The sequence below is a fragment of the Bufo gargarizans genome, chromosome 7 (genome assembly GCF_014858855.1).
Source record: "Bufo gargarizans isolate SCDJY-AF-19 chromosome 7, ASM1485885v1, whole genome shotgun sequence".
Lineage (NCBI taxonomy): Eukaryota > Metazoa > Chordata > Amphibia > Anura > Bufonidae > Bufo > Bufo gargarizans.
In genome coordinates this window covers 161875814-161936016 of record NC_058086.1, presented here as the reverse complement: position 1 = coordinate 161936016, position 60203 = coordinate 161875814, and the positions used below count along the sequence as shown (strand labels likewise).

Here is a 60203-nt window from a genome sequence, read left to right as displayed (position 1 = left end):
CCATATGCCTCCTATTAGCCCCATATGCCTCCTATTAGCCCCATATGCCTCCTATTAGTCCCAAATATGCCTCCAATTAGCCCCAAATATGCCTCCAATTAGCCCCAAATATGCCTCCAATTAGCCCCAAATATGCCTCCAATTAGCCCCAAATATGCCTCCAATTAGCCCCAAATATGCCTCCAATTAGCCCCCATATATGCCTCCAATTAGCCCCCAAATAGCCCCCATATGCCTCCTATTAGCCCCCAAATATGCCTCCAAATGCCCCATATGGCTCCAATTAGCCCTTATATGCCTCCTATTAGCCCCCATAATGCCCCCAGCAGCCACATTTTTTATAAATAAAAAATAAAAACACTTACCTCTCCTGCTCCTGGACGGACGCCGCCTGCCATTTTCTCCTCAGTCGACTGTGCTCTAAACTGGCGCGCACAGCGTGAGTTCACAGAGCGCCCTCACGCTGTGCGCAGCCCTGCACAGCCGACAGCCGAGGACCAGGAAGTGGTGAGTACAGAGCGTTCACCACTTCCTGGTCCTTCGGTACTAATGGAAGCGCTCATTAGTATTCACTCTGGGGAATCAGCGGGGGGGGGGGCAAGGGACAACATAGGGGGGGCAATTGCCCCCCCTCACCCCCCTCTAGCGACGCCACTACTCAATAGTGGAAAAAAAAAAAAACGCTTCAGTTTTATCTCCATTCATTGTCAATGGGGACAATACTGAACAGAATGCTCCAAAATGCGTTCCGTTTAGTTTTGTTCCCAGACCAGAGAGCAAACCGCAACATGTATTTTGCTTTCCGTCCTGGGAAACTGATCAAGACAGATCCATCATGACCCCCAATGCAAGTCAATGGGGACGGCTCAACAATAGAAAACTGATCCGTCCCCCATTGACTTTCAATGGCGTTAATGACTGATCCGTCTTGGGTATATAAGAGATAATACAACCGGATCTGTTCATAATGGATTCAGACGGTTGAACTATCAGTAACGGAAGCGTTTTTGCTGGACCCTGCCAGATCCAGTAAAAACGCTAGTGTGAAAGTAGCCTTCGACCTACCTCTGCGACCCACTCAATCACATGGAGGCTGTCTTGTTTCAGAGTGCTCTGGTAATCAATGTAATAACTTACCTATCATCTAATTCTCTATGTTGGGATTACTACAGAACATGGTCTACATGATGCCATCTAGTGGTGACACTTGTAAGTACATGTAGATGTCCTGTATGATTGCAATTTTATTACACTGAATAGTCTTAACAAAATATAGGATAAAGCAGGGGTGGACTGGGAACCTAAAGTGGCCCTGAAAAACAAAACTAAGGCTAGGGCTATACGGCAATGTGTTGTACGTTGCAACATTTCTTTTTTTTTTTTTACTGATAGGCAATGGTGTTGCACTGCGATTTGCTGTGACTGCGACACAACAAACACAAAAATCCAACTTGGATGGATTTTTTGCAACTGCAGTGTCGCAGTCGCAAAATGTCACAGTGCAACACCATTGCCTATCATCATAAAAAAAAAAATGTCGCCGTGTAGCCCTAGCCTAAAAAGTGGCCCCAAGTTGTAAGCGGACCCAAATAGTTAAGCTAATTTTGCATCCATTTTAGCAATTTCCATCTGAGATCTGTTATTTTAGATGGAAAAAAATGACTTTTTTTCCCCCCCATTTAAAATAATGGATCCCAAATGCAAATGGCTAAAACGGATACAAAATTAACATAACTGATGCTAAAGTATCAGTTTTTTTTTCCGTTCTTCTGACTGATCATAAGAACGGAAAACGAAATGATGTGAACCTACCTTTAATTGCCTATAGCAACTAATCAGATTCCACCTTTCATTTTCCAAAAGGATCTCTGAAAAATTAAAGTGGAATCTGTCAGGTTGCGGTGGGTAACTAAGGCTGGTATCACACCTCTGGTGTGAAACCCTGGCATAGCTGTTCCAGCAGACTAGCGCTGAATCAGGCGCAGCATGCAGCGCTTTGTGTCTGCATATAGATCTTTGCCGGACCCCATTATACTTAATGGTGCCGGCAGATATTTCCGTCTGCATCCGGCAGGCTGTTTTCTGCCGGAATTCACAGCGGAGGTGTCAAAGTAGCCTAACCCAGTTTTCCTATTCACCAGGTTTGATAAATGTCCCCCATTATGTTTTATGCTCCAGAATACACCGTTTTCTGTGGTTCATACACACTGAAGCACTGTGCCTACGTCATGTACGTGCTGCTGTCTGCCACAATGATAGACATTGATGCCCTGCTCAGGATTTAAAAAATTGGCACAGGAGTTGAGGCAGCATGGGACTCGCCTGTTCTTGGTGGAAACTACAGTAGTAAGAGGGGAAAAAAAAAAAAAGTGAACCCTTTGGCGCATTAGGCGTTTTGGCTTTCCGTTTGTGAGATCCGTTCAGGGCTCTCACAGGCGGCGGTCCACAACGGATCAGTTTTGCCCTAATGCATTCTGAATGTAAAAGGATCCGCTCAGAATGCATCAGTTTGCCTCCGTTCAGTCACCATCCTGCTCTGGAGGCAGACACCAAAACGTTGCCTGCAGCGTTTTGGTGTCTATCTGACAAAACTGAGCCAAACGGATCCGTCCTGGCACACAATGTAAGTCAATGGGGACGGATCCATTTTCACTGACACAATCTAGCACAATAGAAAACGGATCCGTCCTCCATTGACTTTCAATGGTGTTCAAGACTAATCCATCTTGGCTATGTTAAAGATAATACAAACGGATCCATTCTGAACGGATGCAGACGGTTGTATTATCTGAACGGATCCGTCCATGACGGATCCGCACCAAACACGTGTGAAAGTAGCCTTACCTGGATTCCTGCATTGATTACTAACAAAATGTAGTCTGGTTGTTACGAAGTCACAATTATAGACAAACACAATGTAACTAAAACACAAATGGCTGTACCGTTCTCGGTCATGTCAGAAATGTGCTGCTGTACTATAGCTGCGGACTGCACAGGATCACTCCATTACTGTCTATAGATGATAATGATGCGATATGCAGTTCTGGCTGAGCAGCCTGATGGGAGAGCTCACCAATGAGGAGTATATGCAGAGCACAGTAGTGAGACCCCCATCCATCTCACAGGGCAGTGTCCAAATGGAGGCAAGACCTCCTAATCACATTCTAGGATGGGTTACTTGTGGCCCTCTTAAATCATTCGTAGATTGTAAGCTCTTGTGAGCAGGGCCCACACTCCTCTTGTTTTAATTGTTGACTTGTCTGCTGCTATGTTATTTATCACTCTGTAAATGAACCACCTGATTGTAAAGCGCTGCGGAATATGTTGGTGCTATATAAATAAAGATTATTCCCAGAGAACCCTATTAGGGCTTGTGTCGCACACAGATTATTAAGGGTTTTCTTACCCTCCCCCTCAGAAAGCATCAATTTGGCTGCGTTTGGTCTCTATTGCGCCCTTATTCCGCTTTTGAGGCGGACACTAAAATGCAGCTTGCAGTGTTTTGGTGTCCGCCTGACGATGCGGAGATAAACGGATCTGTCCTGAGTTACAATGTAAGTCAATTGGGACAGATCCGTTTTTCACTGACACAATATGATGCAATTTAAAAGGGATTCATCCCTTATTGACTTTCAATGTAAGTCAAGACTGATCTGTTTTGACTTAGACTTTTTTTTTATTTTTTTTTATGAATAATACAAACGATCCATTATGAACAGATACAAGCGTTTGCATTATCGGTGCGGATCCATCTGTGCAAATACAAGACCCAATGCATTCCCATCACCGCACCGAACGCAGTTGTGAAAGTAGCCTTATCTGGTTTGCACCACAATCCTGTGCTATACATTGGGCACGTGATCCTTGCCTCGGGTTACAACCTGCAGCGCATGGGCAAGTCAGAATCTCTCACCACAGTGCTAGCGAGAGACTGATGCATGCATTGCAGGTTCTAGGATCATGTGCCCAACGTACGGCATGTGCATCCCGGAAGTGGCTGCCGCACAAGATTGCGGCACAACTCAGACAACCCCTTTAAGTAATCCTATCTATCATATAAACAGTGGCTGCTGAGGGGGAAGTGTTATTTTATTTACACACATACAGTATATAGCACTGACATATTCCGTAGCGCTTTACAGACATCGTCACTTACTGTCCCTAATGGGGCTTATAATCTAAGTTGCCTATCAGTATGTCTTTGGAGTGTGGGAGGAAACCGACGCAAACACTGGGAGAACATACAAACTCCGTGCAGATGTTGTCCGTGGTCAGATTCGAACCTAGGACCCCAGCACCGTTATTTACATTCTTACAGGGACAGCGATATGAATAACCTTTGTAATGTACTTATAACAAATAGTTGTGTACTTTTCTTCAAAAACAGCCTCTAAAAGGGTCACCTTAGCATCTCTGTAACCATCATCTGCATCCACTGGAAGCTGAATACTGCTAATTAAGATGCGGAGGCAGGCTTCTCAGACTGCCTCTTCTCCTCCTGCATCCATACATGTATATCATTGTTTTTTTAACAAAGAAAATAAAACAAACAATTAGTTTTACAAGTGTCTCTGCCCATCTGACTTGTTGCCAGCCCTGCTTCCCTCTACCTTCTATGCCAGAAAGAAAGAGGAGAGCTTCCAGGGAGTCTAATAGGCAGGGACAATTGTAAAAGCAATAGTTTCTTGGTATTAAACCAGACTTCTGGAGGCAGTGTTTGGGGCATGGAAAGCCTAGGTATATAAGAATGTGTGATCAGCATATTTTAATGGAAGTGTCCCCTTTAAGTGCCAATTAATATTATGTTTTAGAAAAGGCAGCAAACAGATAATTTTCTGTATATATCAATTTTTATTAACACTAGTATTACAAGACAAATAGGTGGCGAGCTTCAGAGTTTGGGTTCAGATGGAATAAATTCCCATCCGTCTCTTTTTGAGCTCTTGGCTAGAGCAGCCAAGACGCCGAGTGCCACACATGCCGAGGTCCCAGTCGCGTAACTGTGAGCTGTGAATAGTAGATCAGGGTTAGTGATGTTCCTTATTCATGCTGTATACATTTTAGAATTACTAATTTATGGTCCAGACATACAACACAGCACACTATTTATTTAAACCCCTTAAAGGGGTTGGCCACTTATTTATTATTATTTTTTGGGGGGCAAATCCAGCTCCTAGGCAGACCTGCAAAGGGAATCATACTTCGCTGCAAAAGGAATCATACTGCGCTGCTCCCCGAGGCTGGGTCCTGACTCTTTCGATCCTCAGCTGCCTCGCTTGGGTCCCCCTGCTGTCAACATGCACTTTGAAACCACTGTAGCCAATCGCTGGCTGCAGTGGTGACCTGCTATCCTTACATCATGTGACCAATTCACATGGTTATAAGGGAAAATAGCATTCTTAATACAGAATGCTTAGTAAAATAGGGCTGGATGGCACCATTACTGGGGATCTGTGGATGGCACATGCCCCCCCCCCCACCACTCCTAATATTACCGTACATCCTAACAGCTTCTGTAGAATGCAGGCAGGCAGGGCGGGCGGCAGCGTAACTCCCTGATGTCACGTGCCTGCGCCGCCTACTTTATGAATGAAGCAGGCGGCACAGGCAAGTGACGTCAATGAGTGACGTGTCGGCTGCCCGGCCTGCCTGCATTGTACAGAAGCTGTTAGGATGTACGGTAATATTAGGAGTGAGGGGGCATCTGCCATCCACAGATCCCCAGTAATAGTGTCATCCACAGACCACCCTTAGTTCCAAACCCACCAAAAGAACACCTTTTGGTTAAAAATATTTTTTTTCTTATTTTCCTCCCCAAAAACCTAGGTGCGTCTTATAGGGCAAAAAATACGGTATGTTATAAGGGAAAATAATAAAATATACACAACACCTAACCCAAACCCGAACTTCTGTGAAGAAGTCCGTGTTTGAGTCTGGGTACCAAACATGCCGATTTTTTTCACTCGCGTGCAAAACGCATTACAATGTTTTGCACCCGCGCGGAAAAAACGCAAACATGGAACGCAATCGCTGTGAAAATTGACTTGTTTTAGTGTAAAAAATAAATAAATATCGCACCATTTTCCCTGAACGCATCCGGACCCAATCTGCAACGCCCGTGTGAAAGAGGCCTTAGAGAACTCTGTTTGGCAATGCTACAATCATTTCTTGTATCCCCCTTTTGGTCAGAAACCTTTAAATTGAGTTAGGTGCTGTGGAAAGGGCTTGGACCCCACATTTTATTTTTTATATATAAAACTGCAGCTCAAAAGGCCAATATTGTAAAAGCAAACTTACTCCTTATTCCAAGAAAGGCACCGGAGACACAACCCCCTACAAAGTAATTGGCCAGGTCATCTGGTTTCTCCCGAATCTGAGCTGTGATACAGGTAGTGATCCCAAAGATTGCTCCAAGTGAAGCTAAAAGACAAAACAAGAAAAAAATAAAAAAATATTAAAATGGACACCAGGTTCATCAAAGCAAGAGATGGTCTGTTTTCATGACACTGCCTTTAAGCCAATTTGATAATGTCACTTGTTTTCCAAGAGTTAAATCTGCTCAGGATAGCACCAGTCATCAATATCTGGCTGGTGAGGCTCCGACTCCCTGCACCCCTCTCCATCAGCTGTTGGAAGGGGATGCGTTGCTCCGGCCTCTTCATCAGCCAGTGATGTCACATCCTCACATACCCAGTCACATAGTCGTTCTGCAGCATAGCCCCATTCAAGTTAACGGGACTGAGCTGCAATACCAAGCACAGCCACTATGCAATGTACGGCGCTGCGATTGGTGTATGTAGAGGCCTCTGTGAGGATCCTAGGAGCTGGGGCCCTGTCAATCAGATATTTAACTTCCAGAAAAGCCCTTTAAAGCTTCTCACATTTCCATTTTATGCTATTAATGTGTGATTAGTGGGTGGCTGACCACTAACACACTGGTTTACCCCTGGGAGATATGGTTTAAACATGTATGCTTCCCCGATTTGAACACCCAAGTTTACAGGTGAGTGTGGAGTGGCAGGTAAGTATTGTATTTTATATGTATTGCTAGCATTAGCAACAGGTGAGACAAAGGCATATGAACTCCGAGAACAACGATACCGCTTACCGCAGGTCGGGTAGACCAGGCAATACCAGTATGACGCGCCAGAACAAGGAGAAAGAGAAGGAGATAGGGCCGGTAGTGCGTGCGAGACAAGATGGTGTGGGAGTGAGAGCAGCGGCGCGACTGGAGCAATTCGCCAGAGTGAATCCCTCAGAGGCCCCAAAAGGCACCTGATGACATACAGAGGGGAGACACCAGACAGGGGGTCTATTCCCCCCCCCCCTTAAAACATGTGCAAACAGCACAGAGAATGTAGAGAGCCTGGGGGCTGATAGTGAAGCCACAACAAGCATGGCGGCTGCTAGTGGAGAAAGTAATACTGAACCTGTACAGGAGATAAGCGAGCCTACCATTATGGAAGTCTTTAAAGCTGTCATCGATTGCAGTAAATCGCTTGTTTCCCTCAATACTCAAATGGGGAGCCTACAAGAAAATATGTCCTTCATCAGGCCTGATTTAAGGAAGGTCTCTGAGAGAATTACAGAAGTAGAAGATCGGGTCAGCTGCTTGGAAGATAAAGTATTTCCTATCAGAAAATATCTAGGAAAAGTTGCCCATGATGTTTCCCATCTGCTCAGCAAGGCGGATGATGTAGAAAACCGGCTTCGCAGAAAATACCTGCGCCTTGTGGGAATACCAGAGAAAACAGAAGGAAATAACGCCACAGTCTTTTTTGAGCAGTGGTTGACCGCGAAATTTGTCCAACGTGTTCGCCATTGAAAGAGCTCATAGAGTGCCCTTTCGATCACCACCACCAGGGACCCCTCCGAGACCGGTCCTGGTTAAGGTTCTGCATTTTAAAGATAGTGACACCATACTGCGTAAAGCAAGGAACCACGAGGATCTAGTAATAGATGGCAGAAAAGTACAAAAGAAAAGAGCAAAGTATATGGAAGTAAAACGGCGCCCAAGGGAACGTCAGCTGCCACATTCAATGTTGTACCCGTCTAAACTGAAAGTCGTGGCAGAAGGAAAGATTCATATCTTTGACACGGCTAACGCTGTGGCGGATTGGCTGGAGTCTACGGATCCATCAGAGGATCCTGAGTCTTCGTCTGGGTGAACCCCTGGCACAGAGAAGCTAAACAGGACTAACTCCAATGTTGGGGGGTGAAGATACTTTGGTCGATAAGTATATTATCGGGACTCTGATGTTAGGGTGCGAATATTAAAAGTTTCTCTAAGGAGGCAGATGCAGGGAAAATGCACTATGTTATGTCCTATAGTAATGCAGTACACTATGCAGAATAGGATGCATATACACTCTCCAAGTAAGAAAAGTCCGGGAGGAGAGTGAAATGAAAGTGGTAAGCCGGAAGTTTATTTTTGTATCCTAGATATAACGTTGCTCACAGTTGCTGGGTATCTTATAGTTTTACAGCCCTAATGCCAGTGTTAAAAAGGGGAATGTGTTTATGTAGGTGGATTTTTGTATGTTCTGGGGAACCGCACCATGACCGTAATACTGTGACATCCGTCAGAAGGGAGTCAAAGCTGGGAAAAGAGATGTGGATTGGGAGGCACGCTCAGAGGATGTTATTAGGATTGGATGATGGGGGTTAACATAATAGCCTGGAATGTGAGGGGCCTCGGGGACACATCCAAGAGATACGCTGTGTTTAACCCCTTAAAGCAGGGTTTCTCAACTCCGGTCCTCGGGACCCACCTACCGGTCAGGATTTGAGAATATCCCACAGAATGAATACCTGTGGTCAGTCCTGATGCATGGACACTAATTATATCACCTGCTCAATACTGAGGAAATCCTGAAAACATGACTGGTAGGTGGGTCCCGAGGGCCGGAGTTGAGAAACCCTGCCTTAAAGGGACACTGACAGGCCCTATAAACATATTTAGATATTCCTATGCAGTCATAGGTCTTTTAAAGTGTATTCCAATGATTTAAGAGTACCCCCTGTCCGCATTTCAAACTATGTAAAATCAACTTTATATTCATATGTCAATCACCTTCCTTTGTGCCCAAGGGGCGGTTTTTCTCCTACCTTTGTGCCCAGCCGCGCCCCAACTGTCGTTTCCTAGCGCCGCCCAGCTCATTATTATTCACTGTGCTGGGCAAATTTTACAGTCCCCGATCCTGCAGAGCCGGCGCATGCCCAATAGAAAAGTATGGGCATCGGCCTCACTTGTACCTTCTGCGCATGTGCGGATAACTTATTCAATGCGGCGGCATCAGCGTCTCCTGCTCCGTCTCGGAAGGATCGGGGACTGTAAACGCAGCTCAGCGCAGTGAATAATAATGAGCTGGGCGGCGCTAGGAAACGACAGTTGGGGCGCAGCTGGGGACAGAGGTAGGAGAAAAACCGCCCCTCGGGCACAAAGGAAGGTGATTGACATATGAATATAAAGTTGATTTTACATGGTTTGAAATGCGGACGGGGGTACTCTTAAATCATTGGAATACACTTTAAAAGACCTATGACTGCATAGGAATATCTAAATATGTTTATAGGGCCTGTCAGTGTCCCTTTAAGGCAATTCCAGCCATTATATGTTCATCTGAGACACATTTGCATTTGACGTTCGTGGCTGCGTCTATGGAATTATAGTTGGAGATTTTAATATGGTGCTTGACCATAATATGGATAGGCACTCATGACGGAATTCATGACTTTTAACATTGGAACGACATCTATGTCAGTTTGGGATGCCTTTCAGAGCCTTAGTCAGGTGGCTATTTATTAAACGTATTCAAGGGCACAAGTCCAAAAGTAGGGAACTGGTACAAGACTTACAGTCTAGAGTCACTAACACTGAATGTAAACCCCACAGAAGTGAATAGGTCCAATTGGATTGAGGCGCAGAAGATCTATAAGGATCATCAGTTTGGAGATAGCGGACCATAAAAGGCTTTTCTGGAAACTGAAACATTTTGAGGAGGGAGAAAGTGCAGGACACATGTTGGCCACCATCATTAAGGCTCAGCAGGGCTCTTCCTACACACACACACACACACACACACACACACAACACACTATATTCCACTAGGCTACAGGGTAAGGAAAGTGAGATTCAAAACTACCTTGCCTCAACTCAACTGTCAAGGCTGACGGAGGAACAGAAGAAGTCTTGAAGAAACTATAAGTTTGGAGGAACTTGAGGAAGTGGTGAAGGGACTACCTAATGAGAAGGCACCTGGGTCAGATGGAATACCAGGGGAATTCTTAAAAAATATAAGGACTTCTTGCTACCACAGCTATTAGCAGACTATACCTTATCCTACAGATGTCTGAAAAAAAAAAGGGGTGGGCGGTCGTGCTATCCTTTCAACATTAGAAGACTATACCTTAACCTACAGATGTCTGAAAAAAAAAAGGGGTGGGCGGTCGTGCTATCCTTTCAATTGACGCTGTGAAAGCTTTCGACAGCATTGAGTGCAAGTTTCTGTGGGAGGTGATGGCAGCCATGGGCTTCGGCCCAAGATTCATGTCCTGGGTGAAATTGCTATATGGTCGACCGAGGGCTCGTTTACGCATAAGTGGAATGATGTCTGGTACGTTTGTCTTAGGCCCCATGCACACGGCCGTTGTTCACAGCCGTGTGCGGGCCGTGGAACCGCGGCCTGGATCCCTCCTGAGAGCAGGAGTGCACGGCGTCACTGGTTGCTATGACGCCGTGCGCTCCCTGCTGCCGCACAGTACAGTAATACACTGGTATAGATCATACCAGTGTATTACTGTACTGTGCCGGCAGCAAGGGAGCGCACGGCGTCATAGCAACCAGTGACGCCGTGCGCTCCTGCTCTCAGGAGGGAATCCAGGCCGCGGTTTCACGGCCCGCACACGGCTGTGAACAACGGCCGTGTGCATGGGGCCTTAGGGAGAGGCACACATCAGGGTTGCCCCATGTCACCAATGCTCTTGACATTGGCTATAGAACCCCTGGCCCAGATGATACGTAATGATCCTAGAGCGACAGGTCTAAAATACGGAAGCATAGAGGAGACTATTGCACTCTATGCTGAGGACATGCTGTTATTTCTGAACACAGTGGAACACTCTCTGCCTCATGTAATGAAGGTAATTGAAGATTTTGGTTCTACTCGGGTTTAACTATAAACTGGGACAAATCAGTAATGCTTCCTCTGGACCCTGTGACAGTGTCATTTCAGGACAAAATAGCCCCTTTACAAATAGCTACCACTTTAATTACCATATTTAGGGGTACAGGTGTCATCCAAACCACAAGAGTACGTCAAGCCGAACTTTACCCCTCTACTTGATAGGAGTACTAAAAAGGCGACTAGTTGGTGTAAGTTACCACCATCAATTATAGGGAGAGCCAACTTTGTTAAAATGGTACTGATGCCACAATTTCTCTACGTCTTGCATAATAGTCCGGTGTGGATACCAATGTGTCATTTCTACAAAATTCAGGCACTCTTTAGGTCCCCGATATGGAATAAAAAATCCCCAAGAATCCTTTTAGAAACCCTACAAAGAGATAAGGACAATGGGGGGTTGGCGATCCCTAACCCATGGCTATACTTCTTAGCTGCACAAGCTCAACAATGCAAAATATGGGGTACGGTAGGCATTGCGTGGCTTTGGTACATGGGAGGGTAGGGGAATTTATTGGATATCACAACTATATGCAAACGGGACACTTAAAAGTTTTGAGAAATTGAAGGTGGCGTTTAATCTGACACCAATATATACTTTTACCAGTACCTTTTACTACGACATGCCTTAGCATCGCAGGGGGAAGATGTCTGACCTCACCATACATTTGTCCATGATGGCGGAGCAGATTAGGAAGGGGAGAGACTAGGGGGGTGATCTCCACCTTTTATAAGTTGTTGCTGTCATTCTATCAGGAGCGCTTCCCACTAACAGTCAAGGAGAGGTGGTCCCGGGATCACAATGGTCAGAGGTGCCATCCATGGATCCCTTGCTATCTTTATGCGAGACACAAAGACTGTCACAATTATATTTGGTACATAAGGTATATAGGACACCCACATTTCTATACAGATTGGGCTCTTTTTGGCTTGCAGTAATGGATATTATTATTGAGGTATATAAAAGCAGACTTCCTGCTGAACCGTTGACATGTATACTGTGCCTACTACAGGACAATTCCACAGAAGGACTATTATATCAAGCTAGGAAACTAATCGCCAAATATTGGATTAGTACCAATGTGCCAACCAAAGAGGAATGCATTGTGGGTATGAGGATAATAGGGCTAGAGAGGAGTGTATTATAAAAGAGGAACTATTAAAAAAAATACTGGTTTAGTTTACCGGTAAATCCTTTTCCAGGAGTCCGACATGACAGCACCCATGGAGGTTGTCCTATTGGTCTCTGTAGGGACAGGAAGCGAGAGAGATTAAAAGGCCCCCACCCCTCCCACTCTCCAGTGTTTTACCAAATTACTACACCGGATAGGATCCAACACCTTTATTAATACAATGTTATATTCACACTGCTTACAAGGCTGGAACCAGCATAACGGGGAGGGTAGTACAGGGTGCTGTCATGTCGGACTCCTGGAAAAGGATTTACCGGTAAACTAAACCAGTATTTCCAGGACGTCCCTCCATGACAGCACCCATGGAGAACTAACAACTGAATCTCCTAGGGGGGGACTACTGCCTGAAGGACTTTCCGCCCAAAGGCCAAGTCCTGTCCGGCCAAAACGTCTAGCCTGTAATGTTTGGCAAAAGTCAGGAAGCTAGACCAGGTTGCCGCTTTGCAAATCTGGTCAATTGTAGCGTCGGCCCTTTCGGCCCAGGAAGTTGCCATTGCTCTCGTGGAATGTGCCTTCAGATTTAAGGGGCAGGCTATTTCTTGCAGCCTGTATGTTTCTCTGATGGTGTCCTTAATCCACCGAGCCAGCGTCTGTTTTGAGGCCTTCAAGCCTCTATTCTTCCCACCGAACTGGATGAACAGATTACTTGATCTCCTCCAGGAACTGGTTCTGTCCAGATAGGCCAGGATTGCTCTTCTAACGTCCAGCCTCTGGAATCTTTCCTCCTGTATATTTTTGGGGAGGGAACAAAATGAAGGGAGTGTTAGCTCTTGTTCTCTATGGAAAGCAGAGACCACCTTAGGTAGAAAGGCTGGGTCTGGCTTCAAGATTATGCGGTCATCCAAAATCCTTAAGTAAGGTTGTTTAATTGACAAGGCTTGGATTTCCCCTATCCTGCGGGCTGTGGTTATAGCCAGAAGAAACACTGCTTTGAGAGACAGAAATTTTTCGGATATCTGCCCAATCGGCTCAAACGGAGGATCGCATAATCCTTCTAGAACTACGTTCAGACTCCAGGGGGGAACCGACTGTCTCAAAGTGGGCCTCAATCTGGAAGCTGCTTTTAGAAAGCTTCTAATCCACCTATGATCTGCAAGGGGAGTATCGAGACAACAGCTGAGTGCCGAGACCTGTACTTTGAGTGTGCTGGGTTTCAGACCTGCATCAAACCCCTCCTGAAGGAACTCTAAAATACAACCCACCGTGGGGGATCTGGCATCTGCCTGGTTCTGTGACAACCAGGATGAGAACTTTTTCCAAATCTTGTTGTATATTGCTCTTGTAATAGGTTTGCGGCAGCTCTGTAAAGTTGAAATTACCTTGTCCGAGAGTCCCTTGTTCCTTAAGGTTTGCCTCTCAGGATCCACGCTGTAAGGTTCAGTTTGTCCAGGTTGGGGTGAAACAGAGGACCTTGTGATAGTAGGTCTTGTCTTCTTGGAAGGGTTATTGGTTCCCTGATGGACATGGTCTTTAGAACCGAAAACCAGGCTCTCTTGGGCCAAGCTGGAGCTACCAAGATCAGCGTGGATGAGCACCCTCTCAATTTCTTCAGGATTAGCGGTATGAGGAGAAGTGGGGGAAAAGCGTAGGCTAGGCTCATATCCCAAGGTTGGGAAAGAGCATCCACCGCCAGTGGTCCTCCTCTTGGGTCTAGCGAGAAGAAATAGTCCAGCTGAGTATTTCTGCTGGACGCAAATAAATCCACTTGAGGTCTCCCCCACTGTTGGCAAATCATTTGGAATACCTCCTGGTTCAACTTCCATTCCCCTGGCCTGACTAATTGTCGGCTGAGAAAGTCCGCTGTGTAATTGAGAGATCCCTTCAGGTGTGTGGCTGAAATGGACAAGATCTTCTCCTCTGACCAGCTGAAGATGAGATTCGCTAGGTCCTGGAGATGAGGATTCTTCGTCCCTCCTTGTCTTTTTATGTAGCAAACTGTTGTTATGTTGTCCGATAGCACTCGGACATGATGACCTATGAGGAGATGTTCTGCCGCTCTTAGGGACTCCCAGACCGCTTTCAATTCCCTGTAGTTTGAGGATCTTAGGGCGTCTGCGTCGGACCAACTGCCCTGAAAGAACTGGTCCCCTAGGTGGGCTCCCCAACCATGGCTGCTTGCGTCCGTGGTTAATGTTTTGAGCGGTATCGTGTTCCAGGCAACTCCTCGGGACAGGTTTTCTGTTACCAACCACCAGGAGAGGGAGTTTACCGCCCCGTCTGAAAGAGATACCTTGGTGTTTAGTGATCTGTGGTCCTTGTCCCAAGAAGCGAGGACCTCCGCCTGGAGGGTTCTTGTATGGAACTGGGCCCAAGGAACAGTTGTGATGCATGAGGTCATCAGTCCTAGGACCTGCATGGCTTCCCGCAGAGTCCGTTTTTTCTTTAGTTTGAAGGCTCTTATTCTTTCCCTTATGCTGACCTGCTTGTCTTGGGGAAGAAGAGAGTATTGGGTCACGGAATTTAGGAGGGTTCCTAGGAACTTCTTTTGCGTTGCTGGTTGTAGGTCCGATTTCTCCAGGTTTATTTTCCATCCTAGACGAGTGAGTAAAGATAGAGTCCTTCCTTTGTGAAGCTCTAACTCCTCCTCTGAGTCTGCCACAAGCAGAAAGTCGTCTAGGTAGGGGACTATAGTTACCTGTCTCTGTCTTAGATAGGCAACTATCTCCGCCACTACCTTTGTGAAGATGCGTGGGGCTGATGAAATTCCAAACGGGAGACATTGGAACTGGAAATGCATAATCCTTCCGTCCTTCTTGATTGCGAACCTCAAATATTGCTGACAATGAGGGTGAATGGGGACGTGATAATATGCGTCCTTTAGATCCAGGGTGCATAGGAACGCCCCTGGGCTTATCAACGGAATTGAAGATTTTATTGATTCCATCTTGAAATGATGATGTGTTATCCATTTGTTCAGAAATTTCAGATTGATGATGGTTCTCTTGGAGCCATCTGGTTTTGTGATGAGGAAGAGTTTTGAGTAGTGACCTTTGAACTCCTCTGAAGGAGGGACTTGTACAATTGCGCCTAAAGTCAGAAGTTTTTGGATGTCCGTCAGGAGCTGGTCCTGCAGAGAGGTCGATTGAAAGACTGTGGTCTGGAATAGATGAGGAGGAGGAAGGCGAAACTCTATCTTGAACCCCGTTCGGATGGATTCCAGGATGTATTGGTTTTTGGTTATCCTGGTCCATTCTTCCCAAAAGAACTGGAGTCTGCCCCCTACTGGCCTGGCGTCATTGTTTCTCAGGCTTGGAATTGGGGTTAAAAAGGAAACCTCGACCTTTTCCCCCTTTGGGGTAGCTCCACCTTCCAGTCTTCCCTTTACCTCTGGGAGTGCCCTGGAAGCTGCTGGTTGTCTTACGAAAGGGCAAAGGTTTCTTTCCTTTTTCCTCCGGAAACCCCTTCTTTCTGTCCGCTGTCTTCTCCAGGATCTCATCCAGTACCGGACCAAAGAGGTGAGAACCTTTAAGGGGTAAGGCGCATAGTTTATTCTTGGAGGCTATATCCCCCGACCAGGGTTTTAGCCACAGGGCTCTCCTTGCCGTATTGGTTAGGGAGTCTGTTTTTGCTGCAAATCTTATGGACTCCGCTGAGGCGTCTGCTACAAAGGATGCAGCCATCTTAAATAGGGGTAATGACGCCAGGATCTCTTCCTTAGGGGTGTCTTGCCTAAGATGTTCTTCCAGCTGGTTCACCCAAAGACACAGAGATCTGGCCACGGACGTAGCAGCAATATTGGTGTTAATGCTATTGGCCGAAACTTCCCATGCTCTTTTGAGCAAACCGTCGATCTTCCGATCCATTGGCTCCTTTAACTGGGCTGAGTCCTCAAAGGGGAGGGTGGTTCTTTTTACCACCTTCGCCACCTGGATATCGACTTTAGGGACTACATCCCACAGTTTTGTGTCCTCCGGGTTGAACAAAAGCCTGTTCTTAAATTCCCGCGGTATATACAATCTCTTATCGGCGTCAGCCCATTCGTCTATGACTAGGTCCTTCAAATTCTCGTTCACCGGGAACAATTTTTTCTTCCTAGCTTTTAAGCCGCCGAACATCTCGTCCTGTATCGAGCGAGTCTGTTCCTCTTCCTCTATATCCATAGTCTGTCTTACAGCCGACAGGAGGGGATCTAGATCTTCTTGTGAGAAGAAATATCTTCTCTGATCATCGGCCATATGGGAAGAACCCTGATCGTCGTCCCCCTTTAAGGTTTCCCCTTCTGAAAGGTATAAGCCTTCTTCTTCAGAATCCGACTCCCTGAGCACACGGGGTCTTTTGGGGGGAGGGGAGACGGCACAGGGTTTCTGCGCTACACTAGAGCTGGCCGCCTGGATCTCCTCTTTCACAATCACTCTCAGGTCTGCCAGAAGGGAGGATTGTTCCTCTCTGAGGATTTTTGCTAGGCAGTCACTACACAGGGCTTTTATATATGCCTCCCCCAGTCTCTTTGAGCATAGCGCACATCTTCTGGGTTTCTTTTTAGGCTCTCCCAGCGACTTAACCGTGGTGTCTTTCTCCCCCTGGTAGGAAGAGAGAGAGACCATTAGCCCAGCGTAAGGAATAAAGGAGAGGGACCTGGATACATCTCACTTTACTTACATGACTCGGGGTAGGGATGTCTGCGCTAGTGTCCTGCATAGCTGACATCTGGACCTCCATACCACACCTGGACAGCAAACTGACATTCAATTTAAGTCCTACCTGGTCCACCCGTTGCCGCGCGGCTCCGCCTCCTTATTTCCAGGTGGGGGGGGGGACTCAATGCCATGCAGAGTCGACCCCCCCTGCGTGCATTCCGCCGGGCTCGGCGTTCCCTGGGCGCCGCCATCTTTCTTTCGCCCATGTGACCCGCACTTCCGGTCACATGGGCTGCACGCCGAACGGGAGGAGCGCCGAGCGCAGGAGCCGCAGCCGATCCCAGAGCTCCCGAACCCGGAAGAAGCGGCCTCGGCTCCCTGATACCGCGGCCACCACACAGCGCTCCCGACCGCTCTCAGCTCCTCGCCGATGCGGCCAGAAAAGAAGGTATCTGGGGAAGCCAGGGGACCTCTACCCAGAGAGGTGCTAGCTTTTAGGGCCCCCGGAGCCTGAAGAGGAGAGGGAGACCCCCCCGACCAGGCTCGGCCCCATATAGATTCCCAGGGCAGGGAAAAGATTCTCTCGGCTCCCATCCCTGTAGGGACAGGAAGAACACTGGAGAGTGGGAGGGGTGGGGGCCTTTTAATCTCTCTCGCTTCCTGTCCCTACAGAGACCAATAGGACAACCTCCATGGGTGCTGTCATGGAGGGACGTCCTGGAAAGTTTGATTCTATATGGGGACCATGGTTGTCCAGACGTAGTCGTTCCATTCAGTTGGGGAGAGACAATACAAGATGATGATAAAGTAGAGGTAATTGAGGGTGATCAACTAGTAAAATATACAACACAAAAAATTGGGAAAGGAGAGGGAAATAGTGCGGTTCTGGGGGACATGCAAATGTATATATGTTTAGTCTTTGATTACTGTTCACCCATATATATATATATATATATATATATTTATTCACATGTATGAATATGTACTATTTTTGTTCATGTACAAAAATTTGAAAAGAAAAATTGATAAAAAAATAAAATGGAAACCCTGATTTCATAAAACACTTTATGGAATTTGAGAAAAAAATGTAACTTTGAACACAATTATGGTTTATTTACATTATATATGTTTTAAAAGGGGTATTCCCATCTTTTAAGCTGATGGCACATTGCTAGGATATGCCTTCACTTCAGGATCCTGAGAGTGAAGGGGCTGCAGAACTGGTTAAACACTGCGTCCTCGTCACTGTGCAGGGACCCGCGGCACGGCTCCATTCAAGTGGAGGTGACCGAGCTGCAGTTCTCCGCATAGGGAGTGCTAATAGGCAGGGAACCATGTACAGGGAGCGCTAATAGGCAGGGAATGGGTAGGCAGTGGTAAACCTTCACTAAAGCCCCTTCTTTCTTAGAAACTGTGGAGGTCCCAGAGGTGGAATGTTCTAAAGCCGGCAAGCTCAACCCTCCAGCTGTTGCAAAACTACAACTCCCATCATTCCCAGACAGCCTACAGCTACCAGCCTCCAGAAGGGCATGGTGGGAGTTGTAGTTTTACACCAGCTGGAAGGCCGCAGGTTGAGCATCCCTGTTCTAAAGCAATGGTATAACCTTGGCCATAAGGTTAAGCTATACGTCTACTGCAGATCCACAAAAGGACACCTGTATTTTAAAAAAAAAAAATCTCCGATTTCCTGATGTAGATGACCCATCCTCAGGATAAGTCATCAATAATAATAATCTTTATATAGCACCAACATATTCTGCAGTGCTTTACAATCACATATAAAACCGCTAAGGGTCCGACTCCTGGCACCTCCGATCAGCTGTGTGACCTGGCACTCATGCGAGCGCTGCAACCTCTTCAATCTTCACCTGCATGCCGTCTAGACTGTAGTGGCGATGCAGTGCAATTATAGCGGTTATACAAGTGAATGGGAGAGGAAGCTGACACGGCGGCAGCGTGCAGGTAAACATGAAGAGGATGCAGTCCTCACATGAATGCCACGGCCCCTTCACACAGCTGATCATTGGGGATGTTGGGAGTCAATATCATGAAACCGGAGAACCCCTTCAACCCATTTTTCTCCACTAGGGCATTTAAAAACCAGACACCTTTAACCCCTTCAGTATCGAGCCACTTTTTACCTTAAAGGGAACCTGTCCCCAGGATTTTGTGCATAGAGCTGAGGACATGGGCTGCTAGATGGCCGCTAGCACATCTGCAATACCCAGTCCCCATAGCTCTGTGTGCTTTTATTGTGTTAAAAAACAGTTTTGATTGATATGCAAATGACCTGATACGAGTCCTGTATCCGGAGATGAGTCAAGCGGAAAGGAGCCCAGCACCGCCCCGCGTCCTCCGAATCTCCTTCTCGCTGGCTGACGTCACAAAGCTGAAGCGCCGAAATCTCGCGATGCGCGAGCTAGCGCATGCAGTGTCAGCATCGTGTTCATTCCCTGTACTGGGAACGAACTACGCATGCGCTAGCTCGCAAATCGCGATATTTCGGCACTCCAGCTCTGTGACGTTGTTGAAAATTTGAAAATAATTTTTTTAAGCACACAATAATTAAAAGGAAAATGGAGGTAAAATTTCACTTTTTGGTAGATTTTTTATGTTAATCAATTTTTTCTTGCAACACCGCAAGGGTTAACAGCAAAACAAACCTCAATATACATTACTCTGACTGTGCCAGTTTACAGAAATAACCCATATGTGGCGGTAAACTGCTCTCTGGGCACGTGGCAGTGGTCAGAAGGAAAGGAACGCCATATGGATTTTGGAGGCAGATTATGCTAGAATGGTTTTTAGGAGCCATTTTGTATTTGAAGAGACTCTGACGTACCCCTAAAGTGAAAACCCTCAAAAAGTGACCCCATTTTGGAAACTACACCCCCCTTAAAGAATATATTAAAGGGGGGTGCTGAGCACTTTGACGCCCTAAGCGTTTTGAGGAATTTGGAAACACTTGGCTGTGAAAATGAAAAGTTTAATTTCTTCCGGAAGGAGCGCCATATGGCTTTTGCAGCACAGATTTTGATGGATTGGTTTACGGGTGCCATTGGTTTTTATTTTTTAAGTGATTGTCCTTAGTGGGGGCTCATTGTTTGCGGGATGGTGACTTTTATTACTGGTACCATTTTGGGGTAAATAAGACTTTTTGATCGCTTGGTTTTTCTCTTTTTGTGAGGCAAGGTGAAAGAAAAATGGCTGTTTTGGCATAATTTTTATTTATTTTTTACAGCATTCACCTGAGCGGGCATATAAATGTGATATTTTTATAGAGCAGGTTGTTACGGACGCGGCGATACCCAATATGTCTATCATTTTTATTTTTAAGTTTTACACAGTGAAAGCCTTTTTGAACAGAATACAATCTTGTTTTTGTGTTGCCATTTTCTGAGAGCCATATCTTTTTTTTTTTTTTTTGGGGCGATTGTCTTTGGTAGGATCTCATTTTTTGTGGGATGAGATGTCAGTTTGATTGGTACGATTTTGGACCTAATTATGCCTTTTTGATCGCTTGGTGTTACACTTTTTGTGAGGCAAGGTGACAAAAAAATTGCTCTTTTGGCACAGTTTTTATTTTATTCTTTTTTACGGCGTTGACCTGGTGGGGTGGATCATGTGATATTTTTATAGAGCTGGTAGATACGGACGCGGCGATACCAAATATGTCTACTTTTCTCTTTTTCTCTATTTTTTTAAACTTTTTTTTATTTTTTTTTACCTAATTTTCTCACCCTGGGACTTCAACTTTTGGGGGTCTGATCCCCTTTACAATGCATTACAATACTTCTGGCTCACAGGGATGGCAGCCACGATGCCTAAGGAAGGCATCGGGCTGCCGTCCCAGCCATCGGGTCCCCGTCACAGCAGCATGGGGACCCGATGGACACGCCAGGATACCGCATGCACTGACTGCGGCAGTGCAAGGGTTAATGCACCGGCATCTGTGTTTTCACTGATGCCGGCGCATACAGCAGAGGTCCGGCTATCAGTGACTGCCGGACCCCTGCCACTGACTGTACGGCGCTGGTATCCTATGGGTTAAATGTACTATAGCCAGAATTGTTTTTAATCAGATCTGTTTTGTTTCAATTCCTCAATGCCATGTATTAAGTCTATGTATGCCGAGTGGACAGGCTCTTCTACAGATATTTGCCCTTCCTTCAGGTGCTGCTCACATACCATAGTGCAGAACAGCTGAAGATGTATCCCCAGATACATTGTAGATACATTTTTTCTATTGCTGGAAGCCGCTCATTTTCCTCTAATAAAAAAAAAAATGCTAACTCTGACGCCTTTGGAAAGCAAAGCGTGGCCCAGTCTGCTAGCATGACCGCAATCCAGCAGTGGTGGTCGTGCTTGCACACTACAGGAAAATGCACGGGCCCATTCGCGATCCCAGCCACCAGAGAGGCCGAACATAACCCCTGGATACAAGCAATGTATAATGTGATGGAAAAATGAATCCAGCCAGCAAAGGAGGCAATATGGACAATCACAATACATTAGCAAGTGCCTTGTATTCACTTTCTCTGCCTTTTGAGACAACCCCTTTAATAAACATATCAAAAAAGTCACATTACCCATGGTCAATGTTGCACTTCCCGCTCGCTGAACGCCCTCCAGCACAGTCTTAGGTTGAAATGCGACTATGTGATAAGCAGAGCCGACTAAGCCTAATTCAGAGAAAAGAAAAACAGAAACAAGGTAAAAAACTAAGTTAATAGTGGAGGACATTACGTCAGATTACACACTGATCCTGTTAACACATATATTAACCGATATATCATGATCCTTCTTTGCTTGACCCACCAGTGAGGACGGTTCCATCTCCCAGACTTTAAGGCTTAACTTGTGTCACTCTAATGTCCTTCTGTATAGGATATACCCGGCCAGCAGACATGGGGCGCACACTGTTCTATATCCCATACACCTCATTCAGAGGTCATAAAGCAGCCACACTTAACTCCATGTTCCGGCCACAAAGCGCGTTTTCACAGAAAGGCAAAGGTTTAGAGGGGCTGTCCGAACCTTAGTGATCCCCATCACTTCCAGGGTCTCCTGCTGATCTCAGTCTCTCTAGAGTCAGGAAACACGACCGCTCAGCCAATCGCGGTTATATTTCAGAGTTAATGGGGCGTTATACCCTTCTCCGTTAATATACAGCACAGTGGAGAGGGCACTAACACAAGGCCAGTTCACAGGGTTTTGGAGCGTTTCCGACTAAAAAAACACATCAAAACAGCCTCCCATAAATTTTAATGGAAAGTAGCACTTGCACCTTTTTTTTTTTTTTTTTACAGGTGTAAAAAAGAAGCGTGGCAAAAAGAAGCACCATAATCTCCCATTGAAATGAATAGGAAGCATTAAAAAACAGCTGCAGGTATATAATGCAGGGAGTGACTCTGCCCCAGCCCCCATTATAGTCATTAGGGACGGAGAGGCAGTCCGGGGTCACACGTTCACTAGCGGCAGGACGGATCCAGCAGGCTGTTCACCCGACGGAACAGTCTGCCGGAGGTCCGTGCCGCTAGTGTGAAAGTAGCCCAAAGTCAATGCGTTTTTTTTCAACCCATTAAAAAAAAACAAAGGCGTCAAAATAAGTGTGTAAAAAACAGTATGGAAAAACTTGGATTTTGCGCTGACTTTTTAAGTATGTGGACTGGCCCTAAATGGTGGCTGCACACAGTGCAGAAAATCGGCATTAAACCTGCACTAAAACTGCACATAAGGCATATAAATACGCACTATTTATCTTGTTTTTATGCGGTTTTTGATGCAGATTTTCCTGCAGATGTCACTCTTGTGTTGAAAAGGCTGAAATCCGCACAAGAAAAATGCAACAACTGACACGCTGCAGATTTCAAAATCCACACCGCAGGTCAATTTCTGCACCTAGGAAAAAAACAAAGTGCACCTGAGGTTTGTCTAATCTCATACACTTTGCTGGTATTTTACTACGCCACATTTTTTACTAACTGATTTACATACCCACGCCTGCACAGCCAAATGCAGCGGGTGCCAGCCGCAACGTGCAGCTGACACTTTGCTGTAACAGCAGGAATTAAAGATGAGAAAAGCAACCGCATCATCTAAGTGGTTGTACCATCACCCCATCGGCATACCCAAAACACGACTGCAGGATGCCAATGGTTTGTGATGGCAGTCAGCAGTCATATTAGGTGCCCCAGCCTTTAAGTTCCCTTATGAGACTAAAGAAAAGAAAAAACCAAAAAAAAAAAAAAAAGTTTAAGTTATCTAAATTGTTGAAAAATAAAAAAGGAGTAAAAATAAATTAAAAAAAAGTATAAATAAAATGAAAACTGCAACTCAGCTCTGATGATAGAAAAAGCCGGAATTAGACTTACCGGTAATTCAGTTTCCCCGAAATCACCACGACGGCCCACAAGGAGATTGACCCCTGACCTCTGTAGGGGCAGTAACAGAGAGAGGGTTTAAATTTCCCCCTCCCACCACCACCACCACCAGTGTGTCCAAGTGGTGGATAGATGAACTCGAGAGGATATTAATTCATAACCTCAGAAACAGAGCAAAACAATTAGGGTACGGAATATATGTGCCGTAGTGATTTTGTGGAAACTGAATTACCGGCAAGTCTAATTCCGGCTTTCCACCTCATCACCACGGCGACCCACAAGGAGATCTACAAAATTATGGAATTGGGGGGGGGGGGGGGGGGGGGGGCGAGACTGCCTGAAGGACTTTATGTCCAAAATACAGGTCCAAGCTACTAGAAAGGTCGGGTCTATAGTGTCTCATAAAAGATATGTATGCTGGACCACGTAGCAGCTTTGCAAATGTCCTCCAAAGAAGCCCCGGCCCTCTCAGCCTGAGAGGAAGACATGGCTCTAGTCGAATGGGCTTTTAAATTGGTGGGGCCTGGATCACATAACAAGGAAGATGGTGTCCTTAATCCATCGAGCTAGAGAGGACTTTGGGAATTTCAAACCTTTACTCTTACCTGAGAAAAGGACTAAAAGGTTATCGGATCTCCGGAAATCTTTCATAACCTCAAGATAGCTTAAAACTGAACGCCTAACATCTAGGGAATAAAAGGTGGATTCTTTACCGTTAAGAGGATTGTTACAGAAAGAAGGTAATATTATTTCCCGTTTCCGATGGAAATCGGATACGATTTTAGGACGAAAACCTGGATCTAATCTCAGTACGATTCTATCATCTGTGATACGGAGATATGGCTCCCGTATGGATAAGGCTTGCATCTCGCCCAGCCTCCTTGCGGATGTAATGGCTATAAGGAAAGTGGTCTTTAGAGATAGATGTTTAATAGAACAATCAAGTAAAGGTTCAAAGGGGGCGAGTGTCAGGCCTGTGAGTACAACGTTTAGGTCCCAAGTAGGGATACGAGACTTTAGAGAAAGGACGGAGGCGTGAGGCTGCGCGCATGAATCTTCTGATCCAGCGGTGGTTAGCTAGGTCTTGATCAAAGAAGCAAGTCAGGGCTGAGATTTGTACTTTAAAGGGTGGAAGGTCTGAGGCCAAGTTTAAGACTTGCTGGAGAAACTCCAAGATTTTTTTTAAATGTTAGGAGGTTCAGAATTGGGGACTGGACTACCTATCCAAGAACAAAACCTTTTCCAAATTTTTAAGTTGATAGAATAGGTGACCTTTCTACTCGCCTTCAGGGTGGATAGTACTCGGTCGGAGAGACCCTGAGATTTTAGCATCTGGACCTCAGGATCCAAGCTGTCAAGTTTAGAAAGTTTGGGTTGTGGTGTAAGATTGGTCCCTAATGAAGGAGATCCCTCCTGGGTGGAAGAGGCCACGGGCTTTCTACCGAGAGGTTTTTTAGAGAAGGAAACCAACTTCTCTTCGGCCAGTAAGGGGCTATTAGGATCAGAGTTGTATGTTCTTGGCTGAGCTTCTGGATTATTTTGGGAACCAGAGGCAATGGAGGAAATGTGTAGCAAAGGTTCCAATTCTATTGTATCGTGAATGCATCCAGCGCCCAAGGATTGTCCCGTGGGCTTAGGGAGCAGAATGTTGGTACCTTCGCATTTTCTCTTCAGCCGAACAGATCTATTTGAGGGGTGCCCCATCTGTCTATCAGTATATGAAAAACTACCCGATTCAGAGACCATTCCATGTGGTCTATTAGGTTTCGACCAAGGTAGTTGGCCTCTATGTTCAGAGCCCCCTTTAGGTGAATCGCAGAGATGGATTTTACATGGAGCTCTGCCCAATTGAATTTTGTTTCTGAAATGTACATCAGTTTCCCTGATCTTGTCCCACCTTGACGAGAAAGGTACGCTACCGTAGTCGTGTTGTCGGATAGGATTTTTATGTGTAGGCCTTGGAGGAGGTTTTCCGCCGCCTTCAATGACTCCCAAACCACCCTCAGCTCTCTGAAGTTGGATGATTGAGAACGAATTGTTGGCGGCCAGATACCCTGAAAGTAATGATCCCCCACCTTTGCTCCCCATACTTTTTCGCTTGCGTCTGTTAGAATCTGAACATAAGGAGCCTTCTCCCAGGGAACTCCCAAGGAGAGGTTGTTCAGGTTCGTCCACCAGTCTAGGGAGGTCTTCACTAGTAGAGGGATTGACACTGATTCAGGGAGTTCTGCTGCCTATTCCATGTTCTGAGAATCCAGGCTTGAAGGATCCGGAAGTGCGACTGACTCCAGGGTACCGAGAGTATGCAAGACGAGAGAAGACTTAAAAGGCTCATGGCTTCCTTTATGGTGCAAGACCTTCTGCTCTGAAAACGTTGGATCTTTAAACCAGTGTTTCCCAACCAGTGTGCCTCCAGCTGTTACAAAACTACAACTCCCAGCATGCCCGCACAGCCAAATGCTGTCCGGGCATGCTGGGAGTTGTAGTTTTGGTACAGCTGGAGGCACACTGGTTGGGAAACACTGCTTTAAACGAAGGTTTCTGATTTTGTCCAATGGCAGGAACGTGTGTTGAACTTGGGAATCTAGAATGACCCCTAGAAACTGAATCGCACTGGATGGTTGTAGATTCGATTTCTGCCGGTTTACTACGCCCAGCTCTAGAAGGTTTTGGACTCCCTGCCGGATTTCCTTGTTTACCGAGGATGAGGCGGGACTGGTGACAATGAAACGGTTTGGGGGAGATGAAGTAAACTCTATTTGGAGACCGGATCTTATGATCTCCTGGGCCCGAGGATTCTGGGTAATGAAAACCCAAGGGGCTAGAAAATTCTTCAATTTCCCCCGACTCTGGCGTCATTGTCGCTCGATTTCCTTTTATAGGGTCGTTCTTCGGGGAAACCTTTCTTTTTGTCGCTGCCTTTTCTAAAATACGGTCTAACACAGGGCCAAAGATATACTCCCCCGAGAAGGGGATGGAGCACAACTTCATTTTTGAGGTTTTATCCCCGGACCAGCACTTCATCCAAAAGGCCCGGCGGGCCGCATTGGATAGGCCGGCATCCTTGGCGGCGAATCTCACGGATTCCACCGAGGAGTCCACCATAAACGCAGTGGCAGACTTCAGCAGGGGAAGGGAATTTAAGATTTCCTCCCTAGTGGTTTTGTCGCGGATATGAGCCTCTAGTTCATTTAACCACAACCCCATGGCCCTTGCCACTGAGGTAGCAGCAATATTTGACTTTAGGTTGTACATTGCTGCCTCCCAGGATTTCTTCAATAAGCTGTCTGCTTACCTGTCCATGGGGTCGCGTAACTGTGAGGCGTCTTCAAACGCTAGATCTGTCTTCTTATTTACTTTTGCGCCTTGAACATCGATTTCAGGTGTTTCATTAAATATTTTGCACTCATTTGGATCAAACAGAAGTAGATTCCGAAATGACTTGGGTACCCCCAGGCGTTTCTCAGGATTGGGCCACTCGTCGAGGACCATCTCACGTATATTCTCGTTTATGGGAAAAACGCGGGTCTTTTTAACACGAAGACCCCGAACATTTCGTCCGGTACTGAATGGGACTTCTGGGCTTCCTCCACCCCGATTGTGGCTCTGACAGCCTTTAATAAGTCTGGCATGCATTTAGAGGAAAAACCAAAATCTTCTGTCGGATTCAGAGTATTCTATATTAGAGGAGGCTTCCTCGTCGTCCCAGGGTCTATAGCTATTCCGTCTGAATCTGAGGAAGAGGGGGACGCTATTTTCTGTCTTTTAGCTGGGGATGGATCCCTAGGTAACGAAGTGAGCTGAGATAAAGAGGATTTGACTTCTTTGTGAATCATGGATCTAAACTCCTCAATTAGGGAAGGTTGTTCCTTACGTATAACACTTGAAATGCAATCTTCACATAATCTTTTATAGTAGTCACCTGGAAGCCGCCTAAAGCACGATATGCAGTTGGCGGGCTTCCTAACCTTCTTCTGCGCCTCCTTAGGGACCTAGGAGGGGAGAGCGACTTTAATCTGGCTGATATAACAAATATATTGAAAATTATATTTGCCTCCAAAGCCTGAGAAGGAGGAGAGAGGAACCCGAGTTTCCTGACCACAAGTGCAATCAAATATTGGTGATATAGGGAATCTCCCCTACAGGGGAACTTACGGCAACCGGCGCAGAGGGGTCTCCTGGAGAGGGGGGTTCCATGCGCTGTGCCAATGTTACCAGGAGACGCGCGCCTTATATGTCACTTCCCCATCTCCCGGAAGCGACGTTGCCGCAAAGCGCCCGACGCGCAACCTGGCTGTAACCATTAGGAGGCCCGGCGGGAGATCGCGTCCAGGGAGCAAGCTCTCATATCGAACGGAGCGAGGCCGCCCACTTCTCCCCTGCCCAGCATTAGTACTGGAACCGCGGCAGGGCAGGGGGACACCCAAGGTAAACTCAGTGGTGCCAGGAAAAAACATCAGTCTTCATCTCCCTGGATAGGGAGACCTCTCTCTGCCCCCTGTCCTCTGTAGGGGCAGGAAACACTGGTGTTGGTGGTGGGGGGGGGGATTTCAACCCTCTCTGTTCCTGCCCCTACAGAGGTCAGGGGTCAATCTCCTTGTGGGCTGTCGTGGTGATGAGGTGGAAATAAGTGTTTTAATTGTGCAAAAATAGTTAAACCTAAAAAAGAAGAAAAAAAAGAAACATTAATTTCGGTATCACAATTAGTGTTGGGCAAATCGAGCTTCAGATCCTAGATCTGTCTCCGTATAGCATAAAAATAAAATTGTATGGCCTCCGGCGAGTAAAGCGAATTAAGTCTTGCGAGACTTCGGTGAATTACTTCGCCATCGATTTTTTAATTTTAAAACCATTTTTAACCCTTTTAAAACGGTCCTGAAGCCGACGTTGGATCAATGTTTTAAAATGGTTTTAAAGTTGAAAAATCAAATCCCAAAGTTATTCACTGAAGTCCCTTGAGACTCCGGGAATAACGAATTCCACCTCCGCAGAGCCCGTACTCTGAATGCTGTACGGAGACTAAAGTTTGGAACGAATCTATGATCCGAAGCTCGATTCGCTCAGCACTAATAATTGTACTACAAAACAGATTTAACACCTCGACTCAGATTTATGGACATAAAATCTCTTTCTAAAAAGTGGCGCAAATTGGCACAACCAGGGTTTCTACTTTTTTTCTCCAGCTTGCTCAAAAAGGGGACGGGATTTCCTGGGAAAAGGACGTTACCTAATATGCGCCCATTTAGCGATAACACAGCGCCACAATTGTGGTTCAAAGTAAGCCAACCAATATTTGGGAAAAGTGTCCGTCCCTGCCCCACATACATCATTCAGCCCCTGTGATAAGCTTGCCGCAGGTCTGGACGGCGGTCTGCGCTTGCGCCATCTATAGGATTAATACATTTGGGCCATTTTTAGGTTGAACGGTGAATGGCGCATAAAAAGTTAAAAAAAAAAGTCAGAATTACATTTATTTGCCCCTTCCCTGAAAAAAATAATGCAGAAAAATATGTTATCCTGCAAAAAGCAGGATGCAGAAAAAAAAAACACTATGGCCTCTGGAATGTGTCCTTACTTGTGACAGTGACAGCTAAGGGTACTTTCACACTTGCGTTGCTTGATTCCGGCAGGCAGTTCCGTTGCCTGAACTGACTGCCTGATCAGGCAAATTGTATGCAAACGGATGTCATTTTTTCTGACTGATCAGGCATTTTTCAGACTGATCAGGATCCTGATCAGTCAGAAAAATGCCTGATCAGTCAGAAAAATGCATTGCAATACCGGATCCGTTTTTCCGGTGTCATCAGGCAAAACGGATCCGTTTTTTTTTTGTTTTTTTTCATTTTTAAAGGTCTGCGCATGCGCAGACCGGAAGGACGGATCCGGCATTCCGGTATTTTGAATGCCGGATCCGGCACTAATACATTCCTATGGAAAAAAATGCCGGATCCGGCATTCAGGCAAGTCTTCCGTTTTTTTCGCCGGAGATAAAACCGTAGCATGCTACGGTTTTCTCTTTTGCCTGATCAGTCAAAACGACTGAACTGAAGACATCCTGATGCAAACTGAACGGATTACTCTCCATTCAGAATGCATGGGGATATGCCTGATCAGTTATTTTCCGGTATAGAGCCCCTGTGACGGAACTCTATGCCGGAAAAGAAAAACGCTAGTGTGAAAGTACCCTAATATGGCTGCATGCTGACGGTTTCCACTACTGAACACAGTCAGCAATGGCTCTGAAGTGAATAACGGGGGGCAGACCCCGAGAACATCTGACCTCTGGGAGGGAATCCCCTCCACTGCACGACAGATGTCTGCCCCGTCTGTGGGGAGGAGGAGGAGGGCAGAACATGGCAGACACAGGCTGCAGCGCCCTGACCTCACCGCACACACAGCCCGGTACACCCGCGCACACAGACGGTCGCTACCCACGCACCCAGCGCCACAGAGAGCTTGGTGGCCAGCCATGTCTTCTGCACGCAGTCCGTCCCGTCGGGAATGTCCCAGTACCCCATCTCCTTCCAGGCGACAAGGACACTCGGCGGCCGCGGGATCCTGGGAGCTAAAGGACCTTTGATGATGTCAAGACCATGTGATTAGTCACGTGTGTGGGCGGAGTCTCAGTCTAAGTTGTGCCGCTGCGTGAGTACTTCCTGTTTTGAAGTGTCTCCTCCCACAGCCCGGTAAAAAAGGAGCACTTACCTACAACCTACTTCTCACCCCCTACCTATCTCAGACTCACCTGTCCTAAACCTGTCAGGAGCCCATACATTGTAGACTTCACCATGCACATGTGCTGCCTGCATTATACACATATAGCTCTGCACTGTATGGATTATATACACACATAGCTCTGCACTCCCTGCATTATACACATATAGCTCTGCACTGTATGCATTATATACACACATAGCTCTGCACTCCCTGCATTATACACATATAGCTCTGCACTGTATGCATTATATACACACATAGCTCTGCACTCCCTGCATTATATACATATAGCTCTGCACTCCCTGCATTATATACATAAAGCTCTGCACCCCTTGCATTATGTACATATAGCTCTGCACTCCCTGCATTATATACATATAGCTTTGCACTCCCTGCATTATACACATATAGCTCTGCACTCTCTGCATTATATACACACAAAGCTCTGCACTCCCTGCATTATATACACATATAGCTCTGCACTCCCTGCATTATATACACACATAGCTCTGCACTCCCTGCATTATATACACACATAGCTCTGCACTCTCTGCATTATATACACACATAGCTCTGCACCCCCTGCATTATATACACATATAGCTCTGCACTCCGTGCATTATATACACATATAGCTCTACACTCCCTGCATTATATACACACATAGCTCTGCACTCCCTGCATTATATGCACACATAGCTCTGCACTCCCTGCATTATATATACACACATAGCTCTGCACTCCCTGCATTATATATACACACATAGCTCTGCACTCCCTGCATTATATACACACATAGCTCTGCACTGTATGCATTATATACACACATAGCTCTGCACTGTATGCATTGTATACACATATAGCTCTGCACTGCATGCATTATATACACACATAGCTCTTCACTGTATGCATTATATACATATAGCTCTGCACTCCCTGCATTATATACACACAAAGCTCTGCACTCCCTGCATTATATACACATATAGCTCTGCATTCCCTGCATTATATACACATATAGCTCTGCACTCCCTGCATTATATACACACATAGCTCTGCTCTGTATGTTGTATATACACATATAGCTCTGCACTGTATGCATTATATACACATATAGCTCGGCACTCCCTGCATTATATACACACATAGTTATGTACTCCCTGCATTATATACACACATAGCTCTGCACTCCCTGCATTATATACACATAGAGCTCTGCACTCCATGCATTATATACACACATAGTTCTGTACTCCCTGCATTATATACACACATAGCTCTACACTCCCTGCATTATATACACATATAGCTCTGCACTCCATGCATTATATACACATATAGCTCTGCATTCCCTGCATTATATACACATATAGCTCTGCACTCCCTGCATTATATACACACATAGCTCTGCACTCCCTGCATTATATACACACATAGTTCTGTACTCCCTGCATTAGATACACACATAGCTCTGCACTCCCTTCATTATATACATATAGCTCTGCACTGCATGCATTATATACACACATAGCTCTGCACTTCCAGCATTATATACACACATAGCTCTGCACTCCCTGCATTATATACACACATAGCTCTGCACTCCCTGCATTATATACATATAGCTCTGCACTGTATGCATTATATACACACATAGCTCTGCACTCCCTGCATTATATACACACATAGCTCTGCACTCCCTGCATTATATACATATAGCTCTGCACTCCCTGCATTATATACACACATAGCTCTGCACTCCCTGCATTATATACACACATAGCTCTGCACTCTCTGCATTATATACACGCATAGCTCTGCACTCCCTGCATTATATACACACATAGCTCTGCACTTTCTGCATGAGGCCTCATGCACACAACAGTATTTTTTCACGGTCCGCAAAAACGGGGTTCCGTAGGTCCGTGATCAGTGACCGTTTTTTCGTCCGTGGGTCTTCCTTGATTTTTGGAGGATCCACGGACATGAAAAAAAAGTCGTTTTGGTGTCCGCCTGGCCGTGCGGAGCCAAACGGATCTGTCCTGAATTACAATGCAAGTCAATGGGGACGGATCCGTTTGACGTTGACACAATATGGTGCCATTTCAAACGGATCCGTCCCCATTGACTTTCAATGTAAAGTCTGGAGTCCCTTTTATACCATCGGAGTTTTCTCCAATCCGATGGTATATTTTAACTTGAAGCGTCCCCATCACCATGGGAACGCCTCTATGTTAGAATATACTGTCGGATATGAGCTACATCGTGAAACTCAGATCCGACAGTATATTCTAACACAGAGGCGTTCCCATGGTGATGGGGACGCTTCAGGTTAGAATATACAAAAAAACTGTGTACATGACTGCCCCCTGCTGCCTGGCAGGTGCTGCCAGCAGGGGGCAGACCCCCCCCCCCCTCTGTTTTTAACTCATTGGTGGCCAGTGGGCCCCCCCCTCCCTCCCCTGTAGTTAACTCGTTGGTGGCCAGTGTGCGCCCCCCCCCCCTCCCTCTATTGTAATAATAGCATTGGTGGCAGTGTTAGGCCTCCCCTCTCCCCCCTCCCGATCATTGGTGGCAGCGGAGTAGAAGCATCATACTTACCTGGCTGCTGGCTGCTGCGATCTTTGTGTCCGGCCGGGAGCTCCTCCTACTGGTAAGTGACAGGTCTGTGCGGCGCATTGCTGTCACTTACCAGTAGGAGGAGCTCCCGGCCGGACGCAGACATCGCAGCAGGTAAGTATGAATCTTCTACTATTGCTAAGGCTAAGTAACCATGGCAACCAGGGCTGCAGTAGCGTCCTCGTTGCCATGGTTACCGATCGGAGCCCCAGCGATTAAACTGGGACTCCGATCGGAACTCCGCTGCCACCAATGATCGGGGGGGGAGGCCGCCACCAATGTATTAAAAGAATAGAGGGAGGAAGGGGGGGCGCACACTGCCACCAATGTATTAAAACAATAGAGGCAGGGGGGGGGGGGCGCACACTGCTACCAATGTTAATGCAATTGAGGGAGGGAGGGGGGGCCGCACACTGTGCCACCAATGCTATTATTACAATAGAGGGAGGGAGGGACGCACACTGTGCCACCAATGTTATCATTACAATAGAGGGAGGGAGGGGGGGGGCGCACTGGCCACCAATGAAATTTAAACTGGGGAGGGAGGGGGGTCTGCCCCCTGCTGCCTGGCAGCCCCAGATCTCTTACAGGGGGCTATGATAGCACAATTAACTCCTTCAGGTGCAGCACCTGAGGGGTTAATTGTACGGATCACGGCCCCCTGTAAGAGATCGGGTGCAGTCATGTACACAGTTCGTTGTATATTCTCTGAGTTTTCACGAAGTGAAAACTCAGCTATGAAAAAGCTTTTATGCAGACGGATCTTCGGATCCGTCTGTATGAAAGTAACCTACGGATCACGGACACGGATGCCAATCTTGTGTGCATCCGTGTTCTTTCACGGACCCATTGACTTGAATGGGTCCATGAACCGTTGTCCGTCAAAAAAATAGGACAGGTCCTATTTTTTTGACGGACAGCATACACGGATCACGGTCTCGGCTGCAAAACGGTGCATTTTCCGATTTTTCCACGGACCCATTAAAAGTCAATGGGTCAGCGAAAAAAAACGGAAAACGGCACAACGGCCACGTGCATGAGGCCTTATACTGGTGAGCAAAAGGGTAACAATATTTAGAACTTTTGACTTTCAGGCTCCATATCTCACCATCCTTTTGTAGCCAATCTTCTTGTCTCTCACACACATAAATTGGACTTGCAACTATTCAGCACATGATTAGTTCTGTAGATTCTGCAGTTACTGTTTTGCTCCTGGTGGTGGAACAATCTTTTACTTCTTGTATATTACAAATTACAACCTGTTCTCACATTCCCTAATAGCTCAGTGTGTTATTTTATGCATGGGGCCGCATCTCATTGAGTACAGACAGGAGCGTAATATTAATTAGTGCCCCAGTATATTAATGCCTCTATTAATGCCCCCAGTAATAATAATGCCTTCATTAGAGTCCCCAGAATTAATAATGCCCCATTAGTGCTACCCAGTAATATTAATGCCTCCATCAGTGCCCCCCAAAATGAATAATGTCCCCCATTAGTGCCCCAGTAATATTAATACCTTCATTACTGCCCCCAGAATTAATAATGCCCCCCATTAGTGCTCCCCAGTAATATTAATGCCTCCATTAGTGCCCCCCAGTAATATTAATTCCTCCATTAGTGCCCTAATGCCCCTTTTTCTGCTTGTGCAAAAAAAAATAAAAAAAAATCATCACCTCATTAATTTGATCCCGCTGCGGTAAACATTCCCTGCTCACTGGATGTGCAGGGCAGGATCGCGGTCCACCATAATGACGTTTCGCAGGTCCTTCTGCTTCCAGTCGATACTGCGAAACGTCATCACACTGGTGCGCTGGTCCTGTTCTGCAAATCCATTGAGCGGCAAGTGTTTCCAGCGGCGCGATCAAATGGATGAGGTGAGTTTTTTTTTTAACATAAGCAGAAAAGAGGGGGAAGAGCAAATGCTGTACTAATGAGCGCTCTAGATTAGAAGCGCTCATTAGTAATAGTGTGCACATTAGAAAATACTGGCAATTATTATTGCTGGTAGAAAAAAATATATCATCAGCGGCAGCAGGTGAGCGCATGGGGAGAAAAGTCCTACAACTGTACTGAAAGGAAATGTAAACTCCAAGTACAGCTAAGGACCTTTGATGAAGTCATCAATTGGAGGAGCCAGAACAGAAGAACTCTACAGCCAGCACTAGTGCAGGGAAATGTGAGTCTTTACTAAAGATAAGTATATGTGTGTATATGTGTAGCAGTGCTGTATGTGTGTATATGTGTAGCAGTGCTGTATGTGTGTATATGTGTGTAGCAGCGATGTATATGTGTACCAGAACTGTATGTGTGTTTCAGGACTGTGTATGTAGCAGAACTGTATGGGTGTACATTACCTGCTATGTGACAACACTTTGTAACAAGGATGTGCCACCATTTCTGATAAGTCTTTTTAGTAAGTACTTATATTTCTCATAAAATAGCAAGAGTATCTTTTCATAACTGTGTTGTCCCTCAGTTAATACTCTTAAAAATGTATATATTGACAATTGCGTGTAACTAGTTTGAGGTGTGGCATTATTATGAATGATAATGCCGTGTGTCTCTGTGTGATCTTTCTGTAACATAATCATACTGACATAAAGATGTCAGTATGATTCCATTACTGAAAGGCCAGGCAGAGGCACACAGTATTATCAATCATGATTGATAACGCCTTGCTCTTACCAAGTCCAGAATGCACAATCCTGCTCTCACACTAAGTGAGATTACCGCAAGGGATGCGCTTGTGTGAAGAGCCCTAATACATCTATACAAAGGTGCAGAATACACAAAATACATTGTTACAGGGTTTAAAAGAAGTTTAATTTAATTGAACTAAAACCCTAAAATGTACAGGTACAAGCTCTGCATTGTAACTGTATGGAACTACAAGGTCCAGCTTGTCTACTAGATGTTGGGATTTATTTTTCCACAAATTCCCCGGTTGTCCATTTTCCTAATCTACAGTCCACATTACAGTTGATCTAAGTTCTTCCAGTCTTAGTATTTTTAGGTGTCCAGTCTTGATTTTCTTCAATCTAAGACAACGTCACGAAGTGGCAGTATGATGAATTTGAGAAGATTAGTTACTGGTGAATTACACATGCCTATGGAGCGCAGATGTTCACTTATATTTGCTGCCGACAGTCTAGGTCTTCAAGGATTTTACTGGAGTCATTGGTGTTTTTTTGTCTTCATTGTCAAGCATGCCTTCATTCTTGAAGATCTTGTTTTACTTCAGTCCAGTGCCAATCATAGGTGTTGCAGGTGTTCTTAGGTGTTATTCGGAAAAGATCTGACCTCCTCCACCCCTTTCTGCACCTATTTGCTCTCACCTAGGACAGTACTGTCATGGACAACATTAAATATTATTACTGGTAATGTTAAAAAAATACTATGTACAGAGTATGACTTTGTACATAGTAAGTGACATTAAAAAGTGGTCTCAGGCATGTGGTTAAAAAAAAACAAAAAACAGCCACCTCCACCCTTTAATAGCGGGCCATTCTTGACTTTCTCCAATCCAAGATAGCATCACAAGGTGTCACTGTCATGAATTTGAAGAGGTCAGTTATCAGTGAATTACACATGCCTGTGATTAGAAAGGAGAAAAGATGTTATGTTGCTTATACTTACTTATGGATGTGCTAATCTTCTCGTTTCTACTTGCTGGGTTCATTGGTGTCCTCTGTTGACAGGTGTTAGTCTGAAAAAAAACAAAAAACCCTTAATAGCCAGCCATTCCACACCTATTTTCCCTCACCTAGGACAGGAATGTCATGGACAAGAGGATATCCTATTACCGGAAATTGAACAAAAGATTACTATATACAGAGTATAACATTGTATATAGTGGGTCATATTTAAAATGATCACAGGCATGTGGTTAAAAAAAAAACAACCACGGGGGCGGAGCTTGACCTTGAAGCTGAATGGCAGCAGCTTCCTGAGCTCCTCACTTCTGCTGGTGATTAAACCCCTTCATCTGCTATAAAACTGCTCACTAATGGGGAAACCAAGCAAAGACCGACCCAGGGAACAACTTGAGCTGACACCCGCTCGGTCGAAGCAGCCTGATATGGAGCAGTACCTCACAAAGCAGGCAAAGCTGCGTCCCGCCGAGAGCTCCAAAATGGCGCCGCGAGCGCCGCAGCCATCAGACGCTGAAGACCCGTCTGAAGCGGGAAGCGCATCGGAGGCATCGGTATGCAGACTGCCGCGGAGGCGTTCAAACCTGTCTAAGGAAGTTCTTAAGGAGCTTCTGGATGCGGCTCTGGCTCCCCTGAAGAGGGATCTAGAGGATATTAAAGAAGACCTCCGGGGCCTAGGTCATAGAGTGGTGGCGCTGGAAGCCTCACAAGAAGCGATCCTCCTGCACGAGGGAAAGACCTGTCAGGCTCTACAGGCGCACCGGGACATGCTTAATGAAGCCTTACTCCGGATAGAGGACCAGGAGAACCGGAGCAGACGCCGGAACCTGAGAATCAGAGGCCTGCCGGAATCCATTGCGCATGAGGCCCTCCGCAAGGTAGCGTCTGAAATTTTCGCCCAGCTACTAGGCCCAGACCGGGCTGCCACGGTGGTGGTGGAACGCATCCACCGCGCACTGCGGCCAAAGCCAAAGCCATCTGACCCACCACGCGATGTGATCTGCGGTCTGCTGAGTTATGTGGACACAGCGGACATACTTCGATCCGGCAGAGAAGCTGAAGACCTGAGGTATGCAGACTCCGCCATATTGTTCTTTCAAGATCTAGCGCCCACCACGCTGGCAAAGCGGCGCATACTCAAGCCACTACTAGAGGCCTTAAAGGCATCCGCCACACAGTTCCGGTGGCTATACCCATTTGGCCTGGCCATTTTGAAGAATGGCAGGCAGCTCACGGTCCGTACACCGGCGGATCTGAAGACCATCTGGGGTCCGCTGGGCCTGACGCCCATTGATGTCCCGTCATGGATGCCCGCTGACCAAGGGGATCCCTTACCTGCCCCTCCGAGCGTCGAGACCTGGTCAGAAGTCTCCCCAGGCAAAGCGGAGAGAAGCAAGAAAAGCCGCCGAGACACCTGAGCTGCACACCTTAGCCTCCTGCTGCCTGCATAAGGCTCTTCATCTTCCCTAGTACAGCGGATGCGGCTGTGCAGCATAATGCCGGGTTGTATGCCCCTGTCTCCAGATCTTGCGATCGTTCCCGAATGGAGAAGTATTGTTCTGAATTATGGACGCTATCCTGCTTTGCGGTCCATAGTGGCCTAGTTCATTGGCTGAAGACCACAGTTGACTGTGTGGCCTAACGTCCACTTGAACCCGTGTGGCCATGTCCTGGTTCGGACGGTTTTGTGGCTATGTTTTCTTCTACCCCAGTTAGTTCAATTATGGGGTTTCACCAGCTCCTCATCACATGAGGTTCACCCCCCTCCTGACAGCCTCTCAGCGGCTTTCAGTTGTCCCATGGAAGCCCCCCTCTGATGTTAGATCCCGGCTTACTGCCACAATGAGAAAGGGTCTAGCCTGCATCAGATGTCTCATGGGACTCCCACAATGCGAGCTTGATCGCTCAGTTCAGATGTTTGTTTATCTGTCTTTAATTTGCTTTATTACCCGTTTGTTGTCTTCCCCTGTCTGTCCGTCTGTCTTTTTTCCTTTTGTCCTCCTTCCATGCTCTATCACGTTTTATTGTGTACTTGCATTATATGTTTCTCAGGTGGCATATGCTCTTCTCCCACTTTATACCAGGTTGTCATGACTTCCTTTGTCGTATCCTCACTGAACGCTCGGGGTCTGAACGAGCCATGTAAGAGATCTCAGGTACTGTCACTTTTGCATAAAGATAAAACTTCTATAGCTTACTTGCAGGAAACACATTTTAAAACCGGGAAGGTCCCAAAACTGTCTACTGCAAAATTCTCCCAGTGGTTTCACAGCACCCATTCCTCGGCTAGCAGAGGGGTCAGCGTTGCAGTGCACAAAAATCTTCCGTTTCAGCTTGCGGCGCACTTAACGGATCCTGAGGGGCGGTTTCTGTTCCTAAAGGGCCTGATTGCTGGCACCTCTGTTACCCTGGCGAATGTTTATGCCCCTAATAGGGGTCAGGTCCCATGGCTCGTTCAGACCCTCAAACAGCTGAGTGCCTTTAAAGAGGGAATGCTTATTTTGGGGGGGGATTTTAATGTGGCCCTTGAACCGTCTCTAGACTCGTCTGCAGGCAGGTCATCCATTACGCACAGACTCTTGAGGCGTCTCAAGATTTCTTTGAGGAGACTGGGGGTAATGGATGTGTGGCGCACATTGAATCCCTCTGGAAGGGATTATTCCTTCTATTCTCATGCCAAAGCATCGTACCATAGGATTGACTACCTTTTTCTCTCATCAGTTAATGCCTCACTTGTTTCTGGTGCTAAAATTGGGAACATTGTATTATCTGATCATGCGCCAATCTCCATGACCTTATCTCTGACCGACCTCCCAAAGAAAGACTGGACATGGCGACTGAATGACACTCTTATCCAGGATCCTGATAGTGTTTCCAAATTGTCAGCTTTACTGGTAGAGTTTTTCAAGATAAATGCATCCGGCCCATCTGCCCCAGCTATCCCCATTATTTGGGAGACACACAAGGCTGTGATTAGGGGTGAGCTGATTGCACTTGGCTCTCATATCAGGAAAAAGCGTTCCCAGGCCCAAAACCTGTTAGTGTCCCGTATTTCGGCCCTTGAACTTTCACACAAGCAGTCCCAGGCCTCCCAAGTAGCTGCTGAATTATATGAAGCCAGGAATGATTTAAAGAATCTTTTAAATGTCACCTCTGCCAAATTACTGTTTAGAGCGAAGTTTAAAGCCTACGCCCATGGTGACAAAGGAAATAAGCTAATGACAGCGCTTAGTAAGAAGCAGCAGACAGACTCCTTTATTCCTGCCATTAAGGACGCAGCGGGTATCACACGTAAAACCACACCTGAGATAGCGAAGGCTTTTTGCGCCTTTTACTCCGGTTTATATAATTTACCCCCTCCGAACCAAGCAACTCCTGATATGATTGCCAAGGCATCAGATGCTTTCCTTAGCTCGATTAACCTCCCATCACTGAACCCCTCTCAGATCTCCCAACTCACCTCCCCGATTACAGATGAAGAGATATTGAAAGTCTTATCTTCTATCCCATCTGGTAAAAGTCCCGGCCCCGATGGCCTAAATATTGCATACTATAAAACCTTTAAAGACACACTCCTTCCATACTTTAACTCTTTATGCAACTATTTACTACAGGGTGGTTCTTTGCCCTCTCAATCCCTGATGGCCCATGTGACCATTCTCCCTAAAGAGAATAAAGACCCCCTTGAATGCGGCAGTTACAGACCTATTTCATTATTGAATGTGGATGTCAAATGGTGGGCGAAAATACTGGCCCAGCGTCTCCAGCAGATACTCCCAGATATAATCTATGGTGAGCAGGTTGGCTTTGTCCCTGGCAGACGGGGCACAGAGAACACCATCCGTCTATTGCATCTGATGTCTTGGGCGAGAGCTAAGGCGGTGCCGGTAGCGTTATTGAGCACTGATGCGGAAAAAGCTTTTGACAGGGTGAGCTGGCCCTTCATGTCTAAAACTATGTCCAAATTTGGAATACCGGAGCAATTTATTTCTGCTGTGTTCTCACTATATTTGGCCCCCTCTGCCAGGGTCAAAGTCAACGGGACCCTTTCCCCATCATTTGGCATCACAAATGGCACACGCCAGGGATGCCCACTCTCTCCGGCACTATTTGTAATGGTGATGGAGACACTCTTAAGCAAAATTCGCCAATCATCTGGGATTGAGGGACTCACCATAGGATCTCAGAGACACCTGACTGCTGCCTTTGCGGACGATCTACTGGTGATGACCTCAAACCCTAAGACGTCTTTCCCCAAATTGCTTGCTATTTTTGAAGAGTTTGGCTTTGTTTCCAATTTTAAGATTAATTACTCCAAATCCATGGCCCTTAATATTTCCTGCCCTGCTGGTGTGGTGCAACACCTGAAAAACTCCACCCCCTTCAAGTGGGCCCCGAAAGAAATACCATTTCTTGGCATCCGTGTTACAGCGGATCCCAAAGAGCTGTTCCCGTCTAATTACCTGCATTTACTGAAGTCTGTCAGGACACAATTACAATCCTTAAACATGCCATTTATCTCCTGGATAGGAAGGAAAAATTACTTGAAAACGTATATAATTCCTAGATTTCTGTACCTCATACAGACATTACCTATATGGATCCCGCAGTCCTACTTCATAGAGGTTCGCCGGATGTTGTCCCTCTTTCTTTGGAGAGGTCGGTCCCCTAGAATAGCCTATGCCATTCTGACTAGGGAGAGGAGGTTTGGGGGATTTGGGCTACCTGATATTCACGGGTACTACAAAGCAAATCTTATGTGTAGAGGTTTGGGCCTCCTTTCAGACCGCTCTGAAAATATTTGTTCACGCTTGGAACGAGCTTTACTTACAGACCGTGAAAGGTTAATACTGTGGGGTGTTCGCTCATGTCCCCCCACGGCCTCTAAATTGCCATTATTGTGGAGAGGGGTGCTACTCACCTGGTCCATGTTGTATGGCTCCAAGACACTTAACTTCCCCAGCCCTGACCTTCCGCTACATCTCCTGCAGTCCTTTATCAATCCTAAGATATCGAATGCCACGGGAGTATGGGCTTTGCTCAGAAATCACACTTTACAGGAGGTGGTGTCCGCAGGGGGAGGGCTGGATTGGGAGGGGATACTTGGATTGCCTAGGGTCAAATCAATTGCATTTCTTCATCTTCATAGCTTTAGGAGAGATATTAAGCTTTTGAAGTTGCAGACCTCTCACCTTACTTCACCCACCTGGCTGGAGCGGAGGCTGAGGTCCGCTCGACCCTCCAGCAGACCCTTCTCAGTGATGTATAAAGAATTACTATCCTCTGCGTATTCTGAACCCCACTTTATAGGCTCCTGGGAAAAAGAACTATCCCTAACACTGTCTGACCCAGAGAAAGCCTTTGTACTGACCCATTCACACGGCTTTAGCCGTTGCATTAAAATTCAGGAGAACTCGTATAAGTTGATAACCCGCTGGTATAAAACACCGGAGTTCCTTCATAGACTTAATCCGGAGATTCCTGAGGTCTGCTGGAGGTGTGGAGCGGGCATCGGCTCTCTTTCGCACATATGGTGGAGCTGCCCCAATATTCGCCCCTATTGGAGACAAATAGAAAAAGAATTGAACAAGATTTGTTCTACCTCCATTGTCTTGGATCACAAGTTGATCTTACTCTGGTGCCCAAACACGTCGTTCACCCCAACTAAGTCAGATTTGCCTACTATACTTATTACAGCGGCCAAGCTCTTAATCCCCCTTCTGTGGCGACAAACCGAACCTCCTACTGTTATGAGGTGGATGGGAAAGATAGATCAGCTATATAGGTTTGAGGAGCTGGCCCATTGGGAGTCACATACACGTGTGAAGTTTCTGAAAACATGGAGCCCCTGGGAAAACTTTAAACATCCTGCTGGTTAGAGCATAACACCCCCCCCCACCCCTTTCCCCCTCTTTCCCCTTGTTTGTCTCCCAGTCCTTTTCATTTTCATTTGTTCTGACTTCTATCTGTTGTGATATCTGGATTACGGTCCATGTGTTTACTTTTTGAAGAGGTCTTTGATTATCTCTGCTTGGAGCAGATTGCTGAAAGTGCCTGGAAAATTGTACTCTACTTCTGCCGTTATTGAAGCTCCATGTATGTGTATTGATGTAAAAAAAAGGATCTTGTATCAGTACATTTCTGTTTGCACATGGTATGACCAATAAAAAGAGATTTGGTTAAAAAAAAAACAACCACCTCCACCCTTTAATAGCGGGCCATTCTTGACTTTCTCCAATCCAAGATAGCATCACAATGTGACGCTGTCGTGAATTTGAGGAGATTGGTTACTGGTGAATTTAACATGCCTGTGAATAGAAAGGAGAAAAGATGTTATGTTGCTTATACTTACTTATGGATGCTCTGGTCTTCTGCTTTCTACTTGCTGGGTTCATTGGTGTCCTCTGTTGACAGGTGTTAGTCTGAAAAAAAAAAAAGATCCGGCCTCCTCCACCCCTTAATAGCCGGCCATTCCGCGCCTATTTCCCCTCACCTAGGACAATGTTGTCATGGACAAGAGGAAATCTTATTACCGGTAACTTTAAAAAAAATGACTATATACAGAGTATAACTCTGTATATAGTGGGTCATATTTAAAATGATCACAGGCATGTGGTTAAAAAAATTCCAACCACCTCCACCCTTTAATAGCGGGCCATTCTTGACTTTCTCCAATCCAAGATAGCATCACAATGTGATGATGTCGTGAATTTGAGGAGATCGGTTACCGGTGAATTCAACATGCCTGTAAATAGAAAGAAGAAAAGATATTATGTTGCATATACTTACTTATGGATGTTCTGGTCTTCTGCTTTCTACTTGCTGGGTTCATTAGTGTCCTCTGTTGACAGGTGTTAGTCTGAAAAAATAAAATAAAAAAAGATACGGCATTCTCCACTCCTTGATAGCCAGCCATTCCACACCTATTACCCCTCACCTAGGACAGCAATGTCATGGACAAGAGGAAATCCTACTACCGGTAATTGAGCAAAAAATGACTATATACAGAGTATAACTCTGTATATAGTGGGTCATATTTAAAATGATCACAGGCATGTGGTTAAAAATTTCCAACCAATCCACCCTTTAATAGTGGGCATATTGTGATGCAATCCAAGATAGCATCACAATATGACGCTGTTGTGAATTTGAGGAGATCGGATACCGGTGAATTCAACAAGCCTGTGAATAGAAAGGAGAAAAGATATTCTGTTGCATATTCTTACTTATAGATGTTCTGGTCTTCTGCTTTCTACTTGCAGGGTTCATTGGTGTCCTCTGTTGACAGGTGTTAGTCTTGAAAAAAAAAAAAGAAGATTCGGCCTTCTCCACCCCTTAATAGCCAGCCATTCCACACCTATTTCCCCTCACCAAGGACAGCAATGTCATGGACAAGAGGAAATTCTATTACCGGTAATTGAACAAAAAATGACTATATACAGAGTATAACTCATATTTAAAATGATCACAGGCATCACAATGTGACGCTGTCATGAATTTGAGGAGATCTGTTACCGGTGAATTTAACATGCCTGTGAATAGAAAGGAGAAAAGATGTTATGTTGCTTATACTTACTTATGGATGTTCTGGTCTTCTGTTTTCAACTTGCTGGGTTCAATGGTGTCCTCTGTTGACAGGTGTTAGTCTGAAAAAAAAAAAAAAAAGATCCGGCCTCCTCCACCCCTTAATAGCCGGCCATTCCGCGCCTATTTTCCCTCACCTAGGACAATGCTGTCACCGACAAGAGGAAATCTTATTACCGGTAACTTTCAAAAAATGACTATATACAGAGTATAACTCTGTATATAGTGGGTCAAATGTAAAATAATCGTAGGCATGTGGTTAAAAAATAAATAAAAAATCCGGCCTCCTCCACCCCTTAATAGCCGGGTTGTCTTGATTTTCTCCAACCCAAGACAGCATCACAAGGTGGCGCTATCATGAATTTGAGAAGATCAGTTGCCGGTGAATTACAAATACCTACGATTAGAAATGAGCGCAAATGTTCTTGCGCTCATACTTACGGCCAACTGTGCAGGTTTTAAGGCATCCATCGGTGTTCGTTATCTTCACTGCCAAGCATCCATTTTGATATTGGTCTTTATACTGTGGCCTATATCACATAATAAATCAGTACAAAGACCATATGATCTGGTATGATATACATAGAATGTATGCTACAAATGAACATAAGAGATTTTGCACAAAATTGAAGCTTCTCATTTGTAAACCTTAAATATTGAATCATTATGAAGTTCATACAACTGTATAGGAAAACAATTCTTATTCCTAGCTATATACCTGTGTCCGTTCTTCTTTCCATCCGTTGATCTTCTCCACGAGTCCAGGAGGACATCTTGCTCTGGTGACATTAGAGCTGGTGGAGGGTTTACTAGGTGTCAAATGAAAACCCTCTGAAAATGGCCTGATGTTTCAGTGGTAGACGTCGCTTTTTGGCCTCTGCTGCCTCCATTTTGTCCAGGTTGAAACAACTGGCACAGTTTTGAGGTTTAGATGGCTATAAGAAAAAGCAATAGACAAAAATGATAAAGTAGTTATTACAGGTGATCAAAAACCTGATAGGAATCTCAGACAAAGTTGTCATCTTTGGACAACCTCTATTTAAGTGCTCCAAAAAGAATATTTGAAAATCATTAAAGGGGTTGTCTCACTTGGCACAATGATAATAATAATCAATATAAGCCCATAATAAACAACTTACTAATATACTTTATGTTTCAAAGCTGGCTCCTCTCCTAGATAATCCTCATCTTGCTTTAAAGCATGCCCGTTGTCAGGGGTTACGGCCACCTCTGCAATGTAGCAGCCATAGCTGCCTCTGCTCATTGGTGGCAGGGATCAGGGGAGCGAGCTCTCATACCTGCACATGCGCACTAGCTCCCTCCTGCCCCGGCCACCTCCTATGTACTGTGTTGAACAGCTCCCACCAATGTCAGAAGCCTTGGAGCTGTTCAACAGTGGCGTTGCTAGGGCTGGTGTCACCCGCTGCGATAGAAAATGTAGTCACCCCCCCCCCCCCAAGCATGCAATTTTTGTTGTGTTAAAACTGGAAAGGTCATTGTATATTTTGGTTTCTTTTGATTGGGTGACTAAAATAATAGATAACAGAGGTGCAGTAGACATTTCTCATCTAGATTTTAGTAAGGCTTCTGACACTGTCCACATAGAAGACTTATCAATAAACTTCAGTCTTTGAGCTTGGACTCCCATATTTTTGAGTGGATTAGGCAGTGGCTGAGGGACAGACAACAGAGGGTTGTAGTCAATGGGGTATATTCAGAGCAAGGTCTTCACCAGTGGGGTACCTCAGTAATCTGTACTGGGACCTATTCTGGGGGGGGGTTGCTGGTGGATGATGGGGGTGCTACTGCTGTAGGGGGGCATCCATTAGCGCAGCGAACTCCCCCAAAGCTTAGAGCTTCAGCATCCCTTTCCCCCCCTGCCGACAGCAGCTCACCTAGGTCAGGTGCACCCCACTTTCGCTGGCTGGCTGACCGAGACACCAAATGCTGTTCTATTACTTCTGGACCGCTTCTTTGTGTGGTCATCGTGTTCTGACCTGTGCGGACGAGTCACGTAGAGGACGTCCATCAAGCTCCGCCCTGCTGCAGTGGAGCCGCGGACGTCCTTTCACGTCCTTCACTGAGCCTGCCGACGGACCCAAGCACTAACGGGGGTGGGGGGGTTTGGATAGTAAACAGACCGCTGACGTGGGGGGGGGGGGGGCTAAGCAGACAGATCGCCGATGGGGGGGCGTCTAGGGGTTGGGGGTACTAGCAGCCAGATCGCTTACCGGGGGAAGGTGTTAGTGGTGTTGGGTCCGGTGGGTGACGGCACTCACCCTATCAGATTGGTGTCACCCAAACCCCCTCGCAACGCCACTTCTGTTCAACACAAGAAAAAGCAGCTCCGGGCATGGGGGGACTAACCTATTATATCTGCAGGATCTAGGCTGTCATCTGGAGCTAGAAGACAGCTGTTTAGGGCTGTTCGGCCTGCTTTTAACTTAGTAATATAGTGTGCCCTTTCATTCGCAGCCAGGGGAGCGAGCAGGGCACAGACAAGCTGTAGGCGTGATTACAGCGCTGCCTATGTCATCAATCAAGTAAAGTGTGACCACCCCCAGAATGAACTGAAAGTGCACAGCTAAAGATCCACGCTGTGCTCAAATTGCAAGGTGAGAAAACCCCTTTAAGGATATATGTGACAGGACAGGACCTTGAGCACTGCCGAGAACCTGACATATTAATTTAGTAGTGTTTGGCCATCCATTATACCCTCAGTAGTCATATGTAGTTTAGTTTGTAGTGCTCTTGCCCACTAAATCCTATGTCTATGCCCCCTCCTCAGCACCTGCCCACATGTCCCCTTTTTCAGCCTCTGATACTAAGATTAATATATAGTATATAAAGTGTATTTATAGCAGGGTAGACTTTCTGTTCATGTACTTACTACAGGGATGTGTGGTGGAGTCATCCTAAGGGCTTCCACTGAGACCCAGTCAATATGCTGGAAGAAATGATGGCCTCGGATGTTACCGTGGACTCCTAAGCGGTTGGCAGGATCTCTCTGGAGGAGCTGAAAATGGAAATGTAATTGTAAATGACCACAGTTTCCTCTGACCACAATGAACAGAAAGATCACAGAAATACTTTTTCAGGGACTAGTTGTTAAATGAAATCAGTAATCTGGATTCTTTGGGAGACATCTCCACTCTTCTTTTCTGACAATTTTGAGAAATGTGCCCCAATGTTTATTCTATCTGAATGTTGGACTTATGCTGTAGTGTCAGCAATGGGAGATTTTAGAAATCTATGGCTGCTTCTTGCATAAACTCAGAGGGGGTGCACTAAGGAGCTTATTTATTAAGATAGACAAATTACCCACCGGTCTAAGGCTACTTTCACACTTGCGGCAGTGTGATCCTGCAAGCAGTTCCGTCTTCGGAACCGCCTGCCGGATCCGCCGGTCTGGATGTGACTGAAAGCAAAAAATGACTATATACAGAGTATAACTCTGTATATAGTGGGTCATATTTAAAATGATCACAGGCATCACAATGTGACGCTGTCATGAATTTGAGGAGATCTGTTACCGGTGAATTCAACATTCCTGTGAATAGAAAGCAGAAAAGATGTTATGTTGCTTATACTTACTTATGGATGTTCTGGTCTTCTGTTTTCAACTTGCTGGGTTCAATGGTGTCCTCTGTTGACAGGTGTTAGTCTGAAAAAAAAAAAAAAAAGATCCGGCCTCCTCCACCCCTTAATAGCCGGCCATTCCGCGCCTATTTCCCCTCACCTAGGACAATGCTGTCATGGACAAGAGGAAATCTTATTACCGGTAACTTTCAAAAAATGACTATATACAGAATATAACTCTGTATATAGTGGGTCAAATGTAAAATAATCGTAGGCATGTGGTAAAATAAAAAAAATTAAAAAAAAAAATCCGGCCTCCTCCACCCCTTAATAGCCGGGTTGTCTTGATTTTCTCCAACCCAAGATAGCATCACAAGGTCGCGCTATCATGAATTTGAGAAGATCAGTTGCCGGTGAATTACAAATACCTACGATTAGAAATGAGCGCAGATGTTCTTGCGCTCATACTTACGGCCAACTGTGCGAGTTTTAAGGCATCCATCGGTGTTTTTTATCTTCACTGTCAAGCATCCATTTTGATATTGGTCTTTATACTGTGTCCTATATCACATAATAAATCAGTACAAAGACCATATGATCTGGTATGATATACATAGACTGTATGCTACAAATGAACATAAGAGATTTTACACAAAATTGAAGCTTCTCATTTGTGAACCTTAAATATTGATTCATTCTGAAGTTCATACAACTGTATAGGAGAACAATTCTTATTCCTAGCTATATACCTGTGTCCGTTCTTCTTTCCATCCGTTGATCTTCTCCAGGAGTCCAGGAGGACATCTTGCTCTGGTGACATTAGAGCTGGTGGAGGGTTTACAAGGTGTCAAATGAAAACCCTCTGAAAATGGCCTGATGTTTCAGTGGTAGACGTCGCTTTTTGGCCTCTGCTGCCTCCATTCTGTCCAGGTTGAAACAACTGGCACAGTTTTGAGGTATAGATGGCTATAAGAAAAAGCAATAGACAAAAATGATAAAGTAGTTATTACAGGTGATCACAACCCTGATAGGAATCTCAGACAAAGTTGTCATCTTTGGACAACCTCTATTTAAGTGCTCCAAAAAGAATATTTGAAAATCATTAAAGGGGTTGTCTCACTTGGCACAATGATAGTAATATTCAATTTAAGCCCATAATAAACAACTTACTAATATACTTCATGTTTCAAAGCTGGCTCCTCTCCTAGATAATCCTCATCTTGCTTTAAAGCATGCCCGTTGTCAGGGGTTACGGCCACCTCTGCAATGTAGCAGCCATAGCTGCCTCTGCTCATTGGTGGCAGGGATCAGGGGAGCGAGCTCTCATACCTGCACATGCGCACTAGCTCCCTCCTGCCCCGGCCACCTTCTATGTACTGTGTTGAACAACTCCCACCAATGTCAGAAGCCTTGGAGCTGTTCAACAGTGGCGTTGCTAGGGCTGGTGTCACCCGCTGCGATAGAAAATGTAGTCACCCCCCCCCCCCAAGCATGCAATTTTTGTTGTGTTAAATCTGGAAAGGTCATTGTATATTTTTGTTTCTTTTGATTGGGTGACTAAAATAATAGATAACAGAGGTGCAGTAGACATTTCTAGATTTTAGTAAGGCTTCTGACACTGTCCACATAGAAGACTTATCAATAAACTGCAGTCTTTGAGCTTGGACTCCCATATTGTTGAGTGGATTAGGCAGTGGCTGAGGGACAGACAACAGAGGGTTGTAGTCAATGGGGTATATTCAGAGCAAGGTCTTCACCAGTGGGGTACCTCAGTAATCTGTACTGGGACCTATTCTGGGGGGGTGTTGCTGGTGGATGATGGGGGTGCTACTGCTGTAGGGGGGCATCCATTAGCGCAGCGAACTCCCCCAAAGCTTAGAGCTTCAGCATCCTTTCCCCCCCTGCCGACAGCAGCTCACCTAGGTCAGGTGCACCCCACTTTCGCTGGCTGGCTGACCGAGACACCAAATGCTGTTCTATTACTTCTGGACCGCTTCTTTGTGTGGTCATCGTGTTCTGACCTGTGCGGACGAGTCACGTAGAGGACGTCCATCAAGCTCCGCCCTGCTGCAGTGGCGCCGCAGACGTCCTTTCACGTCCTTCACTGAGCCTGCCGACCGACCCAAGCACCAACGGAGGTGGGGGGTTTGGATAGTAAACAGACCGCTGACGTGGGGGGGGGGCTAAGCAGACAGATCGCCGAAGGGGGGGGGCGTCTAGGGGTTGGGGGTACTAGCAGCCAGATCGCTTACCGGGGGAAGGTGTTAGTGGTGTTGGGTCCGGTGGGTGACGGCACTCACCCTATCAAATTGGTGTCACCCACACCCCCTCGCAACGCCACTTCTGTTCAACACAAGAAAAAGCAGCTCCGGGCATGGGGGGACTAACCTATTATATCTGCAGGATCTAGGCTGTCATCTGGAGCTAGAAGACGGCTGTTTAGGGCTGTTCGGCCTGCTTTTAACTTAGTAATATAGTGTGCCCTTTCATTCGCAGCCAGGGGAGCGAGCAGGGCACAGACAAGCTGTAGGCGTGATTACAGCGCTGCCTATGTCATCAATCAAGTAAAGTGTGACCACCCCCAGAATGAACTGAAAGTGCACAGCTAAAGATCCACACTGTGCTCAAATTGCAAGGTGAGAAACCCCCTTTAAGGATATATGTGACAGGACAGGACCTTGAGCACTGCCGAGAACCTGACATATTAATTTAGTAGTGTTTGGCCATCCATTATACCCTCAGTAGTCATATGTAGTTTAGTTTGTAGTGCTCTTGCCCACTAAATCCTATGTCTATGCCCCCTCCTCAGCACCTGCCCACATGTCCCCTTTTTTAGCCTCTGATACTAAGATTAATATATAGCATATAAAGTGTATTTATAGCAGGGTAGACTTTCTGTTCATGTACTTACTACAGGGATGTGTGGTGGAGTCATCCTAAGGGCTTCCACCGAGACCCAGTCAATATGCTGGAAGAAATGGTGGCCTCGGATGTTACCGTGGACTCCTAAGCGGTTGGCAGGATCTCTCTGGAGGAGCTGAAAATGGAAATGTAATTGTAAATGACCACAGTTTCCTCTGACCACAATGACCAGACAGATCCCAGAAATACTTTTTCAGGGACTAGTTGTTAAATGAAATCAGTAATCTGGATTCTTTGGGAGACATCTCCACTCTTCTTTTCTGACAATTTTGAGAAATGTGCCCCAATGTTTATTCTATCTGAATGTTGGACTTATGCTGTAGTGTCAGCAATGGGAGATTTTAGAAATCTATGGCTGCTTCTTGCATAAACTCAGAGGGGGTGCACTAAGGGGCTTATTTATTAAGATAGACAATTTACCCGCCGGTCTAAGGCTACTTTCACACTTGCGGCAGTGTGATCCGGCAAGCAGTTCCGTCTTCGGAACCGCCTGCCGGATCCGCCGATCTGGATGTGACTGAAAGCATTTGAGAGACGCATCCGGATGCGGATCCGTCTCACAAATGCATTGCGAGAACGGATCCGTCTCTCTGCTTGTCATGCGGACAGACGGATCCGTCTTGTATCTTTTTTCGAACTTTTAACTGTCTGCGCATGCGCAGACTGGAAAGACGGATCCGGCATTCAGGCAAGTCTTCAGTTTTTTTCGCTGGAGATAAAACCGTAGCATGCTACGGATTTCTCTTTTGCCTGATCAGTCAAAATGACTGAACTGAAGACATCCTGATGCATCCTGAACGAATTACTCTCCATTCAGAATGCATGGGGATATGCCTGATCAGTTCTTTTCCGGTATAGAGCCCCTGTGACGGAACTCTATGCCGGAAAAGAAAAACGCTAGTGTGAAAGTACCTTAGGGCTCCTTCACACTTGCGGCAGGATGGATCCGGCAGGCTGGTCTCCCTGTCGGATCCATCCTTCCGCTGTTTCGCCGTATCGCCGGACCGCCGCTCCGTCCCCATTGACTATAATGGGGACGGGGGCTGAGCTCCGGTGCAGCACGGCGGTGCACAGAGACAGCCACCGGACTAAAAAGTCGGACATGCAAGACTTTTTAGTCCGGCGGCTTTCGCCGTGCTGTGCCGGAACTCAGCCCCCGTCCCCATTATAGTCAATGGAGACGGAGCGGCGGCTCGGCGAAACAGCGGAAGGACGGATCCAAAAGGGAGACCAGCCTGCCGGATCCGTCCTGCCGCAAGTGTGAAGGAGCCCTCAATTGTGTCTTCAGTGCTGTGGAAGTGCAGGCATCTACATAACTTTGGCACTTCCTCCAGCAGGACGTGCGACAATCTTAAATCTACAGCAGCTCCCTTCCTGGCATAGATTTAAGTAATTTTTTGCACCAAAAACTGGTGTACAAAATAATGAATGAAATGGGCCTGATATAAGCTTTTTTAGACCTGTTAGCAAAGTAGCGCAAGTGGGGTCACAGATTTTGTCTCAAAATGCTTTGCACCAAAATCTGCAAGAGTGAGGTTTCCTCTGTCACTACAAAAGTGTCATATATCAGCGAATAAATGAGCCCCTAGGTATGTATAGTAAATGTGTCCTCGGTACATTCACTTCCTGACTCTCATTCAAATTATCCATTATGTCAGTTTTCTTAAATATTCTACGATGGGAGAACCACTATAATGTTCTCCTTCTTGCTTATAAAAGTGGTAGTTCGTGCTGCTATTTAACCAGGCTCCGGGGCAAGCTAGACATTTTGTTACTGCTGAGACTGGCTCTGGTCAGGTTGTGGCTCCAGGGGTGGCTACTCAGCATGTCCTCTTGTGGAGACCAATATTGTAGCCTTGAATACTACATCAGCACTCGTTGTACTACCAGCACCTCCGAGGGGCAACCTAAGTTCCAAACACTACAATGGCAAGTACCATATTTTTTGCCCTATAAGACGCACCTGCCCATAAGACGCACCTAGGTTTTTGAGGAGGAAAATAAGAAAAAAAATATTTTTAACCAAAAGGTGTGCTTTTGGTGGGTTTTGAACTACTGGTGGTCTGTGGATGGCACTGTTATGAGGGATCTGTGGATGGCACTGTTATGGGAGATCTGTGGATGGCACTGTTATGGGGAATCTGTGGATGGCACTGTTATGGGGGCATCTGTGGATGACACTGTTATGGGGGCATCTGTGGATGACACTGTTATGGGGGCATCTGTGGATGACACTGTTATGGGTGGCATCTGTGGATGACACTGCTATGGGGGGATCTGCGGATGACACATATATAGCATCTTATGCTATATACTGTATGTGTCATCCACAGATACTCCCCCATAACAGTGTCCCTGTGTAGTGACCCCCCAATACAGGGGATGGGGGCCGACAACTGGTGTTGAAATCGTGGCGGGGCCTCTGGGATCTGTAGACAATCCATATGTAAAGTGTAGAAATCCTCTGCGTAAGGCAATCCACCAAGTACTCACTATGAAGCTCCCGTACTAGCAGGCAGGCTGGCCGGTCACTCCCTTCGCCATGCACATGCTCCTCCCACTTGAAGCAGGGGGAGAATGCGCCTGACGAAGTGAGTGACCGGCCAGCCTGCCTGCTAGTACGGGAGCTTCATAGTGAGTACTAGGTGGATTGCTCTACGCAGAGGATTTCTACACTTTACATATGGATTGCCTACACTTTACATATGAATACTGCTGTGTGCGGGGCCCGCCGCGATTCCAGCAGTTGCCGGCCTCCACCCCCTCCTCGCTAATACATCGCAGTCACCACTGTGCAGCATTGCGGCCCGCGATGTATCAGTGTTAGCAGAGTACAAATGGCAGCATTCGCCCCATAAGACGCACTGCCATTTTCCCCCCGAAAAATATGGTATTTGTAAAGTAGTTTATGGTGCACTAGGGGGTATTGTAGGGGGAGATGTCTTCCTATCACAGTTTGTCATATAACACTATATAAAATACAGTTGTGTCATGCAGTAACATACTGACCTCTTTAATGATGTCTTCAGCGCTGGAGCGTGCTGTATCACATTGTGTAGGATGGTCAGTACACTCACTGGTAATCATTTTATTTAAGATGACACCAAATGAATACCAGTCCACTCCAGCGCCGTACTCCTCCTTAGCCAACATCTGCCAGAAAGGAGAGAAGAGTTATTACACAGCTCATACTGTGAGACCCACATTGTAATTGCTGAGGCTTTGGCCATGGCCAACATAGTGTATAATGAGTAGCACGAGGTGTTTAGCTGAATGATGTTCTCCCTCCACCCAGCTGCAGACAAACTGCAACCACAAAGTCATCTGCTGCTGTAGGGACAGACATTGCCTTAGGCTCCATTCACATGTCCGCAAATGGGTCCGCATCCATTGCGCAATATCGGGAACGGGTGCGGACCCATTCATTCTCTATGGGGCTGAAAGATCTGGAGAGCACACTATGTGCTCTCCGCTTCCGCATTTACGGAGCGCGTCCACGAAATTCTGGGCTTCGGCCTCGAACTTCCAGGCCGCGGCTCTGCAAAAAAAAAGAACATGTCCTATTCTTGTCCGCAGTTGCGGACAAGAATAGGCAGTTCTATGGGGGTGCCGGCCGGGTGTATTGCGGATCTGGAATACACTACGGACGTGTGAATGGACCCTAACAGTGCAAATTTTTCTGATAAACATCTCGACAAGTGATAGCGACAGAAGGAACCTAACTCTTGTAGGCTCAGTGTGACCAAGCGTTACATGGTGGCTCATTCATTTGAAGGGGCACATTAAAATATGAGGTTTCCCCATCAGCACCCAGTGTGGTGGCAGTGGTAACAGGTGATCTCTTTGCAGGCAGTAATTTTCATGTCTCTTGAATTTGTATTGTCTACATTCCTAAACTTTGCCAGTGCATGGTCCAAAACCATTAAAGAAGTTTTCCTCGTTTAAAATATTGATTATCTTTCATCAGAATAGGCGATCTATATGAGATCTGTGGGACATCCCCACTGGTCAAGTGTTTGTGGAGCTACTGTACTACCTGGGATATTGCAGGTTATTGCAGCTTTTTCCCATTCACTTCAAAGGGTAGAAGCCACAATACGATGCAGATGGCTTTGAAGAGGCTGTAGCCATGAAAGAATCACGGTGACACCTTCAAACAGCTAATCGGTGATGTTGCCAGTAGTTAGACTCCTACCAATGCACTCCCACCAGGTATATTGATACCTAGAAAACCCCTTTGATACAACTGGATCAGTGAAAATGAGGAACATTCTCCTTTTCTCACCTCAGGAGCCACGTAGCCTTCTGTTCCAGCATATTCGGTGGCTGTCCGGTCTCCAAACATGTTCTCAAGTGCGAGACCGAAATCTGTGATCTTAATATGACCATTATCAGCCACCAGGATGTTCTCTGGCTTGAGGTCTCGGTGGATGATGCCCTTAGAATGTAGGAATTGGATGCCACACACGAGTTCGGCGGCATAGAATCTGTCAGAAAAGAAAATAAGTGACTATAATATGGGGATAACACAAGAGACTCACAAATAACAGATAACATGTTCTTCTTATCACTAACACCTGATGGGCCATGTCTGGAGCTGAATGGTGGCTCAAAATCACACACAAAATCACATATTAACACTAATATCACAACACATTGAGGAGATCTGGTTTCCAGTTTTTCATTTAAAGGGATCGTCCCATCTGGACATTTATGGTATGTCAATAGGATCCGCCATAAATGTCCAGTAGGTGTGGATTCTCCTTCTAGCATTGGCTCCTTTTTCAATAATGGGGCCCTGCTATGAAGGAAGAGTACACTGCTCCGTTCACGGCTATGGGACTTTCAAAAATTGTCAAGGGAGAGCGCTCGCCTATGTTTCGAGGTCTCATAGCAGGGACAGAGGTGGGACTTGCACCTATTGAACATTAATGGCTTAATCCAGGCATGTCCAAACTGTGGCCCTCCAGCTGTTGCAAAACTACAACTCCCAGTATGCCCTAATAGCTGTAAGCTATCCAGGCATGCTGGGAGTTGTAGTTTTGGAACAGCTGGAGGGCCGCAGTTTGGACATGCCTGGCTTAATTTATCGATATGTAATAAATGCTCAGATGCGAATATCCCTTTAGGGCAGGGCACATGGGAGAGCAGGTCTCATGAGCGTGATGTGGATAAGGCCAGACACTGTATATAATATTTCATGTCATTTTCTGACGGTTTGGCTGAGGTTTTTATTTAGCCTTACCTTGCACTGGGGATGTCAAGCTGCCCCTTCATCTCTAGGAATTGATCAAAGTCCCCGCAGCTCATGTATTCCAGCCCAAGTAGAACAAGCATCTGTGACATAGAAGACACCATTACCAAACCATCTACACATCATATACTATACAGAATACAGCAGTGGCTTCTCTCATCCTTAAAGGGATCTTCCAGTTTCAATAAGTAAAGGTTATTCTTTATACTATATTTAGGGTTACCTGTTGGGTCATTTGATAAAAGTATTCTATACTGTACCTTGGTCTGAAATGCAAAAGGTGCGTGGACGAGGAAGGGGCTCCCAGATGCCAGCCGTAACACCCGGTGCTCCACCAACACATCCGCCTCATCACAGTCGGCAAGCATGGCTTTTTTCTTGATGACTTTGACAGCATACTTCTGATGGTTTGAAGTATCCTCTGCCAAGACGACCTTACCAAAGCTCCCCAGCCCGAGCACATGGTGGAATATTAATCTCTTCCTGATGTTATCGGAGAGTGTGCTTCTAGAGCAGGTTGGCCGAACACCACTGTCCTCGACTAGGGCGAAAATAATAGAAAGACATGAGAAGACATTTAAAGGGGTATTTTTCCATCTAAGGCGTTTATAGCATATGTATTTTCTTGCTGCTTTCTGTAACTCCCATAGACTTCAGTAGAGAGGGCTACATACAAGCACAGCTTCCTTTCAGTAGAAGTGTATAGAGAATGCGGCAGCAGGCAGTCAGCAATTGCCAGTCAGCAGGCAGAGGTGGCACCCGCAGCTGTATGGCATTTATGACATTTTCTGTGAACAGGAATATGTTTAACATCTACTTAAACGGATTAACCACTGGAAACATCACACGCATGATATTAGTGATAAATAGTATCAAACCATTAGCACCAATGTCCGATGGTTTAATAGGAATCATTCATGTGTACAGGCAGGTCCGCAAACCCGTCTACCAGTGACGGCCACTAATGGAGGGTTTCGTCCGTCAGCGGCCTCAATTCATTTACTCTGGAGGATGGAGGATGTTGATGGAGGGAATACTCCATCAGCGGCCATCAGCAGAGCACAGCTCCGGCAGGCAGTATAACGGACCTGGGTGTAAACATGAATTATTCTTAGTAAACCATTGGACATTGTTGCTGATAGGTTAATAATGATTATTATTAGTGGCATGCGTGTGCTGTTCCCACCATGAGCAGAGCATTATATATAGCGGTCAACTTGTTAAAGAGGCCTTTCTGTTTCATGATATTGAAGATCTCTCCTCAGGAAACGTCATCAATATTTGATCAGCGAGGGTGCAACTCCTGTCACCCCCATTCACCAGGCGTTGACTGGCATGTCATCTACATTGTAGCAGTGATACAGGGTAATTACAGCATCTTGTCCCATTCATTAGGAGGGAGATGTACCCCGTAACACTGAGAAAATACTGAGCAAGTGATTATTCTCACAGTGATTACATTTTCATAGGGATCTTACTGTCACCGATCACTCTTGTAGTCAGTTACTTCTGCTTTGCCACCACTGACTGACTGAAGTATAGCGCTCCCTCACTTTATAAAAAGTTCTTCAGCAGCAACAGCAGGTACGGGGCGGCTTTAATACATTGGTGGGCCCAGTGCAAAGTTTCTTGAGTAGGCATCCCCCCCCCCGACTCTCCATCTGTCTGGCCTGTGTACTTCAGTTTTCTTCAGGAGTGTGGAACAGCGCAGTAGACGGCCCTATCCCATACAACAGAATCCAGCACATTTAAATAAATACAGACTCAGACCAGATCCCAAACTAAATACAGACCCCACACCAGGTGCCTTAAAAGGGTGTCCCACCATTACATGTCACACTCATTTTATAGATGACAAAGTGAAGCCTATGTGCCATTACCATGCTGCTTATCCACTGAAGTTATGACATTTGCTTATACAGAGATCCCTCAAATTACAGTATTAGGGCTCGTTCACGCGAAAGTATTTTGCGTTCCGTATATGGGCCGTTTTCTGCATTCCACATACGGTCCGAATACGGAAGCATTCATTTCAATGGGTCCGCAAAAGATGCGGACAGCACTCTGTGTGCTGTCCGCATCCGTTTCTCTGTCTGTTGCCCCATTTTGCGGATAAGAATAGGCATTTCTATAATAGGCCTCCATGTCCAATGCTGTTTATTGTGCCTATGTCTCTAAGGCTTATTGCACACGAACGTGTGCGCTCCATGGCCGTATTGCGGATCCGCAATACATGGGCACAGTTCCATGTGCATTCCGCATCACGGATGCGGACCCATTCACTTCCATGGGTCCACAAATCCGGTGATGCGGAATGGTGCGGAACAGAAACACGGAACGGAACCCTACGGAAGCACTACAGAGTGCTTCCATGGGGTTTTGTCCCGTACTTCCGTTCCACAAAAAGATAGAACATGTCCTATCGTTTTGCGGAACGGCTGGATTAAGACCAGAATACGACATCCCTTGTGGAAAAGACATGCGGATGTTGAAAGCACACGGATAGTGCAGATCCGCGTTTTCAAGCCCCCAAAAAATACAGTCATGTGCATGAGCCCTATTAGGGGCCATTAACATAGCAGGTTTTACCTCTGAATTTTGGTGTGGACAGCCTCACCGAAATTTCGCCACCCTATTCTTTCTACCTTTCATTCATTTCAATGGGAGGCAGCATTGAGGATCACAGAGCAGGAGCTCTGAAAAGTCACGGGATCCTCACCGCTGCCCCCCATTGACATGAATAGGAGGCAGAAAGGATGCAGAAACTGGCTGTAAATTCCGCTGTAAAATCCAACATGTGAACGTAATACTGCACTCCCATAACAGTGACATCCACAGTGCAATCCATAGAGCGCCCCACAGTGCCATCCACAGTGCCCCCCGTGCCAAGTATTCCCCAGTGCCATCCACAATGTGCCCCACAGTATCAGTCAGAGAGCCCCACAGTATCATCTTCAGTGCCATCCAGAGTGCCTTACAATGCCATCTTCAGTGCCATCCAACATGTGCTCTACAATGCCATCCACAGTGCCCCAAAGTGTCATCCATAGTGTGCCCTACAGTGCCATCCATAGTGCTCCACAATGTCATCCACAGTGCCATCCACTGTGCTCCCCAAAAGTTCCATCCACAGTATGACCCACAGTGCTCCCTCAGAAGGCCATGCACTGTGCTCCCCACAGTGCCATCAACAGTATGTCCCACAGTGCCATCCAAAGTGTTTCCCTTATTGCCTTCCAGAGTTCCCCACAGTGCCATCTATAGTGCCCCACAGTGCCATCCACTGTGTCCCCCATAGTGCCTTCCACAATTTGCCCCACAGTTTCATCCACAATTCCATTCACAGTATTCCCCACCGTGCCATCCAAAGAGTAACCCACAGTGCCACCCCACAGTGCCATCCACAGTGTCCCCCTAAATTCCATCCACAGTGCCATCTATAGAGCCCCACAGTGCCATCCACAGTGTGTCCCACAGTGCCCCAATCTCCATCCACAGTGCCCTCCACAATGCCATCCAGAGTGCCCCACAGTGCCATCCACCATGCCCCCCACAGTGCCTGTCCACAGTGCCATCAACAATTAGCCCCACATTGCCATCCACAGTGACCCCCCTGCATTGCCATCCATTGTGTGCCCCACAGTGCTATGCAGAGTGCCCCACAGCATGGTGACAGCACAGAGGCTGATCACTATGTGTTGACTTTCAGCTTGGACCCGCCTACAACTCTGGGTTTTTTTCAGGACCACTGTTAGTTCCCAGTCCGCCCTTGTGTGCATGAGTGAGAAAAGTATTGGCGCTACATATCAGCGCGTGCGCCGACAAGACTGCTGGCTTCCCCGGCACATGCGCAATAGTGTACGGGGGCCGGGAATAAAGAAGGCCGGCAGGAGGAGGTGACGTCAGTGATAACGCGCTGTCTCCTCTTTCACAGAGGAAGAGAAGAAGACGGGCTATCCTTCCCTCCACAGGCAATTTTCAAGAAAGATTTCTAACTTGGGGCTGGAAAACCCCTTTAAGGAAAACAGACAGGAATAGCTGCTGGAAGCTGGAAATCACTCTCTATGGTGAGGACATGAGCTTCTTCAGGGTCTTGCATAGTACATAGATGTACCAGACAAGGGGGCAGTACAGAACTTGTAGTACTCCAGAGGAGCTACTAGACAACCGATAAAGGTATTTTACCAGAGAAATAGCCATACTAATTGTTTGGATCTGAGTCTGCAGCATTGGATGTTGAGTCTGGTTTCAACTTACAATGGCCCAGAAAAGACCATTGTATGTGGAAAATACTGTATCCTGAGGCCATTATATCTTGAGGGATCATTGTATAGTATGGCGCCACCTGGTGCTTAAATCAGAACTTTCATGTACTGAGCTGAGTGCCGCTGGTCGCATGTTCTTCACTGTGATCACTGCAGAGGAGCTAATAAAAAATGGCTTCTTCCATGCAGAAGGTTGTATCTAATTGTCTGCTCTGCAGGGAACAGGGGATCATTATGCAGAGCAGAGTGACTGAGCATGTGTGACCAGCAGCTC

At 46.2% G+C, this 60203-nt stretch overlaps 3 protein-coding genes across 3 annotated transcripts; all 3 read right to left on the bottom strand.

Annotated features, from left to right (window-relative positions):
- Positions 1 to 4831: 4831 nt before the first annotated feature.
- NDUFA11 (NADH:ubiquinone oxidoreductase subunit A11) lies at positions 4832 to 29934 on the bottom strand. Its single transcript, XM_044300574.1, has 4 exons — positions 29776 to 29934; positions 21543 to 21635; positions 6298 to 6420; positions 4832 to 5007 (listed from the first exon to the last, which is right to left on the bottom strand). Exons 1-4 carry the CDS (start codon positions 29852 to 29854, stop codon positions 4892 to 4894), a joined length of 411 nt encoding a protein of 136 aa, XP_044156509.1. The 5' UTR covers positions 29855 to 29934; the 3' UTR covers positions 4832 to 4891.
- On the bottom strand, positions 13578 to 17546 carry LOC122943111. Its single transcript, XM_044300571.1, has 2 exons — positions 16976 to 17546; positions 13578 to 16896 (listed from the first exon to the last, which is right to left on the bottom strand). Exon 2 carries the CDS (start codon positions 15810 to 15812, stop codon positions 13719 to 13721), a length of 2094 nt encoding a protein of 697 aa, XP_044156506.1. The 5' UTR covers positions 15813 to 16896; positions 16976 to 17546; the 3' UTR covers positions 13578 to 13718.
- LOC122943112 lies at positions 21651 to 25778 on the bottom strand. Its single transcript, XM_044300573.1, has 2 exons — positions 22951 to 25778; positions 21651 to 22854 (listed from the first exon to the last, which is right to left on the bottom strand). Exon 1 carries the CDS (start codon positions 25422 to 25424, stop codon positions 24519 to 24521), a length of 906 nt encoding a protein of 301 aa, XP_044156508.1. The 5' UTR covers positions 25425 to 25778; the 3' UTR covers positions 21651 to 22854; positions 22951 to 24518.
- Positions 29935 to 60203: the final 30269 nt, after the last annotated feature.

Excerpts from the sequence above, each read along its gene's own strand:
- LOC122943112 (XM_044300573.1), bottom strand. The coding sequence starts at position 25,424 with ATGGGGAGCAAAGGTGGGGGATCATTACTTTCAGGGTATCTGGCCGCC.
- NDUFA11 (XM_044300574.1), bottom strand. The coding sequence starts at position 29,854 with ATGGGGTACTGGGACATTCCCGACGGGACGGACTGCGTGCAGAAGACA. Across the intron at positions 21,636-29,775 it reads CAAGCTCTCTGTGGCGCTGG|GCTTAGTCGGCTCTGCTTAT; the intron begins GTGCGTGGGTAG and ends TCTCTGAATTAG. Across the intron at positions 5,008-6,297 it reads TGCCTTTCTTGGAATAAGGA|CTCACAGTTACGCGACTGGG; the intron begins GTAAGTTTGCTT and ends TACTATTCACAG.
- LOC122943111 (XM_044300571.1), bottom strand. The coding sequence starts at position 15,812 with ATGAGATCCTGGAGAAGACAGCGGACAGAAAGAAGGGGTTTCCGGAGG.